Below are 72089 nucleotides of genomic sequence, written 5' to 3' on the forward strand. Positions count from 1 at the left end.
ATTGCTACCTATATTATTTGGCAAATGGACATTCCCCCAGACTGTTTTTGGTGTAGTTGGTGATCTTTTTACGATGCATTTTTTGATGCGGACATTTCCCCCCCATACAATTATTTTTAAAAGTTTTTTATGGGTATTATAAGTTTGAAAAAATTGCTTATTGTTTAATATGAAATTATTTTGTTTGTCTAATGTCTAAGTTTGCCGAAAGACAGAAATCCAAATACCTATTTTTATTAATTATCATTTATTTATAAAATCTTTTAGCTTCAATGTATAATTATTTAAATTTATATATTTACTTCATTTTTATTAAACATTACTTATTAGTTTTTTATTATTTTAATAACAATTTTTACTGTTTAAACTTTCAATTGACAATGAACAAACATAATATACATCTATAATTTAATATATTTATGAAAATATTTGGACATTTATTCTGCATTTAAACAAAATTAGACAATAGGCAAAAAATAATAATTTCATATTAACGGTCAGTATATTACGAATAACTCTAATATTTATTGCTCTGGAACTATTTTATTACGGCTTGCGTCTATCGTTTAAATTTGGTATCAAAATAATTGATGTAATAATTATTTAAATCGGGAAAAATGTCCTAAAATTTCAAATAACTTTTTCAGTTAGGTATATTTAAATACATATATGCATGTATAATATTATATAGTTTTAAATCTGTTCGCTAGTGATACAGACCAAAACAACCAAAATTCATACCATCAATACATCCATCAAATGAACATGGACATGTTCAGTAAGACCCATAATCTTGTCGAAGAAAAAATCAGAAAAAATCTCCAATTTATTATAGTTGAAGGCAGGGAGAAGTCCTATGGGTATTCATTTGCATAATCCTCAATAGTTGTGTTGTAATATTAAATTCAAAAGCAATAATAAATTAATAAATCCATCATGTTATTGTTCAGGAAACAATAAGGTTGGAAAATGTTTGATGCATTTAATACAATGTTCATTACTTAAAATGTACTTAACTTATCACATGATACACCCTATGTACAAATATTCATAAATGATATTTTACTTTTTAGTGGAAAAATAAAAAATAAAACATATCAGCCCCAATAGCAGGCTAAGGAGTTTTTTTTTATCCTGGGGCTCAAATCAGATAAAGGAAAGGAATCTATGAAGCTCACAAAATACAAATCTCATCATAACATTTGTATTTTAAATTGAATGTAATGAAGTGAGTAGTTTAATGACAAACCAATGTGTATAAAAAACAATTTGAGTTAACTAGTTTTCAAAAATCTTTAATAATAAAAACTTAAACTGAATGAGCTCATTTAATTATTTCAATTAGAAAATATGATAAAACTTGAATTAAAATATACTTAAAGGACTAAGGTCTTTAAAGTTAAAAATGTAGATTATTATTTCAATGAAATTCAAAATGTACAGATTATTATGACTAAATATAAATACACTCAGTTACATTTGAATAATTAACATTGTATCCTATCCTATCATAATTTTCAAGTATTCCATAAATATACTATATACAGTGAAAAATGATGACTCAAATCAGTTGGAGACAAAAAAATGTCGAGTTAGAGAAAATTTTTTTTATTTTTATGTACATGTTTAAATACAGAGCCTCCTGAGTTATAAAAATTTAACATAACAAATTTGAGCTATCGAGGTTCCACCGCATATATAATATATATATATATTTTTTTTTTTTGACATATTGTCAATGATAAAATATTTAATGAAAATAAACAGTCAGAATTTAAACACCACTATAAAATATTATATTTCAACAGTAAATAAAATAGTTCACAAAAAATAAATAGATCACAAAAAATATTAAACTAATATAATACTTTAATAAAAACACACATTTTTCAAGTAATTATATATTTAGTTAGGATTTTAGTGTGATATATGAACAAATATCTTATTCAGAGTAATTTTTGTTATATAAATTAAATAAATTCTGTTACATATACATATATGTATAATAAAATATAAATGTTTCACATTAGACAATTTTTCTAGGTGTAAATTTAAGGAAACAAATTAATAAATTAACTTAATGAATAAAATACAAAATAACAGTACTTATTAATCTGTATTACCTGTAACTATTGCTGTTTCCAGGTTCATTTTCAATATTATTATTTGATCGATCTCGTCTTCTTGAAAGAACATCAGTTAATGAGAAAGTTTCTGGTTCAAAAACAGGTGGATATTCTAAAGATTCGGTATCACTGACTTGATCCAAAGGCTATTCATTTTTTTAAACAAAATATTAATATTCAGTTTAATTATATTTATATACAGTGACAGTGCTATATACTAAGTGTATTTTTTAAGTTCGTAAAGCCAAATATTTCAAAAATTAATTGTAAATAAATTTTTTTTTTTCTATAATATTTATTTGATATGTTTTTTTCTTATATTTTGAAACTTTTTGGTAATTTTTAGTTTTTTTGTTCAGGTTTAGTGTTTTGTTAAACCAATTGACTAAAACTAAGACAAAAACAATAAAAACTAAAATTTTTAATTGAATTTCTTTTAAATGTTTATTTTATGGAGTGTTATAACTTGTTAATAGATAAATATATTATCAATTATGCAGACGTTTTACATTTACAATTAAATAAAAAAAAACATGATTATTTAGTAATAATGATACAATTTAAATAAAATACTAACGTATCGATTGGAATACAATTGATGTTCATGTGACTCAGATAATTGAGGCATATATGGACCATCACGAGGATGGGAAAATGTTTTAGAATTTCTATTTCCATTAAAGTCACTAGATTGAGTTGAACTCTCAGTTAACCCTGAAAGATAATACAATAATATTCATTAATAGCTATACTTTTATATATATGTATATTTCTAATTTAATAACTATAATATACACAATATTACCAACATATTTTATTGTAAAAAAATCACTATAAGCACGAATAAATAAATAAATAACAGAAAATAAAATAAATTATTCCTTATTCACCTCCCCGTCTACTTAAAAACAAAATGTTATAAGTATTGTACATTATACTTTAATATACTATGTTATAATTGGAGCATGGGTCTTTATGCACTAAAAAGAGTCAAAATATGCCATATAATATGTAAGTTAAAATTGTGAAAATATGCAACAAATATGTTAGAAAAAAAAAATGTAATCGTATAATATCATAAAAGAATTATAATTTAATATTATTAAAATGAATAATCACTTAGTGCCTACAGAATTTATTTTTTAATTTTATGCTTGACAAAATATTAATGTATATATATTTTTTAAATTTTTACTTCAATATGCAATACATTTTTAATATTGTCAAAATATGCAGAAATATACAATAAGCATTAAATATTCAATAATATGCTAAAAAAATGCTATCAAACAATTAGAATTGGTGAGGGTACTGACAAAAAATCCCAAAAATGTAAAAAGGAAAAATATGCAATTGCATACAAATCCGAGATCTAGTTATAATATATTATTTAAAATGGTTAAATTTAAAGTTTAATTCTATTCAGGTAGTAACTTTATTATATCATTTAGTATTTTACTAGAAGTTAATTTATGTTTCATTATATAGAATAGTTTAAAAAAATAATATTTTTATTTATGTAGACTTGTGTACACTTACACATAATAATATATTTTTTATTTTTGAATGAATAGTTGCATTGCTAGAAAAGTGTATATATGATTTTAATTGTGTGACATAAAATACAGAAGTAAATATGAAGGTTATTATAATAAATTAATATTAACTATAGTTTTTTTTTATTCAAAAATAAATTTTAAGTATTAATAGTAAAAATAATTTTGTCATAAGTTAAAATATATTAACAATGGTTACTGGTACATTTTTTATCAACAATATAATGTTGTTTTACAAACAGTTAACTTACAAGGTGGTAATACACTTAGGTGTTCAACACTAGTCAATGCAGTGATTGGTTGCCTTGATCGAGGTTCACTTTCTGCAGCAATTCTAAAAAGCAAGTATAAAGGCAGTACTGTAATAGTATAATCTATAGGTAAATACTAATAAATTACAATTTTCTATTAATTGCTAAAAAAAAAACAATCACAAGTATACATAATGTATACTGTATAAAGGATACAAGATTTTCAAGGAAGAAATTGGAGTGTATCGATACCTATAGAGTCAATTTTGAACGTTTCAGAAGTTATACGTGCAATATACAAGCGATGCGTACCGATCCGTATCAGAATCAGATTTTGATATGAGTCGGAACGTAACTATTCCCTATTGATATGTATCGAATTTTTCTTCTTAAAAATCTTGATACTGTATTATAAAGGAATATGGAATATAAAAATAATCTGTATCTAAAATAATATGTAGGTAATGTATATTTATTGATATCTATGAGGGACAAACCTGAAACTAGCTTGATCCAAAAGTTGTTGATTTTGATCTTCTCTAATTCCTGTTAAATAATTAGTTAAACTGGGTCAATACTTAAAATAATAATTATGATTATAACCTGGAGGTGGAGGTGGAGCTGTGTATTGAGGTACACGCATTCCCATATGTAGGTGTTGTATACGTCTTTCATCTTGACGGGACTGTATAAATGATTCTAATGTTATTTCAGAGCTGTTTGTAGGATCTGTTTGTCTAAAAAATAAGAAATTTGGATTTATTATAGAAATAATTGTTTTTAAAATAGTTAAACTATAGTACCTTTGGTTAGTATCAGGTTTTGCTATCGATGCTAATCTGTAATCAACCATATCTGATGGCCGATTATGGTTAATTTGAGGTATAGGATATACATCAGAGCTAAAATAAAATAATTTCTTTAATTTGTTCATGCAAAGAGGACACTAATACACCAATTTATTTTATTTTTTTATGATAAGAACAATTTTTCAATATGTAAAATTAAATAGGCAATGATAATAAATCGTAGAAAACCAAATAAAAAATACTTTGATCTCATGGTTATATGATTTTGATAACTCATTATTATTACTTCAAACTTTATATACAATTTTATATTTGGACAATTAAAATGATTGCTTATGGAGTAAAAAATATAGTATTGTATTTAGCCTAAATTATTTTACTTATTGGCTATTGCTAAATTATATGTGTGGTATCTATAAAAGAAAACAATAGGACATATACTATCTTTTTGAAGAAAAAGATAAATATTCTTTTAATTCAGTAATAAATTTACTTTTGATTATAAGAATTAGGGAGTACAGATGTATCTGATGCACATTTAGGAACTGTTGGTGGTACTCTTCGATAACTACGATATTGAGATGTTGGAACTGGTTCATTTGAATCCCGCCCAATCATACCCATTCCTAAAAATTTCCAATGTTTTCTGTCCAAACTGCTACCTTTTGCTTGATCTTCTTTTGCCAGATTCTTTTTTTGTTGTTTTTTTAATGAATGAAAACTTTTATCCCTAAAGAAAAATGTAATTAATATTTTGGTTTACTTATGCACAACATTAAATATTTATATTTAATTAGTTTCAAATTTTATTTTTTAGTTTATAGATCACAACAACATTTTTCTGTATTCTCTAATATGATGTCTCAGTTTTAAGAAAATATTTAACTTGAAAAACTAAAAGGTTAGATTTAAATAATAGAAGCAGCTATATTATATTGACAAATGTGGTTAATGAAAAAAAAATTTAAGTTTAAATAGCTTAAAGATGACAATTTGGAAGATACTGAAAAACTGATTTGGAGTATTTCATTTTAAAATATAAATTAAAACTAAACATTTTTTTCAAAAATATAATTTTCATCAAAAAAGCAACATTCAAGTTATAAGAAGTTACAAAATATTTAATAATAACTCTTACGTTTTGTTTTTATTAGAACCTGTGTTATGATTTGAATGTGATCCCATGTGACTTGAAAGAAATGTAGAAATATTCTTAAAAGCTGAACTTGTAAAAGAAGAATCATGTGAAGTTCCTGGTTTTGATGAAAATGAATCTACCAGTTCATGGTTTTCATTTAGGTTTTCATCTTCTTCGCCATCAGTTTCACTAACAGCCACAATATCTAACAGTTATAGACAATTAAATGTTATTTATGTTATCAAAATTCTTTTTGATGTGCAATGTTAAATGACAAAGACAGCAGTTACATTCTACATATTCCTACAAAAAAAATATAAAGAACTATACATTTATTAAAAATTATATTTTCATAGAAATTTTCTTTGAGTTATTAAAGCAAGGGCAAGTATTTTTTTCTCATCTATAGTCTTAACAAACTGACCTTAATATTTAAATTTATAAAACAGTATCTAATCAAGTTAAGGAACATACTTGGCTGGGCCAAGCTTTTGTCAGGTGGCAGTCAGGGAACACAAGTTTATCATTCACATCGAGTCAACCCCCTAAACATTTACCGTGTAATATTAGCCATGCCTATTCACACAAGTTATCTGACAAGTATGGTTCTTAATTTGAATAGAGTATAGAATAGTTTTTTTTTTTTGATTTTTTTCAAGGAACCATTAATAATTATTAAAATATTCATCCAATTAATAAAATAGACACTTATCATATTTAAAATTATTTTGAAAATTAATTATCTACAACAAATAATATTCAAATATATAAAACAATTAATTTATGACTTAAAATGTTTTTTTTAATTTAAAAATGTTATCATTGATTAGATATGTTGATATTTATATAATGATAAATTTAGATATAATTATCAGAGAAAAATACTGATAAAAATAGCTTCTCCCAACAATTTTCAATACTGCAACATATTATTAATAACTGATTGGCTAAATCAATATTTTTAATTTGAACAGAACAATACAAAAATATTTATATTTTATTAAATTTATTTTAAGTAGATAAAATAATTAAATAAACAGTCTTTACAACAACAATAGTTTATAGAGATCAAATAAATCAGAAAAATTGTCGATAGATAAAACAATCTTTAGTTAGATTTACCAATTGTATTTTAGATAGAGTGTGGGAACTAAGGTGTGTCACTATGTAATACTATTTTGTTTTTACATTTTTTTAGAAAATATGCAATCAACTAATTGTTTAAAATTAATAACACCATTTAAAGAATCTTATTAGATTTACTTGAGTTATGTCCATCAGCAATAGTAGCAGTTGAAAACCAATCCAACCACATAGATAAATCATCTGGTGTTTCAGCTGCAAAATAGAACATGGTTCCCATATGGTATACTTTAAAGGCATTAGTTCTTGACTTTACTTCATCAGCAACAGATACCGTGAAACCAGATAATATGATCATAAGTCGGGCTTTAGATGACTAAAAAACATAATATAGTTAATATTATAAATAAAGAGTATATTAATATATTTATAATACTTCTTTATTATTAAAGCCATAAAAAGTAGTTCCTTTAATAATGAACCATCCTTTAATCCATTGCATTCTAGGAGATATTTTTTTAGATCTTTGATAAAGCCATCCTTGATATTCACACATGCCTAATTCTTTAGCACTTATATTTCGGCGTTCTAAAAAAAAGAAAGAATGTAGAAAGAATGTAGTAATTATTTTCTATAATTATTATGATGTATAGACAATAAAAATTACTAGCTATTAACGGATTTCGTTGAAATAATTGTTTTTGGCCTTTGTTTTCTTTTTTGCCAATAGTTTTAGCACCAAGCATAGCTCTGTAGCTGGTTCTTTTAGGCAGTTCAGTAGGCTTGGATGGTCTAGGAGGAGGTATTGGTGGCTGAAATTTTTTTGTTTCAGTTTTTTGCCTGGGAAATGTAGCAGGAGTATTTAATACAGCTTGATGTAGTTTGATGGCAGTTCGTTCAGATGGTAAAGATATATTATCTTTGGTATCCACCCGAAATATATTATCATCACTACCACTAAGGTCAGTTAATGACAGTGGTGGGCAGGCATCAGACAAATCAGAAAATGAGTTTTTTTCAAAATCTGATGGATCTTGATGTTTATTGTTTAAACAAGATTTATTTTTAGTATGATTCATGGAATATTTGGAACAATCTATTGATCCTGGAACTCTACCTTGAGATAAATGTGTTGTAATGTTATCGTAATCTAAGAAATTTCCATTTTGATTTTCTAAATAACTTGTTGCGGTACTTTCTAGAAGTTCTTCTTGTTTTGAATCAAATGAAAATCGACTGCCAAATTCTGAAACTCTATTACTCAACTGTTCTATATTTTTACTATTTTCAGATTCAAATCCAATATTATCAATTACATCAGTATCTTTTATTTTTGAAAAATCTATATCTTCAATCCTAGGTGGTGGAGGTTTTGGAAAATATAAAATTGGTTTTACTGATTTGTTTGGACAACTAATTCCAACTATTTCTGTCATAGTTGCAGAAGAAACATTGTCATCAGTTCTTGGAGGGGGAGGCTTAGGGAAAACCAGGACAGGTTTATCGGGTCTTTTAAATTTATCTTCATTAAAAACACAGTTATTAGTTACTTCATTGGTGTCATAATTTTTTACATCTTCAATCGACATTCTCAAATCAGAATCAAAATATTCAAAATCATTAGGCAGATTACTATCTTCTGCAGAAAAGTCATAAGATGGAGTACTATAACTTTTATCTAGTTTACCACGAACTTTAGTAAATAATGGGTTATCAATTGGTGTAGAAACTTTAGAAACAGAAGGCTTTGGCATTATTTTAGGTTTTTTGTTAATAATGTGTTCTGGACTGTTATTAATTTTCAATTGATTTATTCGTTCTTTTACGGAAATTAAATTACTGCTGTTTAAAACATCATCTTTAATGGATGTGTCAATGAGTTTCTTATCAGAAAACTTCAGGCTTTCAATTTTCTCTTCATTCGGTGGTAATGATGTCCAATGAACTTTTGTTGGTTTGGAACGTTTGCTAAGTTGCATCTCACTATTAGATTTTTCACTATTATTTTTATTGTTATTATGAGCTTCATTAACTTGTTTCAATTCGTTCCAAAACTGAAAATAAAATTTAATAAAATTAATATTTAAAGTAAGGATTTTCTTATTAGCATAAAAGAAGAGTCTTTTTAAATAGGGAAAAATTCAATCCATGCAATAAAATGGTGGAATACGATTGAGAACTATTTTTCCAATCAACTCATTTTTAATTATGTATTGAGTGTAAATTTAAAATTAAATGTTATTTAATATATACCATTTAATAGTTATACTGCTTTTTCAATTAAAAGTTTGTAGTTAAAAGTACATCATTATAATTAGAAACCCAAAAATAATACCAATAAGGCAACAATACACAATTTGTCAAAATAATCGATTAATATTATTTATTTTTTTTTTTTATTTTAATCTAAAACAAATAGAGCCATGAAATGCACTCAATCGTATATATACACCTTAATAAAAATGTGTATAGAATTTCCATTTGATTAAAAGTTGACAGTATTTTGTTAAGGGTCTTCCTGGCTATTAATTGAAATTGTGATTGCATAGGTACGCACAACTTAAGTATATATAACCAATATTGCTAATACTATATGTCTATAATCTATACCTATTATTAAACAAGTATTTAGAAAATAAATGAGAATTACATAAAACTTGTAAGATGTAAGTATTGAGTAAAAACAATTTTTGACAAATAACTTACAAACATTGTTTGTACATGCATGTAACATGTAACATTTGTCACAAACAACTAAGTTATAATATCTTTAATTATTAAACCTGTATACCACTTTATTTTGTTAGAAAATTATTTATATAGAGAGATACCTAGTAAAAAAATACTTAGTTATAACTTTTTACAAAATTTTAAAATTAAATGCAAATTAAAATTTAAAAAAAACAACTTTTTACAAAATTAATTACCAACTTAAATTATTTTTAATTAATAATCAAATTTAAATGTTTAAAATAAATACATAGTTTCAATTTATTCAATACCTATTTATTTTATGGAAGACCCTTAAAAACATTCTACTGAAACTCACACACACACACACAACTCACACTAAGAAGAATATTACCCTACAAATAGTCAAATAATGTTCATAATTTAAATTTGATAATAATAATACATAAGATATAGGAAATTAAAAAACAGAATATTAAATAATAAAATAGAAAAAACAAATGTTAACCCAAAGTGTTCAATACATTAACTAAGCTCAATTTATTAAATTAATAAAATTATTTATTTAATTATTTAATCATAAAAGTTCTTTATGATTTAAGTTTAAGTATATTATATAGGTGTATGTAAAAACATTAAGAGGACGTCACACCTGCATGTGTTGTCTCTGTCTTCTATGCGTACAACAAGCAAAAACTGTTTTGCGCAGGATAGAACCAATCAGGCTGTAGCCCAAGCTAAATAGCCCAATTTTCATACTATAAAGTGGAGAACATTAACATTTAAAGTGTGGAAATTAGGTTGCTAATCTGAGTGGTTTTATCTCACACAAAACAACTTTTGCTATGTCATACGTGTGAAAGACGGAGACAACACATGCGGGTGCGACATTCTCTTAATGTTTTATGTTATTAAGGCTTCATATATATATACATTTGTATTTTGGCAGAGTAAGAGTTTTTTGACACAAACGTAACAAAGAAATGTGCTTCAAACAAAAATTTAAGATTTTTTACATAATTCTATTAATTTTTTATAAAGGTATAATTTTAATAATTATAAATTATAATATATATTATACATAGAGTATAATTTAAATTAAAAATGATAATTTTGATAATTTACAATAATCTACAACCTAGTATTTATAAAAATATAATGTAGTTAGTTCAAGTTTCATAAAAATGTATAGGACATCTTATAATAAATTGTATCATACTCTGCCAAAGACCAAAATACTTTAAATATTATAAATAATTTAATAAACTGATTCTTAGTCAATATTAGGCGATTTGAAAAAAAAATTAAACATATTTTTCAATATGGTAGATCATTAAGAATTTTTTTATAAAATAAACATATAAGTAATATAACCAATATAGAAAGATGAAGAAGGCTGTTGTTACCTGTAAGCATTTACTTATTCATATATCACTTGTTACTCGTTCTTAAATATACATTAATAATCCAATACTTTAGATTAATGTATTAGGCCTGTTTGAATGTTCACCAGAATAATTAACTCACATTGAACTTTGGAGAAAAACTTTGACATTAATATAAGAAGTAAATAACTTAATAAATATATATTATATATTTTTGTTTCTATTTAAAAAAGTATTTTAAAAACTTAATAAATAAAATTGTTATATTTATATAAATATTAGAATAAAAATGTTAGAATGAATTGAGCTGGCATGACAAATTGATTAACCTTTCATATAGGTTTATTTAGGCACGTCTAGTGTTACCTGTTCAAAAAAATAACAAACTATAAAGCGCATTTAATACGCACATAATATGTGGTGTTGAGGAAGTCAGTTTTAAAATTGTTTGAAATTTTATAATTATCAAATATGATTATTTATCAGGTAACGTTTATTATTGTTGTAGCTATTTTTTTCAATGCTTAAAATTATGTTCTACAACAAATAGGTACCTGATCAAAATTGAATGGTGCATGTTTTCCAATAGGACTGGCTCCACTTATTGTTGCCCTTCTTTGAACAGGGATATGTGGCTTCGGAAGATATAATCTAACGGAAGTTGGTGAGGAGCAATTGGCACTCTCAAGTTCACTTTCATCACCACTACTACTATTACTGTGGGAAAAAATTTCAGGAGAAATTGATCGCCCACCTATATGAATAATTGGTGGAGGACTCAACAAATGATCACTTAGGAGTTGACTTTCTTGAATCTTTGGTACCTTCTTTTTTTCTTGTCTAAAAATGTATTAATTATTAGACAAAACCAATCAAAAACAGATATATTTCAAACATTCAATTATGCAATTTTAATTAGTTACAAATAAGAAAACTTTCATGTGTTAAATTAAAATTTTCATTAAAAACCATAATTTCCACTTTTTAACTTGATTACTGATGTTGCCCAAATATTTTATGATAAGTTTCTTTAAAATATTTATTAAATTTGGTTAGTACTAAAAGTATATTAAAGCAACACCAATTAAGAGGACACTGTGTGCACATTTGTTGTCTCCGTCTTACAAGTGCGTAACATGGCAAATTTTAGGCTCAGCAGATCACATTTTAAAATAAGAGTGCACTGACTTCTTATAAAATTTAAAGGTAAGATCAAGGGAATCTCATAGGCTTTTTTTATTGTATACAAATTTTAATGCGAGTTATGAGTATTTTAAAATTGTAAATTGTGTGTACATCTTAAAATACTCATAACTCACTTTAAAATTAAAATGTAATACAAATTCATTGAGATACCTAAGATGATAATCTTACCTTTAAATTTTTTAAGAAGTCAATTCACTCTGACTTTTAAACTAATGGAGCTAAGGTGATCTGCTGAGAGAAAAAATATGCTATGCTACACAATTGTAAGACAGAAACAACACATGTCTGTGTAACATCCTCTTAATAATAAATATGAAATAAAATAATTAGTCAAATTAAGAAAGGGATAACTAACAAAAGAAAAAAGTTGTACTAGACCTTGCAAAAATTGTTTTATATTAAAATTTATAGAAAAATGTATAGTAAAAAAAATGGTGTTGCAAAAGAATAGCATTAAATAGAATGTTGGATTGAATGTTTCCAGTTCGAAAAAACACCAAGTACACATCAATTTGAAATGTTCACAATTTTTAATTAGTAATTACCAACTGCAGTAAATAAATGAGCCAAATCATTAAGAAAATGTTATAATAATTGTGACTACAGTCAAAAGATGACAGCATAAAAATGTTTTTCCTGATATATTTACAGAATATTTTGAACACAATGGTATACAAAAATTCAAAATTTAATTTTACAGAGGGCAGTTTTAAAATTAATAAAGTTGATAAATATTGTGAACTTACTTATTTACAGGAAAACTGAAATTAGGAATTGTCAATAAATCACTTGGCCTTGGTGGAGTAAGTTGATCAAAGTATCTTTGTGGATAATTAAATAGTTTTTTGCTTGGCAGACGATATGGTTTCATATAAATTTGTCCAAACACTTTACTGTGTCGTGGCCGTTTCTTAAGTGTCAAAAAAATATCAGTTGATGCTTCTTCTAACAAAGCCATTACTTGTCTAGCTTGCCAACCAACCTGCAATTTAGAAACAGTTTTCTATATTAAAAGCTTATAACATTTAATTCCAAATGGTTAATTATTAATAGTAAAATAAAAAGTTAAAAAAAATTATTTTTATTCATATTGTACAATTAACATAAATTATTTATAATTATAAACATATTATAAATTTAAAACTAAGTATTGTTATTAATAAAAAATAACATAAATTAAGTTAAAATTTGAATAAAAATCATCTTAGGTGTGTGATGTACCTATTGTATATTTGTATCATTATTATATATTTTATTATCAAATACATCAAATAACACAAAATAAGAAAAAAATTTTAAAATAAACATTTCTAAATGAATTACTTTATTCAGTTAATAATCAATTTATAAAAAATTAGTAATTAATAATACTAAATATAGCATATATATATTAATTCAATCTAATTAAATACTTATTGTATACCTAATAATATTTGAATTACATAACCTTATAATATAATATTATAATATTAAATTAGTATAAGTAAACAATTTTATATATTTAATTTAATCAATATTAATTACGTCTAGGGGTAAAAACTCCCCTTGTTAACAGGCCCCTCCTTTTATTTTGAATTGCTCTTCTCAATTTTTTTAGGGTCTCACAATACCTTGCTGTGTTGACAGTCTCCCCCTGAAGTAAATATTCAATCAATATGATGCCTTTGTAGTCCCAAAAAACTGATGCCATGATTTGTTTAGCTGAAATGGTGGTTTTGAACTTTTTGGTTGAGGTTGAAGTGTAGTGATGCCACAGTTCGGGCTGTCTCTTGGTTTCAGGCATAAAGTGTGCAACCAAAGTTTCATCTCCAGTAACAATAGTGTTGAGAAAATAATCATCATCTAGATCATAGTGTTCTAAAAACTAACGGATGACAGCACAGATTTTGCACTTGGCGGCAGACTCGATTGACATGTCTCACAAGAAAAATTCCTGTGACCAGTTTTCAAAATTCTGAATTCGTTCTGCTATTGTTTTAAATGTTAGGAGTAAAGGCAGTGTAATTAACATAGTAAAAAAATATTCCTTACGGCTGTGAAAGCCTCAGTACTTTTACTTTCTGGATGTTCCTCGTGTAATTCCTACCGAATCAAAAGTAAATTATTTAGGCTTTTCACAAGCGCCTGACCTCCTTACATATACAAAAAATAAGCTGCTTTGTCGTCTTATCCTATCAAAATTACCAACTACCAGCAAATTCACAATTTATGAAGCTATAATGACTCGTCTGGGCATATGAAATCCAAGTACAAACTCTCAAGTTTTTAAATTTTCCAGGAATTTTAGTCCAATAATTTTTGTTCCATGATAAAAAACAAAAAATTTCACAAAGATCTCAAAATTTAAACACTAAGTTAGAAAGCAAAAATCACAATAGGCCTCTCACTTCACCAAAGAAAATTCACTAATCAAATGTCTTTCCTCTTGCACCATAACCAAAAAATCCTGACAGCTTAAAATATGCTAGCCTATAACCACCTACTCTTATCCTGCCCACCCATCTGTCATTTCTATAATTGTGATACCTAATTACTTCATCAAATTAATTATTGTAAGAAAACTTGTATACATTTTAATTATGCTTTAGAAAAAAAAACCAATATTATTGAAAAAGAATTGTTAAATTTTATATTAAATAAAATAATGTGCCTTTAAATATTATAATATTATTTTTTATTGGAAAAAAAATTTTTAATATGACTAAGAATCAAACAAACTTATTATATTCATTATTGATTACTTACCACAGTTTGATAATTGACTTGTACAATCTCATCACCAGCCTCAATTTTACCACATTGATGTGCCACACTATTACATTTCACTTCTCCAACTTGATGAACTCCGTGAAATGATGGTACAATATAAAATCCCTGAAAATATTTTATTTATATAATCATTAACATTGTACAATAAAATACACTGTGATATATCCAAAAGAGTGTTTTTATCATTAAGTACTAATAAAAGGTTTACTAGATATAATAAACAAATTAGATACTAAGACTACTAGTAGGGTTAGTATGCATCAGTGACATATTAAAAGAAGATCTACGAGAATTAATCATTCTTTTATATAAGGAACATTTGGTAATGCAGAAGATAGTATTTAATAATACTGATCAAAGAAAACAAACAGTAATATCACCCTACTTCAACACTGGTGCTACATTTATTTTTAATTTTAATTTTATCTCCAAACAAACACTACTTAACAATTTTAAATGAAAACTATTGATGATGAAGTAAGCCTCTTTTATATGCCCTTTCACAAGCAACACCAAAACCATCCCAACAATCTTATAAAGAAACTCTTCATCTTTAACACTACTAGGGAATCCTCAATGCAGGTTAAAAAGAAAGTTGTTTCATGACTTACTACAAACATAACCCATATCCCTAAAATGTAATTTCAAAATTAAAATTAAATAATAATAATACCCTCGAGACAAGTGTTCCTGATGGGTGATTTTTTAATCAACCCTTTATGTCAATTGCCATCCTTAGCATATAAGCTTGTTGTGCGTCTTATATTCTTATTTATAGATTGTTTATTCCAAATAAAAAAATAAAAGTTTTAATTTAGTATTTACCATTTAAAAAGAAAAAGACTTGCTCAAAACCTAAAAAATAATAATAATAATTTTGTTTTATTTTATATATTACCAAAGATTCTCCTGATCTTTTTTTAAGTGTAGCAACATCCAAAGAAGCCGGTTGTAAAATTAGAGAATCTTGGCTTTCTTGAATAACATGATCAGCATGTTGAGCTAATTGTTTGGCAATCTCAAAAATATTTTCAACAGGATTCTCAGCAAAACGATCACGCTGACCACTAGTTACAATTTCAAGAGCCAACTTAAGTAAGTTGTTTTTCATACTTATATAATGTGGCTGGCCACAAAATGGAGGTCTAGAAATTAAAATAATGTTTTAACTTTATTCAATATAATAAAAATAATAATAATTATGAATACACATTAAATCAAACCTGTTTAACCAATTAACTAATGGTTTTAGAGCAGCTACTGTGTTGGCAACATCCGTAAGAATTTTAGTTGGAACTTGAGTGGAATTTAAATAATTTTGTTTTATGTCTTTGTATAAGCTATGAGCGCTGCAAGATAATCTTAATGCTAGCAATTGTACATTCTCTTTGTCCAGTTCATAATGCTAAAATACATTAAAATAAATAATAAACTAAAGATCAAAATTGTATAGAACTATTTATGTACTTATACTTTGTAGGGGACTGGGGACATAGATGGTCAAGAAGTCTGAAGCTAGTATTACTTTAGTATTTACAATGTATTTTTATAATTATTTTTATTTTCAACCAAATTTTCAATTTTCTGAAAGTCTAAAGAATTTTAATGATATCTTATTAAGTATAGTATAATAAGTTTATTATAATTAATTTATTATCACTTTAATATTCATTTACAACCAATATACAACATTTATATACTATTTAAATTACCAATTTCTAGTCCTAGAAAAAATGTACTTACATTTCTCCTCATCGAAATATATCATCATAAGAAGTAAGTAGTCGTATTAGTAATAAACTTAGTGATACTTCTATTCAGTAGTTAACTATCAAACTTCATACTAATACACATTACATGAAGGTATTTTTAATGTAGGTATATTTTTCTACTAGACAGTTTTTGGAAACAGTGTATAAATAATATTTTTTTTAAACTCACTTTGTTCCTTAAATATTTTTAATATTTTGAACATAATTATTTGTTATTTTTACTAGCCTCTCCCCACCCAAAATTATATTCTGGATACACTCCCATAAAGAATTATGATATTTAAATAGAATAGAAATAAATCAATTAACTGATATCTAATACCAATTTTAATATATTATATTAGTTCTAAATCATCCTTATAAGTTCGATTATAATGATACATTTGAAGAACTAAAGTTATTTAATGGTGGTATCAGCTTAAAATGTACCGATAAAAATATATAGGTAGGGATTTACAAAAACAGTATGAAAAATAATCTGGTTAGCAGTTTGAACTATGCAATTTTAGTATATCTGTTTAAACTTACAAAATTTCTTAGTAGATCTACTGCTTCTAATATTAACTCTTGATGTCCAATTTTTTGCACGCCAATTTTATCTAAGTCATTAGGTTGCATATCTAATAACTTTTGTCCATTTACATCTGTATCAATGAAGTACTTGATATATGGTATAATAACACTATCTAAACCTATTAAGTAACATATTAAAACATTTGTATATTTGTGTTGATTATGTATTTAAGTAATTAGGTATATGAATTTAATTTACCTTTAAGCCAATCGGCTACTTGGTCAGATTTCCAATCAGCGACATTCACATAAGCCATTATTCACAATTTTAAATTAGTTCATTAATTATGGTCGATATTTCTAAATGAAATAAAATAAATGTTATTTACTTAGTTTTAGTTTAAATAATAAATGTAACACGTACATAAATTGTCCTTTTTAAAATGAAATTGTTAAGCAATTAATACATATTACTTATTAAAGTAATTGACAATATTTAATTGATGTCTGGTGACCATTGAGTAATTGACCATAAATAAATTAAATAATAACAATTCACAAGAAACAAACTAACAAATAAAGTTTTATTAGTTTTATGACGTATTCTTCCAATCTCACTTATCATGGTTTCAAGCAAGGACAAATGCCGAGGGCCTTATCTGATTGGTTTAGATTCGTTCCATATCAACCAAACATTGACAACAACAACAACAATTTTTACCAAATTTGGCAACATCCTTGACCCTAACTAGTAAATGTTAAGAAAGACAAACAAGTAATAAAAACTAAAATACTGGTCTACGGACTACGAGAAATAATGATCTCAAAAGTCAAAAATATTGAATAAATATTAATTTAGTTATTAGTGACTATACATTTGGAATCAAAAATGTATCGATATGCCGTCTTTGATAATATGATATACTAACTATTTTTTTAAATATTAATCGATTTTGTTGAACATGAATTTGACGTTGTACTACTAATTGTACTATAGTGTACCTAGTAGATAACATTAATAACTTATGTTTTACAGTTGTTGCCTTACTATTTAAGAGCTTAGAATCAATGGTATGTCCAGTAGGTATGGGTCTAATAATCCCGGACTTATTCAGTGTTTTGAACCTTAAGTCCTTAAAGACTTGCATGGTCATAAATATTATTTTATAATATGTCATAATTACATTTTTAGAAAAATGTTTATTTGATTACTGCACTTGTCACCACCAGATAAGATATGTCAGTAAACGATAGATTTTAATAGTCCACTACCAATTTATGTAGGTATTACTGTTGATTTACAAGTGAGACATGACATCGTGAGTGACAGACAAGTTTGTTTCTAATCACGAGCTTTTTTTTATGCAATTTTTTTTATTTACTTATAGCAATATATGACAAATAAATAAAATTTTTCCAATTTTGGGATACATTTTACAAAATCAACGTACAATATCAACTATCTATGAAATAAATTGAAACAAATTATTTGTTTACAAATCATACTTGTAACCGGCCCTGTCTTAAATGTTCATCCTGGACTAACCTCTTCTAATAATAATTTAAGTTAGTCTGTATAGACATAAATAATAAATAATAATATAGACTATACATATAATATATTATATTATATAGTAAATACCCACTTTAAAATAACGTAATACAGGAACAGGATGGTAGTATATGGAACGTTGGAATTCAGAACAAATTCATTAGCTATCAACCAATCAGCTGTATAACGTCGGCTGTCACCGAGTACCTAATTTAAGAAAAAAAAGGCAAATAACCAAAACTCTTGGGTTAAAAAATTAGGAGTTGCCACTGGCCACAGAACAATAGCCATATAGGTCAAGTTGTATATATATAAATATATAATATATATTGTCTATATAGAATATTCTTATTTTTTCACATTATTTTACATCCTATAAACGGAGCCGTAAATAATGATCTGTGTTTTTTTTATTTTAAGTGTCTGTGTACACGATGTCACATTGCCACGATAAGTAGGAAGTCGAAATAATGCTTCGCTTTTAAACTTCAGTAATACCTCTTTTCGTGGGACAGTGAACCTAGATTTATGAAAAGATGTTTTAGAGTTAAACATTTTATTTAACACATGCGACATGTGAAACATATGTCATAACTCATAAACATATGAATAGCCTGTGCACAACCACGGCCTTAATGATTTACCCATTTTACAATGTAGGACTTTACACCTCCTGCTTCAAAGGTAAGGTCCACCCGAAGCAGCTGAGGCGCCGAGCCACCCGCAGAAGGGTCTCACACTCTCGCATATCTGCGTACTCGAGCGAGTGATCGCGATGAACCTCTGCAGGTGGCTGGAGAACTTGCGTTGGTGATTTTCCACCAAAAACCCCAAGTGCATTTTCACATACCTACCATTAACCTTGTATTCCGACCTATAAGGGAACGGAGGATGTCAGGTTCTGCAATCTGCAATCGCTATTCGCATCGGGAGCAAAATAAACATTTGTAGAATGAATATTTGTTTAATATTTATTTCAATTTCATTGACTGTTAATTAAAAATAATACCTACTTTTTTATTTATTTAAAAACAAAACTTAATTTTAAATAGAAAATAGTACAAATACTACAAATGCATGTGTTTATTTTTTAAACATTAGGTACAATTTACGATAAAATATTTTTCTTGGTGCCAAAGAAGGTACCTGCTGCTATATTGTTATTTAAAATAATCCGTGGTTTGGTACAAATGTATTTATTGTTTATAGTGAATATAGGTACCTAGTACTACCTACGTAGAATAAATTTATGGTAATCATGTAATGCGCTGCAGTGCTGCACGGTGTATGCAATTTCCATTAGCTATGACGCTATTAAAAGTCTATATACAAGAGTTAAAAATATAGCACGATGGAGTACCTAAAATCCGTTAAAACCGAGCGGACGCTTTCTATTACCGCACAAAATATATAAGCATGACCAATTCCGTACACAAAAATAAAAACATGTATTTAAAGCAATTCTGCAAATTGAAGTATAAAAATATTACATAGAAATATAGAATTGAATTACATTAAATTTCCATAAAATCAAAATACACAATCCAAATTAAAAAAAAGGGGGTAAGTGGCTGTCGCTCTGCTGTACAGCAGGTTACTAGTGGGTCTCTGTAATAGATGGTGTTTTAATTTTAATTCAATGATATAAAAACATTGTAAATATACGAAAAACGATTTTGAGCAAAGGCGGTCTGCCAGTCTATAATATTACTTAGTAATTTAGTATATTTGACGATATTATTGTGATTAAAGTAATTTATTTTACTATTAGGTATTTGTACGAAGGTATAGGTTAAAATCATTTTAGCCAAAAAAATTGCATGTTTTGAACAGTCATTATTGTGTGTATAAAGTATAACAGTATATACTAAAAAGTTTTAAGTACCTACGAATAATATTTTTAATTTACAACAAAATAAGATAAATCATTATTCTTGGTTATTTAATATGTAATTTCGTCCACTTTTGAAAAAAAACTGTACTTATAAATTTTTATGTTAGAAACCTACTGGTACTTTTGTGGAAATGTGTTTTAAATTTTCCACCCTTAGCTATAAAAGTTGAAAATTTTAAAAATATTTAACTCTAAAATTATTTGAACATTTTGAATGATATGAATTTGTCAAAATTTGAACTTTAAATACTCATTACAAAAATGTTTTAATATTTTTCTACTGATATTGTAAATATATAGCAGGAGCCTTGTATTACATTTTCAAGCTTTATGACCAAACAAATAAAATTTTATTGACAATTATAGAAAAAATAAATAAAAAAATTGAAAATTGAAAATGTCCTTAGCTGCTCAAACGAGTCAAGGATATGAATTGATAATATAAACATATGGTGTTAATTTCAAGTATCTGCAATCATTTGTTTTTTAATTGCAGCAAAATAAGGAAATCGCTGTATGAAATATGAAGTGAATATGTTGTAAAAATGTCAACTTCATACTCTCATATATATTTAATTTGACTTTACGGTAGAAATTTTTTTTTTTCTTTAGACAAACCGTTATAAGAAAACATGTATTGAATTTTTAAATTTTAGATATAAGAAGACAATTTTTTTATAAATTTCTAACTCACAAGTAATTTTCAAATGTTTGTGATTTTTTACGAATTCTGTCAAAAGCTCATAAAAAATTATTTTGGATTCACCCTTTTTTTTTTAATTTCCCCTAACAACAACTTACGAAGAACCGTGTACTATATTTTCAAGTTTTTTGACATTACGAACAATTTTGTATCAAACATGAGTTTAAAAAGTACAAATAATAATCTAAAATTTCATATGCCTATATAAATAGTTTAACATGAATCAAAATATCTTGAAAACTTTTTGATGTATTGGTAGAATACGCGGGATATAAACATTCAGTGAAAATTTCATGTATCTACTTACATCTAAAATCCAAATCGATTTTTTCGAAAACAAGGTTTTCGTAAAAATTCGCGTTTTTCCTGTCGCTTTTGAAAACTATTGGGAACTTTTACTTTGTAACCTCCAAAGTATCAACTAGATTCACTTTCCAGTTAGAAGAGATGCTGTTAAAGAAAATCGTAGCACCTTTACTGTCCCAAGACATGATGACTGACACAGAAAAATAAAAATAATAAAAATAAAAAAACACACATCATTGTACACCTATACCCTACGGCCTACAATACACCTTAAATCGCTCTGCTCGGACTCTAAAATCAAAAATGTGTGTGTTCATAGAAATAATCATAAATAGCTTCTTTGCCTCTAGCCATTTTGATACATTTTCGAATGTAAACATGAGCCAGTATATGAGGCCAACATATTTTTGTACACCGAAAAGCTCCATTCCAAGTTAACAAATACAACTGTTGGTGGGTATTTAAAAATAATATATTATACAATTAAACAATTTATCTGGTCAAAAATATATTTAGCCATTATTTTTCTATCTATAGCGAATTAGCAATGATCTAAAATAGTAAAATGTAGTTATGAACAATATTGAACACTTCAGTAATGTACCCATTTTGCCTATATAATTTGCCGGGAAACACATTTTGTTTGTGAAAAATTTAAAACAATTAATAATATTATATTACCTACTATGTATTAGTTTTACCCGGCGTTTCTTGAGAATAAAGGAAACCATGATGCGCAATCCCCCTTCGGCGTTTAGTAAAATGACCTGTGACCTCTTATCATTTTTTTTTTTTTTTGCTGTCATTTTTAAATGTTTTATTTAACTAACTGTTTTTTAGTATGAACTGCTATCTCTAAACCAATAATTTCTGATCATCTTTTTATTGCTTTTGAATTTAAATCTATTTAGTTTATCAAAATTGACTGCAGTCTTAGCTGAACTTTTTTTTAATATTTTTTTTTCCTCCTTTGAAGAGTGAATTATTATTTTACCATTATCACCCACAGAGTGAATTAATATGAAAAAAATATAATAATAAATTAACAATTTTTTCAATGTAATGACGTATATTTAAGTAATATGTAATTCACACCCTGGAGGAAAGACATAAATTTACGTCGTGCGTTCTTTAGTCCTAATAGTAATGACGTAAATATACGTCGTTACTATTTAATATACGGTTATAATTAAAATGCGTTTGTCTGTGGGCGCCCACGTTCCTCATTCCAATTTTTTTTTTCATTAGACGTAGGTACTTTCTCTAGGAGACCTCTGTGTAATCATTCTTTGATACGCTATATAATTATTGAGAATAGTTTTTTGGGTGGAAGAATCTGGAGATTATAGATTGCAGTCTCAGGCTCATAACTAAGTTATTTTACTTTTATTATTTTAGATTCTGAGCGGAGCGACAAATATATTGATTTTACATTTTTACAATGATAACGTGTGGTTTTTTTCTTTTTTGTGTCTGTACTCTGTGTACAGGCAAGTAGTCGAAATAATACTTCGAATTTCAACTTGAGGATCTTTTCAGTAGAGAAAATGAAGCTAGTTGGTGCATTCGGGAGGTCAAAATCCTTAGTAGTTTTCAAAAGCGTCAGGAAAAAACAAAAGGAAATTAAGGAAAAACGGGAATTTTTTTGCTAAGTCGGATTTTGAAAAAAAAATTTTGGTTTTTTGTGTAATTCGAAAAATCCGAAAATTGCACGTGTAGATACATGACATAATTTCACTGAATGTTTATAGTAGCAGTTTCTATACGCCATCAAATTTTCAAAATATTTTGACTCACCTTGAGCTATTTATAGGCACATTAATTTTTCCATTAGTATTATATATAAATGTTACAATAGCAGTTTAAAAATATTAAAAATAGTTACACAGACAAGATTTTTTTATAAGTACCTACTTTTTTATGTGATTAAAGTCAACATGTCGTGAGGTTTTGTTGAAAGAACATTTTCTGTTAGCTTGATAATAATTTATTTTAATTTAATTTAATTTAATTTAGCTTAAGAAATAACGACACCACTTACGCTTCAAACATCTCGGAGGATTTCCAGGTATTGTAGGAGTGGTGAAGTTTTGTATTAGTTTAGATGATTATTTAAACAGAAATGGAATCTTTTTAAAAAAATGTAGCTTCAACATTTATTGTTTTAAGTTTTAAGTCAGAGTGTACCTAGTGTATGATTTAACTCGTAGGTGGAGCATTTATTAGTTTTCTAGAAAAAATATTTTTAAATGCTTGGATTTTAAAAATATTTATCTTTTTCGCGTTACCCCCAAAACTGAAGGCCGTAGGTCCCATGGTGGTTCCAATAGGGTTTTGTAAATAAGCAGTTTAGTTCTTATAGAGGTATAATTATTATTATAGAGGTATAATTATTATTGCAAAATAAGGGTTTAAGCAAGCGAAGACGATAATTCAATGCTATTATTTTAGTCCTGATGTGATGAGCCCACGTTAATCTTTTATCTAGAGTAAGGTATTACTATTTACCAGTAAAGTATTTGATTTGAATAAGTACCTATTTAAAGTTTAAATATTGATAACGTTTATCAAATATAAAATTTACAAATTATTTTGTACTTTTGTAGTTGAAAATTAATAAAATGTTCAACTTTTATAGGTAAGGGTTGAGGATTTAAAACAATGTTCCAAGTAGGTAGTTAATTCTGGAACCAATGCATGATGCAATTTCTTTTGGCGTCGATAACCCACGATCACGGATTAATTGATAACCAATATCATTAAAAGGATTTTTTGTATCACCATTGATAATACATACATATTGTATTATCTATACGTATCACAGAAATACCATTACATTCGATTGAATTCCGGGTGAAAGTTTTTCGGCTTCGGTATTCACATAGCACCTATTTTGTTGTCCTCGATCGCACGAATCGATGCAAAAACCATAGATAAAAGATTCAAGATTAAAAAACACCGGACGTTTGAATCTGTCGTTTGCTATTCTGCGTTCATTTGTACACGTGGCTTTATTGCTTTATTTAATTTAGGTCGCTTTTATATTGTTTCATAAGTTAAAATGTCTTCAGTTATCGAAAAGAAAAATTTAATTTTACGGAACCTTCAAGAGGTTCTTGGCGAAGATAAACTCGATATCATACTAAAGGAAAGAGATTTAAAAATTTATTGGGGTACTGCCACAACTGGACGTCCACACATTGCATATTTTGTTCCAATATCAAAAATAGCGGACTACTTAAAAGCTGGCTGTGAGGCACGTATAAGATAAATTGACTAACCATTATTTTGATATTTTAAAGATTTGTACGTTGTTTTTGTTATGGCCACTAGTGCCAAAGAGACAATTCACATGGGCAATAAACAGTTAAATATTATTAAAAATGAATGATAAATTATTTAGTAATAATTATAATAATAATTTTAAAAACAAAAACAAAGTACCAAATAGTTTACGAACATAATACATTCTTCCTCTCCTTCTAGTGGGGGTATTGGCTTTTAAGACCAGCCATCTCTATCTATTAACAACTCCAACTTCTGCTCAGTACTACTGCTACACCCATTTTTATTCTATTCATTAATATTTAATATAAATCAGAGATTCAATTGCAGTTAGGTATGTTAATTAGTTGAGTCACATAATTATAAATTTATTAATTTTAATGTTAGGCTGAGATTTAAATCTTAAGTCACAGTTATGAATATTCTGAAAAGTTAACAAATAGCTACTAGTATCTCACAAATGAACTAGTTAGATTATCAGATTATTTATTGACAACTTTAAATAAGTTAAAATTTAACAGTCGGTGTAGTATTGGGCATGCATTTCATCTTGTTTAACCTAGGACCCTGATTTCAGGATAACAATTAACAATTTATGGCAAAACTAGTATAATATTTTATCTTTAGAGTTCACACCAAAGGCCCATGGATCAGTTTTTTAATGGGCTCCATAATGAAATTCTCAGGACCGCCCCGGCTCATATAAAGAAAAATTACGTGGGTTTTAATATTTCCATAAACACTTTACAAGGTCACTACATCCGAAATAGACCAGGAATACATTAAGCAAGTAAAAATTTATGAGACCCTAAAAAAATTGACCGACTAACACTGTTTGAGTTAATGAGTAACTTTCATTTTATTTTAAGTAAAATTTTAAATAGTAGTGGTTTTAATATTTACAAAGAAAATCAACCTACAAATATACCAAAAATATTTTTTATTTTGTGCTATTAAAATGAACTATATTATCAAGCATTCATTATACAGTATTTGACGATAATTTAAATTAATGTATCTAATTTTGATATTATGTTGATTTAGGTAACAATTTTATTTGCTGATTTACATGCATATTTGGATAATATGAAGGCTCCTTGGGAACTATTAGAACTCAGAGTACAGTATTACGAGCACTCAATTAAAGCTATGCTAAGTTCAATCGGTGTACCACTTGAAAAATTAAAATTTGTACGAGGAACAGAATATCAACTTTCAAAGTAATTAAAATCTTCTAAGCAACTAGTATGTTACTCAGAGCTTGGTTTTTTTTTTTTAGAGAGTATACAATGGATGTATACCGATTGAGTTCTTCAATTACCGAACATGATGCCAAGAAAGCTGGGGCTGAAGTTGTAAAACAAGTTGATAATCCATTACTATCTGGGTTGCTATATCCTGGTTTGTTATGAATATATTTTGCTAAAGTTTACATAAAGATAATAAAGAATTTGATGTATTAGACATGGGTTCATCACTAATTGTTTTAGATTCAAAATTATAAGTTAAAAGATATAATGTAATATAATTTAGTAGTAATAAAGTCTAGTGTTATCACAATATTCTATTAAAAAAAATTTATTTTTGCTAAATCATATATTAAATCAAGAGAATGAATTTAAAAGTTCAATGAATTTATCTGAACTAATTATTATATTCAATATTTTTTAAAGAAAATGTTATAGCATCATGTTGGTAGAATATTATATTATATTTTTGTTACATTTTTTCAATATTGGCTACTAAAATAGGTATTAGATGTAACAAAATATAGTTTGACGCATGAAGTTGTTATTTTTGTTTTTTAAATAATTATTCTTTTAAGGATTACAAGCATTGGATGAAGAGTATCTAAAAGTTGATGCTCAGTTTGGTGGAGTAGACCAGCGTAAGATATTTACCATGTCTGAAAAATATCTTCCTCAGTTGGGTTATGCAAAAAGAATACATTTAATGAATCCAATGGGTTAGTTTTGTTAATCTATATATGATCATTAATCATAATTTTGGTGTCTAGGTATAACTTAATTACTTATATATTGTTTTATGTTTAGTTCCTGGACTAGCTGGAGGTAAAATGTCCTCCTCTGAAGTGGATAGTAAAATCGATTTATTGGATTCACCAGCTATGGTAAAGAAAAAATTGAAAAAAGCATTCTGTGAACCCGGAAATATTGCGGAAAATGGTCTACTTGCATTTGCTAAACATGTCATTTTTGGTTTATTTGAACCTAATGAAAGTATGTTATTTACTATTTTTATCTTATTAATATATATAGAGACAGAAATGTAATTTTAACTTTTACTTTAAGAATTTAAAATATCAAGAAACGAAGCTAATGGAGGAGATTTGAATTTTAGCACCTACGAAGATCTTGAAATTTGTTTTTCCGAACAAAAGCTGCATCCAGCTGATTTAAAAGCATCTGTTGAATTTTATATCAATAGACTGTTAGATCCAATAAGACAAATTTTTGATAAACCCGAATTACAGAAACTAGTTGCCAATGCATACCCAGCCCCAGTCAAACCAAAAAAAACTGGTATGTTTTAAATTTAGTATCTAGTCTTAAATAATTTAAACCAAATTTGTTGAATATTCTATTTCATCAATCATTATTTATAAAAAAAATTCTTCAAACTATTGTTTGAGTACAAATATCAATTTAGACTCACTAATATTACCATATTAGTTTTTTTATATCGTATCTTACTATTAATTTGTTATATATTTATTTTAATAAAATAACTAATAAGTAATTTTGGGTTGTGAGCTAGGTGTTCAAGGTTATTGGTTTTACAATGTTGTAAATTATTAACTGTAATAACTAATAAATTATAAAATATCCTTAAAAACATATAGACAGACAGTATTGTTTTTTGTATGCCTTTATTTGTTAGAATTCAAATTGTATACATATACACTTACAGTGACCTAATCAATGATGAGGCACACTTAAAACCTACTATTCAGCTGAGTAATTTTTCAGGGTTTTTAATTCAATAATAATGATTTTAAATTTTCTTCAAAATATAAACATATTTATTGATTTTATCTAATTGATAATTTAAAAATACAATTGATGTTACATTTAATAATTTTTTCGGTATTTGCTTAATGCTAATAGTTATGTCCTCTAATATTTTTCTTAAATTATGATACAATAGAGAAAAATAATACCAATCAACAAGAGGAAATTTCCCCTTATCGTTTGGACATCCGTGTTGGTAAAATTGTTGAAGTATCTAAACATCCAGAAGCGGACGCATTGTATGTTGAAAAGATTGATCTTGGTATGTATCTTAGTGTTTATTTAGAGCTATTATTGTATAAGATATTAAAAGATACTTATTAAAACTCAGTATACATATATCTGTTGATTAGCAGCTTCATTATATATTTTAATTATTACATAAAATAAAGTGAATCCCATTTGAGACGCTGTTGGTTTATGAAAAATTTCTCGTGCCTAATACATTTTTTCAACTAGTCCCTTGGAGGTTGCCTTAGTTGGTTTTAAGTGTTTTAACTGTATCTTAACCTTGAAAACTAGACAATATAAATTAATTTCACTAACAGTCATACACTTGTCTTTAATAATTTGTTAGTAGTTTTTAATTTAATATTATTTTTCTTTGCTTATTAATTACCTAATATTAAATGTTTTTTTATTTGTTAATATTTTTACAGGTGAAGAGCAGCCTAGAACAATAGTTAGTGGTCTTGTAAATTACGTACCAATTAATGAAATGCAAGATAGGTTAGTGGTTGTATTATGTAATTTAAAACCTGCCAAAATGAGAGGAATTGAATCGAGTGGAATGGTTCTTTGTGCATCAACGTATGATTAAATATTTATTTTAAATTTATTTTACTAAAATAATTTTTGTAAATGTTATGATTTTTAATATTTATTAGTGAAAACAATGGAGTTAAGTCTGTTGAGCCTTTAGAACCAGCTGAAGGAAGTAAACCAGGCGATAAAGTTTTTATTGAAAGTTATGAACAAGGCGAACCAGACAAAATTTTGAATCCCAAAAAGAAAATTTGGGAACAACTCCAGGTAAAATATTATCCACATTGAAATTTTTTTTTTAAATTTTAAATTAAACTTTTTTATAGGTTGACTTAAAAGTTTCAAATTTGTGTGAGGCTCAATGGCAATCCAACAACTTGATGACAAATGCTGGAAAAATTCTTTGCAAATCACTAAAAAATGTTAAAATTGCTTAATTTTTTTAAGTTGTAATAATAACAATTAAATAAATAAAACTTATTTTTTATGTTTATTTATACCTGTATTTACATTCTAAAATAATTTAATAATACAATTCAAAATTTCTTTCAAGTGCATAAATTAATTAACAACTTGAATGAGTCACTACACTCATAAAGTTTGATACATTTGAGTTTTCCTCTTCATCAGAAATATCACTTAAAACTCTTTCGTTGTCTACAAAAGTAGAATTAAAAAGTTTTTTTGAATGATGGGTTTGTTTTTTAATTGTTTCAAATAGCTGTTGAAGTTCTGTCTTAGCTAGTTTTATGGCTGATGCTTCTCTGTTATATTCAATATATTTTGAGCCAATATCATGTTCTACATAATTTTTATGACCTTCACAATCCTTAGGAAAATCTTTTATTAAGTTGTCTTCTGATTTCAATGATGTCATTGACACAGATTTAATATCATTATTTTCTAACCCAGTTAACACAATTTGCTTCATTTGTCTGGAAAAAATATAAATTATAAATATATACAAACTCAAAGTTTTTGTTTAGTAATTTTGGATATAATACAACACATAGTTTATTAATATTATTCTAGAAATCAGCTGAAGCTAATAATAACTCAAATAAATTAACTATTACCTAGAGATTTTAAACAAAAAAAAACACAGTTTTTTTTTTTATTTAAGCTTCGACAACAGGCCATTAGCTGTAGGTTGTGGTACTGTAGGGTTTTGGAACTGTAGGGTTACGAAACACATGTGTGTTTGTTTGGCAGAATTTCTAGTTGGCACCCGTAGGTTTCTGCCATGCCTGGTTGGAGGGTGGCGGCCTCTCTCTCCGGACACCGTGACTGCCCGGAGAGAAGTACCGCCCGTGACCGAGGTTGCAACCGACGCGTTATCCACTCGGCCACTCCGTCTCACACAATTTATTTTATTTCTAAATGCACGTGTTTTTTTATATATTTGTATTAATAGTGGTAAAAATGATTTGGCCACGAAAAACACTGAAGCATTCTTGATTAGGTAGATAGAAAGGCAAAATACACGTTCTAGATATAAAATAAAACATGCTATCATACGCCACAAACAAAATCAAAACATGATATATATAGAAGAAAAATCAAGACAGTAGTTACACATGGTTTATTATTTATTTGCAAATTAGAAAGACAACTTTACTGTGGTATGGATTATGGACCATGTTTGTTCTGCACTTAATATTTTAAAATATAGGTGAATTAAGTAGCTTATAAAAACCATGTTTTTAATTTAAAATCTGTATGATGAATATAAATAATATAATAGCATGATATTATTTAATAAATGCAGGCCCGGATAAAGCTGGCGAGTTACCGAGCTCAACTTGGTGGGCCAGCTTAGTAGTATGTTGATTATTTATCTATGTCAACTGCTTAATATAATATGTATAATTTATATTGTATGATATATGATTGAATTATTAAAATATGGATAGCTATTAATGACTATCTTATTGAAAAATGGGCCGTTAACTCTACTGTTAAAATCGTAAATCTCGGTGAGCCGATACCTTGCTTACCCAGCGCTAAATAAATGAAAAAACTAATCAACCAAAAAGCATTACTTTATATCTGATCTGAGCTTGGAGACTTCATTATCTTTCAGACAACTGTTAATAGCTAATTTATCCAAATCTGATTTTGTGATTTTGTTGAATTCATTATTTTCTTTTAGTAATGTTTTGAAAGTATTATGATGTTCAGTTCGAATATTTCCATTCACATACTCCTTAACCTAAATAATAATATAAAGTATAAAAATTCATCTTATGAAGAAAAAAAAATTTACCCCAACTTTGTTTTTATTTGGTACATTTTTCAATCTTTTATTTAAATTTGTAATGATGACCTCTTGATTTCTAATCAATTTATCGGAAGCCATAAGTTTGGATTTAAGTTCTGTGATTGTATCTAAATATTCACGTTCACGGTTATTCAACTTTTCCAATGAATCGCATGATTCTTTATACTTCCTAATCAAATATTTAAATTTAAATTTTAAAAAAACATAACAATTTTTTTTTTATTTACTCAAGTAATCTATCCCTTTCAGAAGTCACACACTGCAGTTTTTCTTTAGATTTAGTGTTATCTTTTGTCAATTGACTATAATGATTTTCAAGTTCTGATATTTTTCCTAGCAGTACAGACAAATATTTCTAGAATATAAAATATTGTAAAAATAAAATATTAATGATTTTTCATTAAAAAATAATAAATAAATTTTTATTTACATTTTCTTGAGAAATGTTATCATATTTTAAATCTTTACAATAATCATCATCTCTTGTTGGTATCATAGAATTGTAATTCATAACTGGTACATTATTTACTTTAGGTGAATTTTCAGCACATTCATCAACAATTCTTCCCACGACCACTTGCATTTCATCAACAATTTTTGCAATATCTCCATCTAACAAACACTCATTTAATAAATATACAAATATATAAAAAATTTAAAAATTATTTTCTTACTTTTAACACCCGGGAACTCCATAATTTCCTTTAGTAGAAATTGTAATGTTCTGATTGGATTGAATACAGAAAGTGAGTTAGAACTTTTGCATTCTTTATCAATAGGTGAATCGCTACACTGTACACTCTTGGTCATTGCTAGAAATAAAAACTAATTAACTATAAATTTTCATAAAAAAAAAATTTTCATACTTTTACTATTCGTCTCAGGAATAGAGGAATATTTTTTAGGTTTAATTTTGGAAGCTATAACTGTATTAGTACCAACGTTTTTTTTATTTAATAGGTTACCCCAGGTACTCTGTTTTTCTGGTAAGGACGTTTTATATTTTGGTTTTGATAAAGAAATCATAACATTTTTCTGTCTACATGCCTTAGATGATTCCATAATATTATGTTGATCCTGAAAAAAAAACTTAACTCATTAACTGTAACTGTTAAACTATTTTAACTAAAGCATATTTCATTGTTCATTTTCTATAAAATATAAGAAAATATTAGTTATTTTATTTTTTTTAATCAAAGTGTATTGTTTGAGAGGATAATTAATGTTTAATTATTAGCCTTGTATTGTATTTTATTTAAGCCGAGGCACTGATGTATGTTAATTATTTTATTTTTATTTTTTTTATAATATTTATACAATCTATACTTCTTAGCATAATAAGTATAAGTGAAAAAAGACAGGAAACATGGTATGCGTGATTAAGAAGTCACACACTAGAAACTCTTTGCGTGATGGATATTAATTATTAAAACAGATTTGCGATCTGCAAAAGTTATGTATAATTAATGACCAATTGCAACTAATACAACTAGCACCAACAAACAATCACTAAATAAGAAATAAGAAAAAAACTGTTGTAAACTATTAACTTGCTTTAACAAATACAGTAAGTAGATAATGATAAAGGAACAACCATTGAAACTACCATCAAAATTAAAGTGTACGGATGAAATTGAGAAGTAATAACAATAAGAATAATTAATTATTAATAAACCATATAAAAATCAAACCAATCAATTTAAAAACATTGAGTTATTTAGCTTTATGTTTAATAGGTATAAGTATGTAATTTATTTGGATTTTAATTATTTTATTTATTTTTATCATTGAACTGATACTTGTTATTTAAAAAAAATGTATAATATAAGATAATATATACTTACTTCAAAGTTTTATGTATAAGTCCTACAAATTAAATGATTAATACTCTTAGATTCCAAGAATAAATTAGTAAAAACACAGCAAAAAATTAAAATAATTAGGTACAAATAAAGAAAGTTAGGAAACTTATTTTAATTTTTGATTACTTAGCTAAATTTGAGTTAGAGTTTAACAATTAATATTTTTAAGTCTGAACACTGTAGTCTGCTGTCTGTATACTGGTTATATAAGTATGTATGAAGATTATAAAACACTAGAACATGGGTCGTAGGGTAATGGAGTACCGTCAAAAAAATAAGCATTTGAAAAAACCGTCGTCCACTCCCCCGTGATCCGTTATCAAATTGTCCTGCCATTGGAACAAAATGTATTTTGGAAAATATATAACATTTAGATAGTTGGAACAAAGATATTTTGGAACTAAATGATATCAACTGTGTTTAGACCATGGCTATAGATTTTAGTGTCACTATTAAATCTTCGATGGGCAACCATAGTATCTATAGCATACAAGTTGTTGTACATATCTATGGCTTAAACCACGAGTCCACGATGCTTAGATCACACAGATATTAATATTATATAGAATATTTTTCTATCCATATTATATTCTATATTTCTATGGCATGAACTTAGTTCATGATTAAAATTGAATTGAATTTGTCATAGAGGCGTGGAGCACTAGAGCAACATTAATCATTTCCTTTGTCCAACCATAGACCTATGATACGTCTTTATGTGTCCAACACTCCAACGCAGATTTTTTTAAAATAATATTGGTAATATACTATAGTCTATAGTATAGTGTTTTTTAGGGTTTAAGGCAATTTTGTATTAAATGACAATTTTTGACATAGTATACAATATTTATTTTATTTCTAATAATATAATATAATACGTAAAATAAATTATTTATATTTAGTACATCCCAAGAACAATGCTGCTGGGGATTTATTTTCCGCAATTCATTTCTATACCATTTAAATTAAAAGCATAAAAAGTTTTTTTCTACATTTTTGAATTTAGATATTTATTTTTGCCCGTGGGTATTTTCATACCCTTTGATATTTTGATCAGGAATCATCAATCTATTACCGACACCCACACGCAATTGTCTACTAAAATGAATATTTAAAATGTATAAGTTACTAGCTCTATGGATTGTGTATTGTTGTAATATGGGTCCCTAACTTGCTTCTGTTATTTGTATTATTTTGTATTTCGCATAGGTAATTATTTTTCATACATTTTAAAATCTTGTGCAAAGTACGTTTACACTTTACAATAAGACTTTCAGTCATTGAAATTAATTTCCCGTAGGTACCTCAGTAAAAACGATTTTAAACCAGTTCATATGTTTTGTACTATGATATAATATAGTGACCTCCGTCACTATTCAAGTTCCAAGTCCAATTAAAATGTGTAATAGTCGGAAGTCCTTCAATATTTACATTAATTTAATATTGATTACCTAATGGTTATTAACTATACAACAGTTTGAAATGATTCATATAAGATTTTTACTTAATGAATATTAGTTATTGTATACGTTTAATTTCACCGTGAAGTAAAATAAATAATAATATTAAATTTTGTTTTATAATATATAAAATACAATTATGGTTTTAACAGTTTCTTTAGTGCACATATTCCAGCAACCATTTCAAACAATTAAAACTTACTACAGTCAAATCAGACAAAAAGACGATGTTGTTAAAATTTCAGAATTAATTGATGCGCACATCGGTAATAAGTAAGGCAGAGAAGTTGTAGGACTTGCATATTATTTTTTCTATCAAACTAAGACACAAATTTCGTGTTTGGACTAATATACATAACCTTCAAACATTTTTTTCATCTATTATGTTTGCATATTCTGATAATTTTCTGGTTAAAGATGATATTTTGTTGTCTTGAGTATATTTTACTCATTGTTTAGTAGGTATCGTCTAATATCAAGTCAGTCCCTATAAAGTTTTTTTTTTCGAGTATAAGAAATATGTACATAAGTGTGGCTACCTCGAATTAAGATATAATTATAAATATAAATGTGTAATATGTAGATCTGACTACGAATGTTGACTATAGCCTATATTAATTAGAAATTAGAATAGCCTCATGACGAAATAAATTTCTTTCCAATATTATTCGTCATAAATCATAGCTTCATGAGGTACCTAAAGGTACCTTATCAGTACTCGCATTGTCCAATTAATCATTCTGTGCATAGTTTTATTATTGTTTTTATTAAACACAGCTATCAAGATATATACAGCGTGATCCACCAAACATGCTCGCCCCCATTTTCTTTTAATAATTTATTTATTCAAATTTTGATTTTTTGAAATTTCTAAGCGTGCTTGGTGGATTTTAGGGAAAAAGCATCAGATAAAAATCCAACTCATTGGTCAATAAAAATTAATGAGTGGGAAGAGGTGGGCGTCCTATACAGATTATAAATATATAAGAAGTACTTATCAGGTCCTTTATACAACTTTACATTTTAATTTTTCTTATATATGTATAATCATACCTACCTACTTTGTATCTTTCTGGGAGTACCCTGCTAAATGCTAAATATTTGTATTAACTCGGAAAGCACATTTTTTAGGAATTAGGTACTTTAAAATTTGTCTATTAAATTTTTTTTTTTTATTTTTTTTTTATTTGCGTTACACAATCTATACAGTTTTGAGTACAATAAGCGTAAAAGATAATATAGAAAAACAGACATTGACAATTTGATTTGTAGAAGCCGCCCATTGACGACACTCCTTAGGGCATAATATTATACAAGTATGAGATTAATTAAAGAGAAGGTTGCGGCACCATTTTCTCTTCAGTCTTTTGGGAGGGTTTCCAGGGATAGGTAAAGTCAAATCTTTTGCGAGGTTGCTCGGATGATTCTTTAAAGAGTTGTGATATCGAGTGTAGTAGTTTGTAGCAGTTAGTGCGATTGTTTTCATTTTTAGGTCGAAGTGTAATGTTTGATTTTTGTTACGTAGAATGGAGCATTAGTGATTAGGTGTAAGATTTTATTTTGGGATATTTGCATTTTATTCAAGTTTGACTTTTTGGCGCACCCCCAAATCTGAATACCATAAGTCCATATTGGTTTTAGGAGGAGCTTGTAGAGATTATTTAGTTTTGTGTGAAGAGTAAGTTTCGACTTTGAATGTCTAAGTAAGCGTAGACGGGTGTTTATTTTGAGTTTTGTTCGGTGGATATGGTGTGCCCAGTTCAGTTTTTTATCAAACTGTACTCCAATGTATTTTGTTGTATTCGAGGTCGGTATTATAATATTATTTAATGTTATCTATAGGGGCAGATTCCGTGTTTGAGTGTAAAGGTAATATGCCTTGATTTCGTTTCGTTAATTTTAACTTTCCAGTTTTTATACCAAGATTCTAGTTCATGAAGGTGGGATTGAAGATTTTCGGAAGCCGTGAGAGGATTTTCGTGGACGGAGAGAATGGCTTTGTCGTCAGCGTATTCAGCTACTAAGGTGTTTGCCGTTTGGTGAGGTCAGTTGGTCAGCGATGAATATATTAAAAAGAAGAGGGGCAACTATCGCTCCTTGTGGGACTTCAGCGTTTATTGTGGATAAGGATGATAAACTTGTGCGGTATCGAACAAGCGAGTTGACGTTAAGTGAGGTAAGATTGGAAAATTAGGTAAAACGAAGGTGGTAGGATCTTTTTAAGTTTATTGAGGAGGCCAGCATGCCACACCGTCTATTAAATTAGAATTAATTTAGGTAATGAATAACCTATTTTAACATATGTATGTAATTTGTGCAGTTTCCTATAGTTTGGTTAGGTAGGTAGGTACCTAATATTTTATTCGAGTTTTCAAATTGATCTTAATCCTAAAATGTTTGATAAAATAAATTTATTACACACATAATACCTACCATATGAGTTCATGAAAAAGTAATTTGTCTGCAATTACCTTTCCAAGGCAGTTCAAAATTTCTTTTATGACATCAATACATCATGATTCGTGACAGTGTCTCAAATATGGGGGTGCTTATAAGCACTGCCGTGTTCCATATCGTTGTAATTTCAAATATATATAGTTTCAACAATGTAATTTTATTTTTAAGAATAAATTCATTATTATATTTTTTATTATTATTTTGCATTCCGATAATATTGTTTTTGTATTATAATCTTAAATTACAAAATATAAATTTATAATTTTAGTAATTGTGTTAAGAGATTTATTGGACTTAGGAGTTATAGACATATTCAGTACAATACTGCAATCCAAAACGACCACAGTAGGGAAGGTTAAGGCTAACATTGTTATGAATAGTATCGTTAAATCATTTCCAAATACGAAAACAGATAAAGCATTTTCAGAATATTATGGTTAATTATCATACAATTTTGTGTTTAAACAAAAAAGAAATCAACTAAATATTTTAATAAATTTCCATTCGGAGACTATTGCCAGACTTAGCTAATGACATCGTCACCGACGAATATTGAACACATTGAATTTCAATATAATAAAATACTATGTAAAAAGAAATTAAAAATGTGTTTAATTTTTTCTAAACAATGGTTTTGCGAATAATAGTATAATCTAAATATTGATGATATGCAATGTTGGTGGGTATGTGGTCCGATGTGGGGGGTTGAACCTTCCACGGCTATATTGTAAGCGATTCATAGTTGTAGCAATTGTAGCACCCCTAAAATTTGAACTCTAGGTCTCTAGATGAGCCACTGATTCGTGAAGAAGTATTTTCAAATGATGCAGCAATACCTACGGCCTATAATCCTTATTAGGTATATCACGAAGAAACCTTAACCGGTAGCTCGTAGGCATACAAATATTAAAGCACTGCCAGAATAGTGTACATACCTAACATTTGTTTTTAGAATTACACTATTACCTATACAAATAATACAATATACCTATTATATACCTACATAAACTCGGATAAACTATCATAAGCAAGATACGGTATCAATAGTAGAAATTAAATTATCACCTTCTATTAAGATTTTTGAAAAAGTTTTAGTCAGTTATTTAAAAAAAAATGTAGGTAAGTCATATTAAAACCCAAATAGTTTGGTTACAATTCGAATTTTTTTAAAGTAAGTGAGATAGTATATAAAAAAAACTTGAATCAAAATGATGGACATGTGTTCAAAACATGTTTGTGTTACTTATTTAATATTTATGGATTTAACGTTGAACACACTATATCTATATGCCTAGGTATATGTATTTTTTTTTAAATAGGTACCTCACTGCGCTTTGATCCTTCTGAGTAAATTAATACACATTTTGTCAATTCTTATAACTTCTCTACCATAGTATAGTGACATTTATGATTTGATTAATTACAAGAATAATATTATTTATTCATAAGTTCATTACTTATTCAATATAAATTCCTTTTATAACAAGCAAACAAAGTTGAAGTTAACTTTTTTTAGATGAACATGGATTTGAATATACTAAACATAGGCTAGTATGTCATAATATTATTCCTCAAGTGTTAAGGCGCGATCAAATACTGCACATTCCAGAAATAGTTATTGAAGAAGAATGTTGGTATGATGAAAAAGGTCAAAAATTTTGGGCAAGGACGAGAAATTTGAGTTGGTCCGAAATAGCCACGTTATCTAATATAATAACATTATCAATAACACCAGACCCAACATGGTAAATACAATTATGTAGTAACTATTTTAAGTGATATAATCCCTATAAATTATATTTTATGATCTACAATAGTGTTGGAGAATGCGTCACAAAAATTAAAACTTTTACACCTTATGTTTTATTTTTGGACGTATATTATCCATAGAAAATATGAATTAGGAATGTGTGTAACTGACAACTGTGCAATGATATTATTATTAAAATTATCATATTTGGTGGCTAAGCCCTCAATAAAATTATTGTGTAATTCTAGCAGTCCCGATAAAATATTTCTGACCAAATACTGAGATGTAGGTACCTACATTAATTTGTTTCAATTTTTTTGATGATGGTTAAACATTAACAAAACTTTTGTAATAATAATACACATATTAGCTTCCCAAATCTCAATTACAGTTATACCTTTTTATTTATTTTATATTTATTCATGTTATATGTATATTTATTATTTTGTATTCAGGACTAAGTACGAAATTGATGGTATCACAGATTTTTTTGGAACACAACCTCCTGGAGTTGGCTATGCAGTAGAGTATTTTTTGAAAAAATATACCGAAAAAAAGTTGTTGGAACATATTAAAATAATCGATCAGGAATGTTTGAAAAATAATGATATATATTAATGTAAGATCTTATATTATCATTTTGATTTTTTTTACAAATATTTATACAGTATAGATCTGTTTTAAATGCATATGGGAGGAATAGAAAATATACCTACTTAACTGTCTATTATCTGCAATAAAAAAAAATATCTCATCATTGTTAAAATGTATGAAAGTTACTCATAATTATTTATTAATTATACACACAAAATGAAATAAGAAATACAAAACAGTCTGTTTTATTTATATTTATTACATTATTATAGCGATTTTCGATAATTTGATAAATTAGAATGAAACCGCTCAATTTGGATGATGTTGAAGCACCTTTTATATTATATTGATTAACAATTAAACATAAGCATTGATTACTTCAAATTGATAGGAGTTCAAATAGTTCAATGATACATATCAATCAAATGATGTATATTAGCTTATAGTATATTATATTTATATTTTTATTACTTAAAAGTATTCATGAGCTAATTTATCATAGGTGAATCTAACATTGAATGGTTCATCACTATAGTTACAAAAAAATTGCAAGAAAGTTAGTCGTTGATACTAAGGTATTCAATAGTTCTATAACTAATAATACTAACTTTTATATTTATGTAAAAAAAATAACTTTTAATTCATATATTTTTCTTCTTATTCAGTTGTGCCTCTAATTCCAAGTTCTATAATATATTCATATTTACTTACCTATTATTGAATTATTAATTATTCACATTTATGTTGTACTGGTGAACCACACATTACCTTATAGTTTATTACTTAATGATAGTTAAAAAGAAGTACTAGAATACATTCATAAATTAATTCTCAATGGTAAGGTTATGGTAAAGTTACAACACACCAAAGGCTTTAATAAACATTTTTTTGGGGCAGTACATGGACAGAAACTTTCTTATACATAATAAAACATTAAGTCATTACCTACTTTTAATACTTCTTGTACTTGTTATAAATAATTATATTGACATGAATATTTTTAATTATTTTTATCAATTAAAACCAATTAAATTATTAAAAAGTTCAAGAGTTTTGAACTAATAGAAATTTAAAGAAAATCAGTTCTGTTATAATTTATATTAGTGAAATAAAGTAATAATTTGAATGCAATTAATAGTGATAGTTAGGGCTCAGTTATTTATGTACCCACTTAATATTTATAATATCAAAGCATGAACATGTGCTAAAAAACTCAATAAACTATGTGTCTGTGGATACAGTGCACTTAATCACTCATTATCCTGTCAATAATTTTCAAATCTGTTGGCAGGACATTCAAGATTCAATTACACTCAAAGATCAAACATAACTATGACTTTTTTGACTCGTGTATTTTGCTCATGAGCGATAAACCCTCAATTTCGGGGTTAGAGTAGTAATTAATACACCAAAATACTTTAAAAAAACGATTGATCCGAATATGGTTTCAAAATAGGTGTTGTCAATTGTCATTCAATATAAGGAAGTTGTGTTGGGTACATGCAAAATACACAAGTTAAAAAAATTGTAAGTCATATAAATTTATGATCTATTAGTCTAGTAGAATGTCCTGCTAACGGAAACAAAAAAATTATTAACAGGGTAATGAGTGATTAAGTGTACCCTTTTTCCGAAGACACGCTATATGTGATATACTAATATAATTTATAGCCTAATAGGTATTTACATCAAACAATTATTTATAAAACATATTAATGTATTAAACAATATTTATTTAACATAGGGACAATTATTTCAGGTAATATGAAATGCTTATAATAAAACAATATGAATGTAGTATGATTATTTTATTAATCTAAAGTTACAACTTAAACCTAAGTTTTTTTTTATTTTCTCTTAAGATTTTAGTTTTTTACAAGCATTTATAAAATTTTCAAATATTTTTGGAGTCACTCTTGCTGTAATATTAACATTATGTTGAAATGGATCTTGAGTGTACATTTTAAATTGACAAGTACCCAAAAATAACAACTTCTGGCATTCCTTATTTTCTTCATAAAATTGTTTATACCTCCATAGTTCACCTGGAAGTTGTTCCACATTTTCAAAATCTTTTTTGAGTAATGGACAACCAATATATGGACTTATCACAAATTTATCAAAATCAAAATTTGAATAATATTTATAGAAAACATTTAATATGTCACTCTCACTTAGACTTTCTTGTTTTTTAATAATATATTCTTGTGGATTTTTGGAAAATGCACAATTCCATTGATTAACTAAAACTTCTGGAACAGATTTTTGTAAATCACGAATGGCTGGCAATATTCCCATAACTTGCATAATAAATATTCCTAGCCAATAGAAAGAGTAACTAGAAAAACCGTTAGTATTTATAAGCCCAATATTTTTAGCCCATATTTTTAACTTCATTAAGACTGGTTTAATACGATTGTCCATACTTAAAATGTGATTGAGAAGATGAGAGTTGTGAACTGAACTGACATTATTGAATGATATATCACAATCAATACCAGTATTTTTATGAGTACATTTTATGATAGGTATTTTAGCATGGATTAATGCAAACACCTTGATAAATACCTGACTTTGACGAATTTTATTAGCAAATGATTTTATCACTGTTTTGACTGGGATTTTTGAAACTGAAAAAATATTTAAAATAAAGTCAACATACAATTTTAAAATAGATAGTAAAAAAGGAAGTAAGGCTTACAAAAGTTTAAATTTAAAAACAATTTTTTTGCATACTATAATATTAAATAGGCTAAAATAAAATAAACAATATTAGTTATGAATAAGAATATCACAGTTATCTATCATTATAGCTTAATTCGATTTTTTAACTGTTCAAATATAAAGATAAAAATGAGATATTTTATAAAATATATTAGTGTGTAAATTAATATATTATAACAAATAATAATACCAACCATAGTTTATATTAAAGTCAACATCGCTATTAGAAATGTTAAGACCTGAAATCCTTGAGCCATAAGGTAGGATATCTGTTATAGTGGTATGTAAAATATTAGAATTAACAAAAATTCTTTGCAACTCAAATTTAAATAATGCAACAATATCAACATCTGGTACATTATAAATTTCTTTTGATTTAAATTTTTCTGAAACACATTAAAATATATATTAAACTATACAAAACACAAAATAACATCTTCAAGTAAAACTAATTTTAATATTACTAGGTTTGGAATATTCATCAGGTTGTAGAGGCCTTTTTTTAGTATTGATAAATTTATTTTCTGAACTAAAACAAAAAGTAAAATATATTAAAATATGTATATACCTACTTACAATTGTAAAAGTATAGATCTTTGTCTTGTAAAAGTATAGATCTTTGTCTTGTAAATTGTATAAAATAAAACTTAGTTATAGAACTGGAAAAGTGCACATGTTTCATAACAATATTAGCAGTTATGAAACTGTTAAAAATACAATTCAAATCACATTATCAAGTGTAATTACCTGTGTTGGGATGAAGCGCAGTGCTTATTCATTTTTTCTAGTTTTCATAAAACCAAAGAAGTATGGGTTATCTAAAAATAAAATATACCAGTTAATATTTATTATTTTGTATAAATTAGTTAAATTTTGTTAACTTACAATTAAAGAAATATTTTATGTTGATTGCAAGCTACAGATGATGTAGTCTGCAGTCATTTTAACATACAAAATATTTGTGTACTATAGAGTATATAATATAGACTCTATGGCCTGCACTCTGAGGGTCTGGGACAGGTTTGGGCCTTGAGATCATAGAGTAATATTACTGTATCATGCTTAAAATACTATTAAAATTTAAAAGGGCCACGATGGGCACGATGTTGATAATATTGTTTACATCATGATAAGACGAGAGTCTCAGGAGCAAAATTTCACGACCAATCAGAAGTGTTCACAATTCTTATCAGTTTTTGTGAAAAACACATTTCTTATCAACCCGTGTTGATTTTGTAACTTCACGCCAATACACCATGGTCTGCTGATTGTTCCTATTATAGTCCAATAGTCCTATACTCCTATGTGCAATTTCAATCCAGCAATTTTGCTCCCGGGAAACTCGTCTTGATTTTGATATTACGTTATTAAAGTTTTTATAATTTTTAATACCTACCAAATAATGACCCGTACTGGCCATATTTGTGCTATGTGCTGCAATAGCAGCAACAATTATAAAAACGTTTCTTTTCATAAGTTAGTGTTCCAGTCGTACCAGTATGCCCAAGGTGGATATATCCACTTTGAGTTTGCCTATATTATACTATAACTAAATAATATATGTAGTTAACATAAAAATTAGAAAGTTTATACTTCACACATGTGTTATACAGAATGTATGAGAGCATAAATTGTAAAATATGTTATCTCTACAGTTTTCCAAAATATATAGCAAATAAAGCTGTGTGGCTTAAAGTGCTTAATTTAACTTCGGTAGGTAGGTATCCAATTGGTGTAAAGCTGTAGCAAACATTTTTAGTGCTAATGATTTTAAACTTAGCAACGTTCGTAAAATGTTCAACTGCAGTACCAACCGAGTTAGTATCCTTAAAAAATTAAATGATTATAAAAATTGACAAATAATTTATTTTTTACTTTTTAGTTATTATATATTTATAGAACATGGTTAAGTCGGTCAAGATGATGAATCAGTTTAAGTATCGACAAGACAAATAGTCCAACATTATTATATAATTTGTATTATTATTATTTATTTTCGAATGAAATTCCCCAATTAAATATTTTAAGAATAATGCTTGGTAAAAACCATGTAGTAAAATGATAGATGATATACGATAGGTATAACAGCGGTACCTATAAAATATTATGGAGTAGGTAGGTACCTCAATTTATTATTCGTCATCACTCATCACCAAAATATAAATTATTTATAATAGACTGAAATCGTAGTACTATAACAAAAACCATGAATTTTCAACAAATTTTTAGTGACGTTATGATGTATACAATGATTCATCGACAATAATTTATTTTGCATAACGCAAATATTATTCATTAAACAAGGACTTATAATAGTGGACACAGAATGGTTTTAGACAGAGCCCAACTTAGGAATTTTGGGGTCCTTAACTTAAGTTATAAATTCAGTTTTTTTGCTGTAGGTATTGATTTTTCCAGTGCCAATTTTATAACTTATTATCAACAGGGGCCCGGGGCTGCAGCCCCCCTAGCCCCCCTCTAAGTTGAGCTCTGGTTTTAGAAAGGTCGGTGGCAATATCATTTAAGGGTAGTTAGAAAAAAATCCCCTGTACCGTTATACTGGAGATTGACCAAATGTAAATAATTTATTTTACAAAGTATACATTATAAATTAAATAAATATTTTATACTATATTAAAAATTTTCATTTTATAAAAAATTGTCTTATTTTCTAAAAATACAATATTACTAATATTGCCAATTAATATGTATATAATAAATGTATGCTTATAATAATAATTATAAATACCTAATAATTGTATATAAATTAAAATTAATAATATATGTGATGGTACTATGGTAGTATAATTTTACAAATGTGATTACTTATATTACTTAGTCAGCCACGATACCTATTGTTGTTATATAATAGTAATAATACAAAATAAATATTGTATGTTATATAAGCGATTTGCATTTTATAAAAATTACCATGTAGAAATTAAAATGTAATGTGATTATAATATTACCTACTACCTAGTACCTAGTCATTACAGCGCTTTTTGATATTATAAGCGATCGCTTTTAGGAAGTCTTCAACATTTATTTTGTAATTTTGGATTCTTGTATACATATGTATAGTTTGTAACCATCGTGGCATACATTTATGTATATGTCGTAGGCCGTATGGGAAATTAGTTTTTTTGCAAAAAGACTAGGCTCTTTGCAATGGGGTAGCCCGCTTGCGAATTACTTATTATTTTTCCAAACAGCTTGCTGTTTTTTAGGCTCATTGCATACAGACTAACAGCAGTTAGGCATTTTAAGGACTAAAATCATAATAACCATTTCATTATATTATTTTAAGGGTTATTAATAATAACACAGTACATTATAATATTATATGTATATAACTATTATATATTACTAACTAAGAAAAAAATATGTAAAATATTTAATTTAATTAAATTAAACTGCAATATTACAAAAAATATGAATGGCGGACAGTTTCCCCCCGACTGTTATTGTTGTAGTAGGACATTTTCCCCCCAATATATATTCGATGCGGACATTTCCCCCCCCCCATTATTATTTATTATTTAATAAGAAATTATTTTTTTTTCAGTAAAATATAATTTTTTTTATAAATATAATCAATTATACTATAATTACCTATTATAGATATATATTTTTAGATTATTAGATTATATTTATTTAAAAAATAATAGTACTAGCATACTGTATTATTCGCTAGTAACATTGAAATCTAAAATTGTATCTAAAACCCAATCGATTGCTGGGCTGTCAAAAACTATCTTATTATTTGATTTATTAGACTATTAAGATAAGATTCTATTAAGATACATTACAATATTAAATATTATATAAAGTATTTACTTATCGTTATATGTAGTGTCTCGTGATGACGTGATATCTTGAGCTACACGGTACATTGTTTTTGCGACAAGCTCATCTATTTGTTTTGCACGATGTTTTGCGAAAACGTTTTTGATAATCCCGTCCTCCAAATTGAGAATGTCTCTTCGCTATTTCTCTTAATGTTAATATTGTACTTGGTACTTCGTCAAGAAATTCTGCATCGGTTGTCTGTCGAACATTTCTTAATTTCTTCTTCCACGTATTTATAATTATTAGGTATACATCGTCAATCTGTATCTAAATCCTTAAAATATCCGGTTATAATGTACCTACTATTAGGCTACTAATGTAGGTAAAAACCAAAAATTTGAAATGTATACAATTGATATGATTTTATAAATTGGTACGCTATTGATACAGTTTATGAGTAAGAACTAGGAAGTTATGTTAAGCTGGCTACACACGGAGCGGTTTAGCCGCGCTCGGTAACGGTTCCTATCCGCATCAGCGTCCGCGACCGCTTCCAAACTTAACTTACACACGAGGCGGATTTCGACCGCAATCACGTCCGCGTCCGTATCCGCTGTTTGCTTACACACGAGGCGGATTATGAACGCTGTTATGAATGAAAAAACCGCCATAAATCCGCGGCCGTTGGCGGACGAACCGCTTCGTGTGAATATGGCTATTGGAAATCCACAGTTTAATTTTAGCTGGCGGACGCGGTCGACCGCCCGAAAATTGAGCAAGCGTGATTCGAGGCGGTCGACCGCTGTCGTCCGCTAGCCAGTTTACTTCGTTTGAATATACCCATTTAAATATAGGTGTTTAATTTTTAAAGAAAATCCGCGGCGGATAAAAACCGCGACCGCGCGCGGTTAAACCGCTCCGTGTGTATGTGTAACCAGCTTTATAGTCAATATTAAAAAAGTAGATCGTGGACCATTAGATATTCAAAATATAATATTGGCAAAGTTGTAGGCAAAAAAAAATACATATTTTTACATATTTTTTTTTTTAGTTAGTAATATATAATAGTTTATAGTTATATACATATAATGTACTATGTTATTATTAATAACCCTTAAAATAATACAATTTTAATAGTTATTATGATTGTAGTCCTTAAAAGGCCTGATGCTGTTAGTCTGTATCACGAATTAAGATATACAGGATGCCGAACGACAGCCTGTTATCAGTATTTCTGTGAAGTCGAAAGTTTCCAGCACGGACTACTACACTGGACTGGAAACGTCAAGGGAGGCGGGTGACGGGGGCCGGGCCGCTTAGTGTCCGCGAGAGAGGTGTAGAAAGGGGAAATAGTACGCGAGCGTATCTAGCGCAGCCTGGCTTACCACAGGCTTACTAACGTACCTACTAATGTATTATTTAAAAAAACCGACTATTTTTTTTTATAATTAATCAGTATGAGTATATTATTATTAATTTTTTTAATATTATAAAGTTATAGTTTCATACAAGTCATTGAATACATTTAATATATTTTTTTTCAGTGATATTTACAATAATTGACACAAATAATTACTGTTATGTATCAACAAGTTTTGCACTTTTCTTTTTTTTTGCATTATTTTTATTTTGGTCTTTGTTTGAAATCTTTGTGTACTGATGCATTCTTGTGGTTATGTAGTATGTTATTATAAAAGTAAGTATCTCAGTTTTATGAGTAACACATGGAAATTTTTTGATCAGTGAATGCTTGTTTCTAAACAAAATGATTTTAATATTGCACATATTAGTAGTTAGTACTATTAGAGAATATAGTATTTTTTATAATTAGTCATATTTACTTTGATATCTACTAAACAAATATGTTTGCATGATGTATTGTTCGATGTTGAATCAACAGAATCAATATTTCTTTTAATAATTTTGGGGGCCTTAAAATATAAATTCTTAAGATTACATAAATATAAAATTAATCTATTTATTATTTTTTTTATTTATTTATGTATAATAAATGGGTATTAAACCCTTTAGCTTATTTTAACTTATTTAAATTACTTCTACTGTAAAGAGTTCTCTTCTAAAGGATTGAGTTGGTGCTTGGTATTCAATACCATGAGAGAGTACTTGTTTAGAGTCTATTTGATTGTATAACGAGGGAATAGCCCCCTTCTTCAATTTAAACACTTTTTTCTGCCCAAATTCCTTTAAAATAAATTAACTTTAATAATAATACCAAATTTCTTTATAATATATACCTATTGATATTAACTCTTACTTCAATTACGTCTGATGGTAATGCATATGTAGTACAAATATCTTCAGGTAAAAAATGTTCTGAACAAACATACTTCAGATCTTTTACCTGATTACTTATTGAACTACGTACTGCAGCGTCCCAAGATAATTTATTAGCATTTGTGACACTGAAAAGTGTCACTTTAATATCACGATCTTGGCTGTTACACCCAGCAACTGANGCGGGAAATTAACATGATGATAATTTTTATGATAAAGATACGTAAAACTATAATTCTTGATAGATGGTAGCACTGTTTTAGTTCATTAAACGCCACTGTGGCTAAAAAGCGCTGTAAGTTATTCTGGATTTTTGGAAACTTCCGTCTTCACTTGATAAGCCCTCGTTCGGCATCCTGTATATCTTAATTCGTGGTCTGTATGCAATGAGCCTAAAATACAGCAGGCTGTTTGGTAAAATAATAAGTAATTCGCAAACAGGCTACCCCATTGCAAAGAGCCTAGTCTTTTTGCAAAAAAACTAATTTCCCATACGGCCTACGACATATACATATATAATGTATTATATAGTAATATTGTTCATATCGCATTTTTAGGGTATAAGACAATTTTTTATAAACTGACAATTTTTAACCTAATATACAATGTTAATTTTATTTCTAATATTTAATTTGTAAAATTAATTATTTGTATTTAACCAATCCCCAGTAAAATGCTACTGAGGATTTTTTTCCGCAATTTCATTTAAGACCACGTCTACCAGGAAAAGGTGTTTAGACCTATAATTGAATACAAAATGCGAATTTTCCACTTACGCTCATGAACTAACTTCAATGGACTTTTGTAAACATAAATTCCAAATTTTTAATTCATTTATTTGTATATTATCTATTTATTTTTATTTTGACCACCTGGTTTTTTAGTTTAAATGTATATTCTATAAATACAGTATGATAAATTCTTTAAATACTTTTAATACCTTTTCTTATAAATGATTGATTGTCGTTTAGAACATCAAAAACACAAGAGATGTAATTGGTGGGCGTCAAATGAACCTGAATGGCAGGGGGAATAGTTTCTTGGCATGGGTCACCTGGACTAGTACGGCAGTACTTATTTTTAAATCTTATAAAAAAATGTGAATTGCAGTTATGAAAATGTAAACATCGTTGAATCTGCAGAGAGCCGTCTTAATTTATAAATGTTCAGAAGTGGAAGTGATAACTCTACCAAGTACCAGGAAAAATTGAAAGAATTTAGAATTCTAGCTGACTAGGAAATTAAAATGATGAGAATTTTTCTACTCCCCATAGAAAAATAGATAATATTTGCAATGGCGCCCATAGAAAAATTCTCAAGGGGGGGACAACATCTTAATTTATCAATCTATTATAAGTTATATATAAATTTTTTTTTAAATAGTTTTCACTTTTCTATTTTCAACTTTAATCTCTACTCTCTAGTAATCATAAAATATTATTATAAATTACAGTACTTATAAAGTTATAAATAATACCTTTATTTATAATAATATTTAATGAACATTATTTATTATTTTTATCGTAAGATAATTCAACATTATATTATTCTACAATAACACTAAGTAATGTCACACGTTGGATAATAGGTACTGGATAGTGGGCACCGACAGCCGTCAATGTGCATGTATTTAAATACCCATTCCGTTTCCGTATTTCTTTGTTACATATATATAATTATAATTAAATATAAATCTGTGATCATAAAAAGATTATGGTGGTGTACACACACATATATATACATAGCGTATTTGTGGCAATACACCATAGAGTAATAAGAAATAAGAATATATTATAAGAATAATATATTCTTATTACTCTATGCAATACACAATATTTTGGGAATTGATAATTATCCATAGAATAGAAACGAAAAAGAGTTGTTATTGATAGCTGTTAGGTTAGGTTGGTTAGGTTTTTTCAAACCGATTCTTCATTAACAAATTATACATTTTCATACATTAAATCATTTTTTTAAATTGTATCTAAAAAAATTAAGATGGAGTCTGATCACAGTGAACAAATTTCCGAAGATTTTCGACATTTTCAGGGGGGGGGGGGCTCCCTTGCCCCTAGAATATTTGTTTCGTAAAATAACCGTGTCAAAAATTCGTCAAAAAATAAAATATTAAATTATTGAACCAAAGAAACCAACGACCAACAAAAAAATCATTTTTTTCTGCTGAATAAAATAATTTAATTAAAAAATAAATTACAAATTTTTTAACACACTGCTATGAATTTGGGGGGAGATCAAACAAAAATAATGTTAAAATGTTACTGTTGAAATAGTGTTTTAAAGAAATAGTGAGTTTTTTGATAAATGAATCGCTGCATATTTTACTTTAACAAACATTTATAATTGTAATAAATAATATTTGGTGAAAATAATTTGATCAATAATATATAATAATTTGTACACCAAGATAAGTCGAGCTCATCACGTCAGACTGTTGGTATAGGAAAGTTGGATAGCTGCAGTAATTTAATATAATACTTGCAGTATATTATTAATAAGACCGTGGCTGCAGTAACCGGCTTATCATCGTTATCGTTATGTAATCACTTATCATTTATTTAATTTTAAATAATGTTCATTTCAAATTTTTCTATATAGTATGAATACAGAATATATGATAATATTTAGGAATAAAATTACCTATGTCCTATATTAATATAAACATATTTAAGTACAAATCAAAGTATAAACGCATGTCGTTAAGTTAAATAAGGGTTTAATTTGGTTTATCTGCTGATATTATTTTTTTTACTAAGTATTTTATTCTAATTTCTGTGTATCATGTCGTCAGTAAAGGAAGTTTTCAAAATAAGTTTTCAATTTTTGGCTCAACAAACAGATAATGGTAAGAAAATTAGGATCTGTTTTAATTTTGTATTCTGCATCCCAACCTTCTATGTATTTGTGAGTATTAATAATGACAAGAAGTGAAATATTATCAAATTATTTAACTTCTTAAAAATTTTAAAATCTGACAATATTAATATTATACAGGTTGATTCACCAAGAATGCTCTTCCTCTTTTTTTTCATTAATGCGGTCATATAAAATCTGATATTTCAAATGTATAAATATACTCAAGGACTCCATATTTTTGATAACTACTGAAATGTTGATGTACCAAAATAAAAATGTTAAGAGTAGCTTTTGAGTAACAAGATTGTTTACAAATAATAATATTTCCATGATAATGGTTTGTTAGATGGGGACTATGGTGATTTTAAAATTTTAGTAATTTACATTAGTGTATCAATATGAATAGTTTGTAAAAATAGCCAGGATAGTGAATATAATAAATACTATGTACAAATAGATCCAATGTTACTTCTATTTGATGTTTTTGTAAAACCAATTTTAAATACTATTATCCTTAATTCAAAAATATTAATAACAGACAATTTACTCATTCAAATTTTGAATTAGGTATATCAACATTTCCAAAATAATTATCTACTAAATAATATCCAGATACAGTAATTAAAGAAGGGGGTTCTCATTTGAAAAACAGAAGTTTGTATCGCCACAGAACACTCCTTCAACAGTACATAAATATTCAAGAATTTGAATAAATCCATTATTAAAGGAAATCATGAGGGTAAACTGGTTGGTGAATCACTCTGTATACATTTTTTATTTCATTAGTTAAATCTTTTAATGCACCTATTTATGAATAGTGTATATTTTTTATGTGTATTTATAATCTTAAATATTCTTTTAATAATTTTATTGACTAAACTAAAATTGAATATCTTCAGTTATCAAGGATTTCTTGAGGCTCACCAAAGATTTTATGGACAACGGACCTAATTCCAGTCTTTATAACAAAGCTGCAGGTATTAATTATTAATAATATTTGTTGAATGTCTTTAAATAATAAATATACATTACCTCCGTACATATTCTATTGTAGTTCTAATGTATTATACATTCATTTAATTTGATATATGGTACCTATATTTTAACTTTAATGTATCAGGCTTCATCTCTTAAAGTTTTGAAATTGTATGGCATGCCAATTAGAGAAGACAAAAATAGAGGTACCAAAGTACATCCCACCATATTGAAGTCCTGTGCTTATACCTAGGTACATGTAATATGCTTACTACCATATCACACCTTTTACTACTGTAAATTATGCACATATAATTTTAATAGCTTTATTTAAATTAATGAATCATTATGTAGGTACTGTAAGTAAATTAAATTAACGAGTTTGATTCACCAAGTATTTAAAGGCATATTTCATGGACTGTAGTAAAATGGCCTACTGTCAGAACTTAAATTTTTTATCTATATTGGATAAAAATATATAATAAAAGTGTATTTTATTAAAGAAAAAATGCAGGTTGATGAGGACAAAATAATATCAGTTGTAAAAAGCATATGTCTCATGTGTGTGCAAAGCTGTAAGCATAAAGTAAGTTAACAGAATAATTTGGTTTGAATGTTGTATTGTTGTAAAATTATTATTATTTGTTGTCTAGCTAACTGATTTGGAAATAAAAGAATCACTGACAGAATATGGTTTTAGTGAAACCAAATTAGATATGATTATATTATTTTTGGAAAACCAAAAACCTCATTTACTAGATATTTTGTCATTAAGTGCGTTTGTATTCCCACACTTCAAAGAACTGGAGTGGCGATTTGAAACCGATGTAAGTTGTTTTAGTTAAGTTCATAGAAATAAAATCAATTTAATAATATATTTAAATTTTCTTAATGAAAATAAATGTTGTCTCACATAAACAATATTGATAACTTCGTAGATATACAATTTTTGCCATAATCATTCTTTTAACACTATTTAAAAAAAAAAACCTATTTATTAAAAACAAATGCTCTCAACTATAGAATATGCTGGGAATTCTTTCCCAAAAAATGCATTCAATTTTCAAAATATGCACTATAAAATCAAAATTACTCATTACTAATACTGTACAATACGCTTAATAGAATGCATTTTCCTACACATTTTTAGACCTAACTATAAAATGTGCTTGATGCCTCCATAAAAAAAATATTTAGTTGATAACTGTTCACTTTAGATAGAAAAAATGAAAAAAATGTGAACTGCTACTTGTTTCTGTGAGTTCTATAATTTCTTGATGTAGGCGTTAGTTTACTTTCTCTGTATATTAGGTATTTATTATCAGTATTATAGTAAAATGTAAGCTATGAAGACCAGAATAAAGAGATCAAACTACATTTCTGATAACAACCCGAAATGAGTTTCGCCATTAAACATACAGGCTGTACTGCATTGTTACTTTAACCTGCATATTATAGCGATTATTATGTTTTTTTGAGTTTTTTGTAAAGTATGTGCATTATTTTGAATTATGACCTTTAGATTTTGTAGCTTATATGATTATGCATTTATACATGTGCATATGTGTGTATTTCATAAACATTCAACATTCTTAAGAAATAAATTTGAGTGTAACGATACACATAAGTATAAAACGATGGTTCAAGAAAACACATGTGTATGGTGTATCAAATAGTATCCGGCTCAGACTTACTATGATAACAGATACATAGGTATAAAATAATTAGGTATAGTGTTAACGGATTGTAAAATTTAATTATTTACACTAAAATGTTCTAAAAATGCTTAGAAATATACACATACGCACATGTATAAAGGTGTAATCGTACAAGCTATAAAAGAAAAAAAATGTTATGGTTCAAAATAATGCATTTATTTTCCAAAAAAAATTCCCCCAAAAAAAACATGAATAATCCCTATACAATATTGTTCTGTGATACTGCGCAAGTTAAAATACCAACCCTACCGTTTACAGTGCAGCTTCTGGCTGTTTAATTGTTGGACTTATTTTGGTGCGCTTTTTCATACTTACGGTCAAATGAATTTGGTCTCCTTATTCTAGTCTTAATGACGTAAACATTAGCTTAAAGAAGACTCAGTAGATAACAACTTAAACTATTCTACCACAGAATCAATTTTCTAGATTCTGTTATTCTGTGATTCTACCACTAATAATATTATCTACAAAAACATATTTTGTAAGACATTATACTGAAGTAGTGTGTGTAGATTAAAATACTTACTTCAAATTGTATCTTGTATGCTTTATAAATCAATCAATTCTATGTCGAGTAAAGTTCACAAATACCAAGTAGATTAAATGAATCTGTTTACATTCAAACATTGAAATATTATTTAAATTGGTATTTAAATATAACTACATTTACAACCCTTAAGGTCATATATTTATATATAAATATAAATATATTATTTAAATATATATATATGTATAATATATATTTTGAAAGCATAATAGTATTTGAATAAATAAATATATAGATGCAACTAATCATAATATATTATGTATACAGATGGGATCCAGATCTTTATTACATCAAACCGTGCCAGTTGTTACATTGAAATTAGATTTAGAAAAAAAGGATATTTCCGAATCGTTATTCCTACAAACAAATCCATTAAACTTGGTTCATATCAAAGATACACTAGAGACTGCTTTGAAACAGAACCAATCTCAATGGATAAGGAAAATACGTAGAAAATTGAAATAAAGGTATAACTGTTATAAACAATATAAATAACTTTGATAGTTTGATTAAACATATTCCATGAGATTAAGTTAGTTAGATTCTTAGACTTTATCTTCGGATATAGTTGTTTGAGCAGAAGCAACTGATTTTGAATCGCTCCTGTCATCTTCTAATTTTCCACATACCAGACATGGGAACTTCTTGTCTAATGCCAATCTATACTTCGGATGACTAAAAAAATAACAATAATAAACAACATTTGTAGATACAATTGTAGTTTATTAAATACCTACCTAATCGCATATACTATTGGATTGTATACAGCATTTGCTTTAGCGAAAACTGATCCCCAGATTGTAAATAATGGATCAATTGTAATTAATTGAAATATTCCAGCAAAGTTGATAACCATGTATGGTGTCCAAGCCATGAACCATAAGGAAATTGTCATTAAAGCCACTTTAGCCAGCTTAAATTCTGCACTAGTATTACTTTGATCTCCAGATCTTAGAGAGGTCACATTCATTTTTTTTGCTTGTTCTCTCATAGATTTCTCGTGTGATGCTACTGCCTATTAAAAAAATTATTTTTAATTATGTGTTTTTTCTTTTACAGTTTTTTACAACTTACTTTCACAATGAAATAATATGCATAGATTATGACCAACAATGGTAAATAATATGCGAACATTGCATATACTAAAACATAGCTACGACTGTGCCATGCCAGAGTTAAATAATCAGTGCCACATGCTGTCATATTTGCTTCTGGTACATATCTACAAGACATAAATTTAAATCATGTTTTTAATATATTTTTTCCATGTATTTTTTTTATTATTTACCGACTCCATCCAAAAAAGGGGGTTAAAGTCCAGAAAAGTCCATGCAGATATATACAAAATATTTGTAATAGTGCTAACTTGGTTGTCATAGGTTTTGCAGATAATCCCTTTAACACACAAATTGTATTTTATCCTTTGAGAATTCAATAAATAAATGACTTAAATAATATGCTATTTATGTGTTTTTATTTTTATTTTTACCTTTACTATTACATTGTAACGATCCAAAGCAATAAAAACCATTGTCCATATGGATGTGACCCCAAATAATGATCCAAACATACCATACAATTCACAAGCAAAAGGTCCTTTAACAAATTTGTGTAATCAATTGGAAATATAACATAAGGTATCAAATTTAAATAGTACCAAACATCCACGTCTCGTAAAAACAATTCCAAACCATTGCCGGACACATGGTAAACATCAGACAGAAATCGGAAAACGCCAAGTTAACTATCAGTAAGTTGGAAGGCGTTCTAAGATTTTTTGTACAGGTAAATATATATATCACCATTCCATTACCCACAACTGATAAAATGCCCAAGAAGAAAATAGTAACACCTAACCATTTGTACCACATTGATTCCATTGGAGGAAATTGATACCTTGGAACATGGGTACAAAAATTTTGATTTATAATTTAAATTATTTATTATTATAATATTTTAATGTTCTTACCAAGAAGGATCAATCATATGCATCATGTCTGCTGGAACTCGGTCAACCACAGTTTCATTTCCAAAACCTCCTTCAGCCACCCAGTTCGATTCTTGCCGTTCATAATGAGATCCGATTTTATTTAGCATTCTGTAATATCTACCCAAATAGCCAATGAGCACAAAATGTTTATCAAATATAATACAATTTAGATTACCTAATCCACACTTACTTTGCAAATGTTGGTATACTTAAAAAAATATATTAAACAAATCGTTTTGACGTTTGTGCTAAGAATTCAAGAAGTTTAATAGAGGTTTAAACTGTTTAAAGCCATTTATGTCTAACACGACTCTATCATCGATGCTCCAGTAGAATATGACCATTGAATTGACAGTCAGTTACTGAAGTAGTACTGCCGACTGCCGTATATTCTCCGAGGGCTCGTCCAAGAAAGGACTGTAACTTTCTTACACTTCAGTTGTCCTTTTTTAAATAAGAGCCTAGAATCGAAACCCTACCAGTGCCATCTTCTACCTGTCTTAAGGGTGTAGTATGCTTTTAAACAGATTATTCTTAATGCTGATACCAAGGTTGAGGTTTGTTGTAGGGTTTTACTGCACGACTTTGGACGTTATGTAAATTTCTTATCCCGTGCAATAGGTATTATTAAATTAAGTTACGAACGTCTCAAAAATAATACCTTTTCATAATATAATAAATATGTTTTTGTCGATTTCTAAATAATTAGGTATGCGTATAAAAATAATACAAATAGAATATTTAAATATACCTACCTATAAGTGATAAAATTATAATATTCTACGGAGTCGTAAGTTAAAATCTTAATGTGAAAATTAAAAATGATAGGTAAAATTGTTATTTATTGTTATTGTTTAATAGACTGTTTGACATAGGCGCAACTATGGTCAACTCTAATTCAGCACCCCCTGGCCACTGTTATAAAACAACAAAAGAAATCTGAGAAAAGAGCAATTTCTTTATTTTTTCTTTATCCTTGACGTAATAATTAAAAAAAAAATTTAAAAAGAGTCTTTCCTAAAATAAACAAATTATTTCAAATTGCTGTTACAATTTCAATAAGATCTGTAACACGTGAAAGGAGTTTTTTTAAGTATGCAACGAATTAAAAATTGGTTATAAGAACGAGTCGTATGGCTATTGACTTGTCAATTTTAATTATTAAGAGAGAGAATTGTAAATAACATAAAAACAGAATCTGTGTTAGATAAGTACCTACAGTACAAAAACAAGGAAAATGGGTTTCAAATAATACATTATATTCTTATTAACCAATACCTATCAAACGTGCCCATCTATGTTATTTGTATCTGTTATATTGGTTGAAATTTGTAAAATATTATATTATTATAATAAGACAATTATGTACTCTGTAAGTGTAATATAAACATTTAAATGAGTAATAATAATACTACAAAAAGTTAGGATTAAACTCTGTTATTAACGATTTTGAAATTAAGGTTAGTGAGATAAGTATACGTAACAGTCTATGCTGTTTGATGTTTGAAGGTACTTATACTTATAATTGTTCAATATTGTAAATTTATTACTATACCTATTACCTATAAAGACAAAAAGACAGTATAATATTATGCTATGTCCCTAAACCATATATTTTCTGTTTTTGAAACACTTGAATTAAAAATGAAAATAATGTTTTATATTGCTGTTTAAAAATTAAATGCGATTTTTTTTCTCCTCACGGAGTATTTCCTATATGCATGTTTATTGTATAGGTATGGAAATATTTTAAACTCTATTCCTAAGAGAAGCCCTATAATAGTAGGAACATATTATGACTTATGAATATTAAAACAAAAAACTGATTTTGTAGGTGGATATCGATGTATTTATGTCCACGTATAGATCATCTCCATCAATTATTAGTAAATAGTATTATATTTACATTAATTTTTTTAAGTTATTAAAAGTATTAACATCAATAGATGTATTATTAGAAAAAAAATTTTCAAACATGTTTAAAAATCGTTGTTTTAGTAAGTATTTACATGACAAAGTGTAAAAAATTGAGGAAATGGAGGTTTAACCCCCCTCCTTTTTGCGCAAGTTTCTGTCACCACTGTTATTTTTATATACATCGAGTAATTATTTCGGCACCCCTAAAAAATGTTGGCCTCAGCCTGGTTTACCCGGTACTAAAATTGTGGTGCCGCCGCCGCAGTAGATGTATTAACTATTACCTATATGCACGGAAAATATCTTTGACAGTTGACAATAGTTATTAATAATAAAAAAAATTAGAAGGCAAATGCGGGAAAAAAAGCTCATTGTTCTAGCCTTCAACACTTTATATTTACACCAGTTAAATATAAAATACCTGATTTATTCATAGATATTTTCTGAAATAGGTACCTATAATTTAGATGTTAGATAGGTAGGTCCTGAAAATGAACACAAAATTATACCGGTACAAGGGTAAATAATATTTTATATATAAACTAAATTTCTAATTATTAATTAGTTTTTTTTTGTGTCTGTCATTAACTTTTGGGGTAGTAAAAATGCTTCAATTTTCTTCAACAGTGCATCTTTTCTGGTAGGAAAGTGAATCTAGTACTCTAGTTGGTACTTTGAGAGGTCAAAAGTAAAAAAATTTCCAATAGTTTTCAAAAGCAGCAGAAAATTTTTTTAAGCAAATCGCTTTAGTTTTTTGTGTAACTCTAAAAAAAATACCGTAGTTACATGGAATTTTCACTGAATGTTAATACTTTATAGGTATCCGCATTTTCTATACACCATACAATTTTTAAAATATTTTGTCTGATGTTAAGCTATTAATAGGCAAATTAAATTTTAGATTATTCTTAGTTTTTTTAAAAATTAATGTCGACAAAAAATTTTTCACACTGTCAAAAAACTTGAAAATGTAATAGATACAAGGTTCCTCGTAATTTGTTGTTCGTGGAAATTAAAAAAAAAGTTTAGCGTAAATCCAAAATAATTTTTATAAGCGTTTGAATTTAGAATTTTGACAAAATATTATATAAAAATCACAAACATTTGCAAATCTCTTTAAGTTAAAAGTTCATAAAAAATTTTCTTTTTATATCTTAAATTTTAAAATTGAATATAAGTTTTATTATAATAGTTTTTCTACTTTTGACAAAAATAAAATGGCAAATTCAAATTAAATTTTTATGAGCGTTTGAAGTTGAAATGTCTAAAACACTGAATATTGATTTCTCGATTTCTCATGTACCGATTTTCTATTATTTTGTTATAATTCAAAAACTAATAACTGTAGATACTTTTTAAAATTTTTACCATAATATGTTTATTTTATCTATTCATATATTTGATAAAATGTTTAAAATATTTTGAATCGTTTTGAAGGTTGGAGCTGTCAATCAGACATTTTCAAGGTTCAATTTTTTTAGTTTTTTTTTTATAAATGTCAAAATAAATGATATTGTTAGGTCAAAAAACTTGAAAATTTAATAAAAGATTCCTGATATATTACACAATATCATTTGAAAAGTATTAAAAATACATAGGCACGATTTTGTTTTATAAGCACTTAAAGTTCAAATTTTGACAAAATTTAAAAATTATTTTGCAGGGGAATATTTACAAAATGTTCAATTTTTATAGCTCAGGATCAAAAATTTAAAACAAAGTTGCACGCAAGTAATTAATTCTGCAACCAAAAAAAAAAATAATATATAAACACAGTTTTTCTTATAGTTATTTTATGTTTAAATTCAGACGAAATAAAATAAAAAAAATAAAAATAAACATATTATTAAATAACTAAGAATAATGATTTTAGTTATTTTGTCGTAATTTAAAAAATAATTGTTTTATTTATACTGGATACATATAATGACTTTTCAAATGTAATTTTTTTGCCAAAAATGAATGTACCTTAGGTACTGTAGTACTAATGCAGTATAATACTTAATGTAAAATAAATTACTCAATCACAATAATATCATCAAAATATCAAATATACTAAATTACTAAGTAATATTATAGGCTTATATTATCGTCTTCGCTCAGAATCGTTTTTCGAAACAATGATTTTAAATCATTGAATTTAAATTTAACACCATTCATTACAGTGGCCCACTTGTAACCTACTGTATACAGCAGATTGACATCCACTTCCCTGTTTTTTTTTTTTTTTAATAGTGATTATGAATATAGCTCTAGTTCTTATAAGAAACAAATATATATATATTTATGTCAATACTCAGTTGGTACTTATTTCATCTAATTAATTCTTTAACGAATAATTGTATTTAATTATTCATATTTGATAGGTGGTTCAGCCATATATTCAGGAAAAATCTTCAATTTTTTATATTTCTGAAGGCCGTATGTTATGTATACATATTTCTTTAATCTAATAATCGTGCAATCAGTAAAGGTATAGTTTTTACAATAAGCACAACTGATTTTGTGGATTTATAAGAAATATTATAAAATAAAATTGTACTAAAATAAACAAATTAAATTTAAAACATTTCAGGCAGAAGGCCGTACATAACAATTTATAGGTAGTATCAGTAGTAAGAGTGTATGTCTGTGAGTCATTACTCATTAGTCATTAATCATTGGTTAGTGATCTACAAAACAATAGTGGATAGATATCGTATGTCATTTTAGACTTAGTCATCATCACTGCGGTTTATATTTTATAAAAATAAATGAGTCAAGATTATTTAAAGTAAGATAAACTATTTTAGATCCGCATGAATGAGATACTAAGTATGTAGGTTAAAATATGTTTATATAATGCATTAATGCCTAGTATAGGTATATAGGTACTAGGTACCTACTTAGATATAAATATAAATATTTCGGATTTTTTGTGTTTCAAAAAGTATTTAGATATCTATTGTTGATAATATACGTTTTCTCATACATGAAAATTAATTTAATTTTAAATATGCAAAAATTATCAAGTAGAAACGGTTCCCTCTAAGATGTTATTCTTTCGACGTCGAGATATTGCTATCTGCGCCCGTATAAGAATCGGCCACACTTTAGCTACACACTCTTTCCTAATCAGCATAGGCCATCCACCTACATGCAATATAATATGCCAAGCTCGCATCACTATAAAACACATAGGTAAGTACTCGAAGAATGCTCCATCTACGAACCTACACACTTAACCTTCCGCACAACATCAATGAATCCTGGACGAAGGACAAACTTCAAACATCATCAAATGCATCACTAAATGCAACCTCATCAACAAACTCTATAGGTAGTCAAACTATAATGTAAACACACTTCAAATTAATTATAAACATGTAATTGTTAATTATTAATTGTAAATATTACCAAATTTGTATTTTTAATTTAAAAAAATGTTGGCTAATAACCTTAGCCGGTATAAACTTAGAAAAAAGACTAACAAATTCGTAGGCTTGTAGAAGGTAATTAATTTCTCCCAACATTTTTTCCTTTACGAAATCAGTGTAGTTCATCGAATATTATTTTATCGCCAGAAATTAAGTGATCGATATTATATTCGTACTTTAAATTATTAGGTATACTTACCATGATCCGATAAATAATTATACACGGACCCAATTCGAACACATCATTCTAATCTACTGTATTTAGTCAGACTAGATATATTATGCTCATCATAAGCGGAGATTTAATTGTATTTTAGGGGGCCAAAATTGTCTTACATAAAATGAGCCAATTAAAAACATACAATTTTTTTTCTCTGACTACGCCACAAATCACACTAAACCAATTAAACTGTTGTTACCTATAGGCTATAATCTATAATAATGAATAGCATTGATTTTATCATATTAACAATAAAATTATCACTATAATCTCTTTTTTATAGAAGCTATAAAGATAAAATGTATTAAGTGGCTTAAAATAGTAAATAAGACGTTAATCATAAATTCATAATGATGTGGATAATCCAGCTGCAAGAGAACACCAGAACACAAAACATTGGTAGACGCATATTGGATAATGTATCTTTTTATATAATATTATTTATTCAATTTTAAGCTATTCACACGATTCTACAATACGTTTGACGTTGGTATTGACTTAAGTTGTAGCCTTGTAGGTATGCGATGTTCAAAAAAGTTCAAAATACTGTATGAAAAAAAAAAATTAATTTTAAATATAATATTACATGGTTCTGCAGCTTAGTGCTTAGAAATATAAATGGCGATCCACCCGACTCTTTCGCCCTTATATTTCTTAAATAAAGATTTATCATTCAATTTAAATTTAATATGTCTATTACAATGACACATCAGAGCGACAGGAAGAGTACACGTTTTTTTTATTCTGCATATTTATTTCTACGAGGAATTAAAATGAAGTGTTTTTATTATGATAAGAACAAAATACAGTCAATGTATAATAATAATATAATATGTATTATACACATTAATACGTTATACATACCTATATAGGACCTTTATAATGTATATAGTATTATACTATTATATATGCACCTTGTTGGTTAAGCAAAGTTTATCAATTTATAACTATAGTGCCTAACTACTTATAAAAATGATTAAAAAAATAAATATTATACTGAGTAATCAAATCATTCTAAACTTTAATAGGCAGATAATGTTTTTAATAATAAAAAAATAACTTAAGATATTGAAATTGAATGGAAGTAAATATAGGTATGTAGGTAGGGTAGGTATTCAGAAAAAAAGCCCCGTCATAGGAAACAACATTTCCGGAAAGATGATCTTTAATTAGGTAAACTTAATTAGAATCTTTATATGTACATAATATTATAAATAGGGGCTGGGTTTATATGCATTTGTATGTTTTGTTTTAATAGCACAAAAAGTAGGTAGATAAGGTACAAATTTGAATCTTAAGCTACTGTGTTGGTATGCGAAATTATATGTTGCATATTTGGACCATTTTAAATTTGTATGCATATTTTAGCATTTTTATAAAATATAATGCATATCTAAGAAAAAAAATGGTATTAAGTTATTAATATTAATACTTAACGCCATATTCTACGTAAATCCCGTGAATGTGAAGTTTTTTTGATTCAAGAATATATTTGCTGAAAACCGACGTGCATTTTTATTTGAAAATTTATCCAAGTCTTTAGTATTCAACTGTATCTCTTCGGGTAACTTAGAAATGTTATAAAAATATATTTAATTGATTTTAATTGATTTTCGTTCATGAATATTTATTTATACGAGTGAATGTTCAAAATACAACATGACATTTAATACATTTTTTTGTTCCATATTAATTATGTAGTGAATTATATAAATTTTTAAACTAAATAAATTTAATTAACATGTATTTTTGTTTACCTATTTTTGCATATTTAAGTGCATATTTTAATAAAGATCAGTGCATACATAGATGCATATTTCGTACATTTTTAGTGCATATAATTCCGGGCCCTAATTATAAACCATACGTATATCGTTATGGTAACCAGACGTACTTATTTTATAAGGGCAGTACTTCTTTTTGGAGACGTCCTATTATCCTAAATAAATTGCTAAAGTATGATAGGTAGGTACACCAAAATGTACTTATTTTAAAAGGTATTTTCTAAACACAAATCAACAAAATAATATTGAACTTCTGAAAAATCACAACTTGACATTTCTTCATTAAAATCAGTAATGCAGGTTTAAACAAACTTAGATGAAACACATTATCATGAAATGTTTAATATGTTAAAAACAGATAAAAAATTACTTAAAGAAATACATGAATCTCAAAAATATTGAAAATATTGATATTGTTTCCTTTTATAAGTTAGTTGATTTTAAATATATTAAATTTTATTTCTTATTAAATATTTAAGTTAAATGTTTGTATTAGAAACTTAAAAGATGATAATATACAAAAAAGTTTTTGAATGTTTTATTGTTTTCTCTATTAAAAGTTTATTATTTTTTAAATTGTTTTGCTAGGCACACGATTTAAGTCAAGTAATAAATATGTACATAGTAAGACTACAAATGTATGATACTATGTTATGTTTCAAAATGAATAAAGGTTGTTTAATTTGTTGTAATTTCTTTTTTAATATCCGGTTACCATTTACAGTGGCGTACACAGCTATTTTCAATGAGAGCCCCACCGGGCCTTACGTTAAAAATTTTATACTTCAATACAACAAAATGTTATACTGTTTAACATAGATTTATTTTTTATAGTACAATGACTATAATGACTAATTTCCTAGGTCTGTTTCCCAACTCGTCAATGACTTTTTCAGGAGTTAAATTCATACTACGGTATACCGACAACATGGTCAATTAATTTAATCTGTCCTGTGTAAATATTTTTCAGTATGAAATTTAATGTACCTACGTAAATATGGATAAGAAATATGTAAGGCAAAAAATTGTTTACCTCTTTCATAGTAATTCTCAAATAAGACTCTTTTTAAATTTGAAAACATTCTTTCCGGAGTAGCTGTTGACAACGACGGTGTACATAGAATATTCAATCACATGTGAATACTCAGGAAAATCACTCGATTACAATATTTTAATGCATCAATTCCATTTGATGGTTTATAATTTAGGAAAGCAAGTTTAAACTTCCACATTTTAAGTTCAGCTAGAACGAGACAAATCATTAGAACTTAAATAGAACTAAACGAGAGATTTAAAATCGGCTTCATTAGAATTGTCGGTGTTGTCAAATAAACAATGAAAACCTAAATAACATAGGTTTTATCTATACATAATATATTAATTTAAATCTTTGTTGTTGAAGCCTTAATAAACTTTATAAAAAAAAATATATATATTAATTTAAATAATATATTAAATCAAAAATTTGAATATCAAATGTTTAGCTAGGTAATTGAAAAGTTTAGATATTATAACGAGATTCATATGCCTGTATCGGATCGTACACAGTACTATAAAGTATATTTGTTGATTGTAGACCTGCATGTTTGCGTTTGAACAAATTTCCAATAATTTCACTAATTTGTAATCAGTTTTCAGTCGTGTCTACAGCAAAATGCGTCGTTCATATAATGGAAAATAATATCGAATACCTGATATCTATCCTAATAATAACTTCGTTAGCGAGGGTCTTCCCTTCATGAATATATTATGAAATTTTTTTTTTAATTTTATTCATTTTCACTTAATTACGTATAGTGAAAAAAATGCCAAGAGAGGGGTTTGAACACCCCTCCCCTCATGTGTACACCACTGACCATATATAATATATATAGTATGTCCCAAAACTCCCATATCACCCTAATTGTTGTTATATCCATAGCAAATCATGCAGTTTTTTTCTACAGTAATTTGTAGTAAATTATATAATATATATGTTCATCTTTTAAACACGCTGCAGAGTGTGTGCAATATTAAAACTATACAAAAAAATCTAGATTTAAACATGAAATAAAAAATATGTTTTCAATTTTTCATGTAACGGTCTACAAATACATCAAAATAAATATGACGCAAAAGTACAAAAATATAATTATATTAAACTTATTTAAAGCATGGGAATACTTTGTAATAAATAATAAATAATATAAATAATTAGAGCATAATCATTGAATGTTTAGTGTTTGTTGGTAAGGGTCTTTTTTCAGTGATTTTTTTCCCTGGCTTTTTTTTCCTAGACCGTAGGTTAGTTTAGGTTATACTATTAGTTATTACATTAAAAACTTTTATTGTCTAGGTACTAGTTGTACCAAAATAGGTTGTCAAACGGGGTGGGGGGGATAGATCCCTCCATGAACATTTTTTCAATGTTTAATATCTGATAAGCATAAATTATAATTTGTAATAGTTAAATAGTGCATATTAAAAAAGTTATATCCCCCCTCCCTTCAGACAAAATCATTTTACCGGTACTGTTTTGGTATAATGCAATAAGGCACACTCTACGGCTTATGCGTTTGTATTAAATGGTTTTTTTTTAAATGTAATATCCATTACCTACTCATATTCAAAAATACGTAGGTGCTGTTATTTTTGGGATTGGTTTTGGTATTAATATTGATTAAAAATATTTATTCACATCCAATAACATTGTATGAAATGACGTCACTGAACTTATATAAAGACTAAAGCATAGATGAAATGCATAATATAATGTGTTAGTAATGAGAAACGTATCTAATCTTATTAGCATTACAAACAACACTTGAGATTACAGATAAATCTACATATTTCACTGAGCCGTGTACATGTCTTCGTGCTCACGAAATTCTGCATAATATATCATTATTGCAGTGACAGTGATTAGGTATTTGTTCATTGTTGTTCATAACTCATAAGTCATAAGTGAAGCTCAAAGTTGTGAAATTTAAGTTTAGTAAATTGTATTTCAACAAGAACTATAAAATGATGGGTAAGTTATTTTATCGTGTACAATATGATTTTTATTTTGTCGGTATCACTGTAAATGACGTGTTATTTTTACTTAGTACTTAGTACTTACCTACTTGAAAAAATCATCATTAGCTTCGTCCTTCGGCAAATATTTTTAATGTAACATTGTAACTACCTATTTCTGCCTATAACTCGTACAATTATAATATAAGATATAATACTATTAATGGCTAAATAATTTAAGTTGAATTTTCCAATTCTATAGGTTTAATACACAGATAAAATTAAACAAATTATGTTATTAATTATTTAATAAAATCTGTGGCATTAAAATGATAATTGATAGGAGATCAGTACTCGGAATGTACTCGGTGTCTATACAGGTACAACGTTGTTTCGATTTTTGACTAATTTGTTCAAAAACGACTATAAAAAAAATCGAGCTATTGTATCTTTAATATTTTTAAATAATTAGCTTTAATAACAACTTATTGGAAACCTTGTATTTTAAAGTTTTTTAACCGAGCAAAAACATTTTTATCGACATTTGTAAACAAAAAAAACCAAAAAAAAAAAATTTTAATGTCTATAATAATAGCTCGAAACGACCCAAACTATTATGAAAATGATACCATGTGTTAATATAAACATTTTGTGATATTTTCAAGTATTTGCTGTTATTCTTTTTTTAATTATAAAAAAAATTGATTTTGACGATAACTGATTTCCTTTTTTTTTTGTTTTTCCCAATTATTAAGAATTGGGAATTTTTTAATGTTGACCCCTAAAGTACCAAGATTAGGTTCACACTATTGATTCAATGCCATACCATAAAAAATATTGAAGTGGAAATACTAAGTATTTTTATTGCTCCAAAAGGTGATGGCAGACACAAAAAAAACATTATTGTAAAATCAATACATCCATCACTTTGCTCAGAAAATAAAAAAAAACTAGGGGTAGGTTGTTGGTACGCTTAAATATCTGAAAATTCAATTGAAGTACTCAGCCCCCCTGCGCTCGCCCTCCCACACAAGACAAGCACTGAATTTATAGACAGATTAGGTAACACTCACTAACACTAGTACACTCTACGCTGAGACTGAGTACACGGTGTCGAACAATGACTGTTAATCCTCATAGGTACCAATCAGTACAGTTGTTATGTTGTATACATGTACCCATCAACCGTCACACTCATTCCGCATACGCCTACTTTATTAAAAGATCTATACTTAAAAGCTCGCTTGACAATTAAAATAATTTTAATAGTTTTTAAACTGGTAAAATATTCAGCCTCAAGTATATACATTTTCGACCTCAGAATTGTATGTAACAGGTAAACAAAAAAAATGATTGTAGCAGAAAAATAAGCATAGGTATGCTCATATTTTGGTATATGCCTTATACCCTTATTATATTTAAAAATGCATTGTTCAACATATACAAACTAACATTAATTGTTTATTAATAGTTATACATTATACATATATTATATTATACATTATTAGGTAATATATAACAATGTCAAATATACAATATGCTGCTTGGGTTCAAGGGACTTATTTGGAAGGGTCTATGATTTTTAAGTACCTATACCTACATATTTTATGAATAAAAAAAAATTGATGTCTATATTTTTTTTTTCTTCACAACTGGATTCACACCTAACAATCACTACATCATACCAACAATATCACACACTCAAAACTATATCACATTCTGCTGTATTATAAACTTATTTAAATCGATATTCTAAAGACACATATATTTCAGTAATATATAGAAAATATGAAATTGTATACAAAATTTGAATTATTTTTTATTACTTTCTAAACGTTTACCAATGTTTGGTAACCAAATCCATGTCTTGTTAAAATATTAGATATTCATAGTAGTTTTCAAAATTATTCCTGTAATTTACACAAGCAAGAAATTCATGGTCAACTCAACTCGCAAAGTACATCCTCTTTTTATATTGATTCAATTGTATCTATATTTTTTTTTAGGATGTACAATATAGATTTTCAAAATCATCTTTTGACGAATTTCGATTTTGATACTCAATGATTTTACCAATGTCCGGTATGTATAAATTCTAAATGGATTATTTGTGAATGACTTTACATACTTAGTTTCTATGATATTATTTATTTTATACATAATTAAGGCACGGTAATTATTTTTCCGAAAAATATTAATGGAGTAAAAAGTATTTACTGCAAGTGTCAATAACCTATAGGTATATGTATATATGTATATTAAGTGCCTAAAAGGCTAAAACAACTAAAATAATATTTTATCTTAAACAATTGAAAGTATTAATTTTTAGTAGAATAACTATGTTCTTGATAAATTTATATTAAAGTATATTATGTATATTATAATTGTTAGTGTGAAATATCAAATAGAATAAAATATATTGGATTAAAATATAAATGGTTAAATGTAATTAAAATTTAAATAGCTATTGGAAAAAGAAATACAACGTGATATCAATGTTTGATAAGTATAATATTATTTTTATTCACTCTTCACAGGTGGTTACGGATGGGTTCCGTTAGATCAACCACACACACTGTTGTGGGTGCCGTGCAATTCTGGCGATCCGTTGCCCAGGGGAGCAGTGCACGCAGGCACTGACAAGGGCGGCGACCCGTTGTACGCGGGTCGGGCTTTTTACGAAGGTGACTTACTGCCAGCGAAAATAAACCCGAGTCATTCGTCGGCATACGTGTGCTGGGGAGGCATGGAGCACGCATTGAGTCACTTCGAGGTCAGATCAATTACTGTTAATTTTATAATCGTTTAAAACCTGCGTTGAAAATAATATTATATATACATAGGTAATATAATATGTCATGTATGTGTGTATATAGGATGATTATTTTTATCACATATTATTCCAATCAGTTTTAGTTTTTGAGAACATGATTTATACAATTTAAAGTAGGTAAGTTATAATTAAATGTTATACTTACCTTTATTATTTTTAACCCTTTTTCTCTTTATAACAATTCATATTTTTTATTTCCTATCCTATCTATAATATATAAATGACGAGTATCAAATTAAGAGTTTTTCATTTATAAACACTCTTTTAGTTTAGTCTAAGTCTTATGTGAAGACGTGAAGTGCTTATAAATATCAAACTATTAGTCCAATATTTAATATTTTAATAAAAAATACTTTATTTTAGAACTATGCACATCGCATAGTAGTCAAAGAAGTAAAATACCTATAACTTAAATAGCCTTACATACAAATTAGATTTCTGTGTAAAAATAAAGTTGTACAATTTACAATAGGTATATAATACAAACATTATAAAAATATGTTTTTAAAAAACCTTAAATTCGAATTCATATTTGACACTAATTATCAGCACCAGACCTTGTTCAAATAATTTATTACCCTGTATAGAGTACTATATTATAATATTGTAGAATTCATAGTATTCTATAACTAAACGGAAACTGCAAAACGTCTACGTCTTGTTAGGTTATTTTAATTTCAATATATAATTAAGATGGCCGATGGAAGTACAGTTTTAGATTTGTATTACATATTTACGTACCTATTATCATGTGTCTAGTACTCTAGTAGGTACCTTTGTGTATTATATTATACAGCATACACGTGGCTTACAATATGCCAATATAATATCATATATCACACAGTATACATATAATATAATATACATTGTGGTATTTAGCGTTAGACCTTATTGTAATCCCCATTCACCACACATTTGTTTTAAATGAAAGATTTAGATGACCTGTAGTACGTTATAATGTATAATATTAAAATAAATGTATGCGAAATTTTTTTACCATGTACAATATTGTTCATTCTATTATAAGTGAAAGCAATAATGTTTATAGGTACAGGTACTTATATTATAATTGTTCTGATGGTTTTCCTTATCTCTTACAACATATTTATAGCCAATAAATTGTGAGAGCCCTATCAATATATAGCTTCCCTTCTTTTAGTCCCTCTTAAGCCTTGTACTCCTTTGCACCAATTTGCTTATTGTATATTAATTGGTTTGTACAGATTGTAAATGTTATATTTTTAATTTTTTTTAAAAAGGTAATTAAAACTATTTGCTATTATCGAAACGTCTTAACAAGCTGCAGACCTACTTTTCGGTGAACCACATTTTTTCTGCTATTCAGTTTTTTAAATTTATACACATTTCGATTTTGATTTACATTTACTGGTAGAAAAGTATTTTGTTGAGAATTAGGTACATCTTTCCGACTGATTCTCTTTAAATATGATTTTTGAAAATCATTAACTGCATATTACAATTATAGTTAATTGTGCTATTGCAGGATGACCTTCATTCCATTTGGTATGGGATATGCAACCAATATCTATGTACAGTAATAGTTTTCAAAAGTCATCTAATTTAATAAAAACGAGTTATTGATTGGTTAAAACATGATTTACTAAATGAAATAATATATTTTATTTTAATTAGTTTTGTTCACCCCTTTTAACTTTTAACTTTGTTGAGTAGGATAATATATTTTAAATTACAATCTTATGGTGTAAAATTATTTTTTACCTTATTGATGTAATAATTTTTATTTTTTTTTTACAGGTTTTATGTCATGCAAACGTGGCGTGGCAAACAGCTCAAGGAAACCATATTCCGCCAAACGCTATTGTTATAGGTTCTACCGTTGACGGGGAAAAACTTTACATGGGTCGTACGCTTCATGACGGAACATTAACTCCTGGAAAAGTAATATTTTACTTATAAACTTTAAACAACTATGAGCTAATATTATAACTGTTATATTTATATGTTAAGTTTATGTTTATTTTCGACTATTTCTTAATTTGCCTTATTATTGAGTAAATAATTATTTATACAATAAATTGTATTGTTTTAATATTGTGACTTACACTGAAAAATTACGAAAATTTACAATTCGAGTGTATACGATATATTATATATAAATGTATAAAATATTATTTATCATTTTTTTTTTAGTTGATTTACCAAAATAGTCATATAGATTTTTCCGTAGGTTCTTTTCGTATGGTCATTCTATTTGAAATCAATATGTTGATGTTGTTTTTTTGTTTGTTTATATTTAGATTCATCCCAGTCATGGAACACTTTATATTCCATATAACGGGGAAGAAGTATCCGTCAATGAGTATGAAATCATGATATACCGACCACCTATTACCTTCAATTAAAAGCCATAATTACAGGAATATAATATTATGTAATATTATAATATAAAATATATTATTCAGTGTTTAAAAAAATTTATTTTCATGCATTATTAAATTGTTAGCTCAATAAATTATTTACCTATAAGAAAATGTTATAAATGTCATATTATGTGTATATAATTTAAAATAGTTTTATTGTATTAAATACACTACTACATTCTTATTTCTAACTAATTTTATATTATAATGGCATTTATGTAATTATGTACTTACTTTAATAACTACGACTATGAAATCGAATATGTACCTAAGTAATACGCCTATTTGTGTTTTCAAATGCTCATAAATCATAATTTTTAATACTAATTAATTATCACAAACATTTTATCCTATCCGTAATAATAAAATAT

The 72089-nt window shown here is 27.1% G+C and overlaps 8 protein-coding genes across 14 annotated transcripts; 4 read left to right on the forward strand and 4 right to left on the reverse strand.

Moving 5' to 3' along the window:
• Positions 1–1989: 1989 nt before the first annotated feature.
• Positions 1990–17616, reverse strand: LOC111026240. Its single transcript, XM_022304279.1, has 18 exons — positions 17559–17616; positions 17315–17478; positions 16238–16419; positions 15913–16159; positions 14991–15119; positions 12992–13227; positions 11594–11879; positions 7631–9017; positions 7400–7551; positions 7144–7339; positions 5881–6085; positions 5236–5472; positions 4737–4835; positions 4537–4670; positions 4431–4479; positions 3934–4016; positions 2704–2840; positions 1990–2272 (listed from the first exon to the last, which is right to left on the reverse strand). The coding sequence occupies exons 1-18, from the start codon at positions 17614–17616 to the stop codon at positions 2120–2122; spliced, it is 4134 nt and encodes a 1377-aa protein (XP_022159971.1). The 3' UTR covers positions 1990–2119.
• A 7199-nt stretch (positions 17617–24815) lies between these two features.
• LOC111026251 (tyrosine--tRNA ligase, cytoplasmic) lies at positions 24816–29333 on the forward strand. Its single transcript, XM_022304296.1, has 10 exons — positions 24816–25010; positions 26084–26259; positions 26319–26440; positions 26865–27005; positions 27094–27279; positions 27352–27582; positions 28208–28333; positions 28731–28881; positions 28959–29103; positions 29163–29333. Exons 1-10 carry the CDS (start codon positions 24816–24818, stop codon positions 29271–29273), a joined length of 1584 nt encoding a protein of 527 aa, XP_022159988.1. The 3' UTR covers positions 29274–29333.
• On the reverse strand, positions 29323–33383 carry LOC111026252. Of its 2 annotated transcripts, none has more exons than XM_022304298.1 (8): positions 32962–33383; positions 31984–32194; positions 31792–31929; positions 31548–31729; positions 31345–31472; positions 31109–31286; positions 30879–31048; positions 29323–29771 (listed from the first exon to the last, which is right to left on the reverse strand). In XM_022304298.1, exons 2-8 carry the CDS (start codon positions 32177–32179, stop codon positions 29402–29404), a joined length of 1362 nt encoding a protein of 453 aa, XP_022159990.1. In that variant the 5' UTR covers positions 32180–32194; positions 32962–33383; the 3' UTR covers positions 29323–29401. The 2 variants fall into 2 exon arrangements, with proteins under 2 accessions (XP_022159990.1, XP_022159989.1); XM_022304297.1 differs by having other exon boundaries at positions 31103–31286; positions 32962–33382.
• A 1037-nt stretch (positions 33384–34420) lies between these two features.
• On the forward strand, positions 34421–39884 carry LOC111026257 (PRELI domain-containing protein 2-like). Its single transcript, XM_022304306.1, has 3 exons — positions 34421–34705; positions 38413–38641; positions 39102–39884. The coding sequence occupies exons 1-3, from the start codon at positions 34579–34581 to the stop codon at positions 39262–39264; spliced, it is 519 nt and encodes a 172-aa protein (XP_022159998.1). The 5' UTR covers positions 34421–34578; the 3' UTR covers positions 39265–39884.
• A 1068-nt stretch (positions 39885–40952) lies between these two features.
• On the reverse strand, positions 40953–43083 carry LOC111026256 (terminal uridylyltransferase Tailor-like). 2 transcript variants are annotated; one of them, XM_022304305.1, is made up of 6 exons: positions 42850–43083; positions 42712–42782; positions 42429–42493; positions 42159–42350; positions 41415–41870; positions 40953–41285 (listed from the first exon to the last, which is right to left on the reverse strand). In XM_022304305.1, the coding sequence occupies exons 2-6, from the start codon at positions 42741–42743 to the stop codon at positions 41098–41100; spliced, it is 933 nt and encodes a 310-aa protein (XP_022159997.1). In that variant the 5' UTR covers positions 42744–42782; positions 42850–43083; the 3' UTR covers positions 40953–41097. The 2 variants fall into 2 exon arrangements, with proteins under 2 accessions (XP_022159997.1, XP_022159996.1); XM_022304304.1 differs by having other exon boundaries at positions 40953–41870; positions 42850–43082.
• A 7560-nt stretch (positions 43084–50643) lies between these two features.
• LOC111026242 lies at positions 50644–55332 on the forward strand. 2 transcript variants are annotated; one of them, XM_022304283.1, is made up of 6 exons: positions 50645–50911; positions 51822–51899; positions 52401–52483; positions 52551–52724; positions 54430–54629; positions 55222–55332. In XM_022304283.1, exons 1-5 carry the CDS (start codon positions 50848–50850, stop codon positions 54625–54627), a joined length of 597 nt encoding a protein of 198 aa, XP_022159975.1. In that variant the 5' UTR covers positions 50645–50847; the 3' UTR covers positions 54628–54629; positions 55222–55332. The 2 variants fall into 2 exon arrangements, with proteins under 2 accessions (XP_022159976.1, XP_022159975.1); XM_022304284.1 differs by lacking the exon at positions 55222–55332 and having other exon boundaries at positions 50644–50911; positions 54430–54655.
• LOC111026241 (opsin-1-like) lies at positions 54398–56590 on the reverse strand. Of its 3 annotated transcripts, none has more exons than XM_022304280.1 (8): positions 56343–56567; positions 56132–56269; positions 55820–56058; positions 55652–55758; positions 55451–55557; positions 55237–55384; positions 54900–55177; positions 54398–54837 (listed from the first exon to the last, which is right to left on the reverse strand). In XM_022304280.1, the coding sequence occupies exons 2-8, from the start codon at positions 56257–56259 to the stop codon at positions 54708–54710; spliced, it is 1137 nt and encodes a 378-aa protein (XP_022159972.1). In that variant the 5' UTR covers positions 56260–56269; positions 56343–56567; the 3' UTR covers positions 54398–54707. The 3 variants fall into 3 exon arrangements, with proteins under 3 accessions (XP_022159972.1, XP_022159974.1, XP_022159973.1); XM_022304282.1 differs by having other exon boundaries at positions 54708–54837; positions 56132–56260; positions 56343–56590; XM_022304281.1 differs by having other exon boundaries at positions 54708–54837; positions 56328–56590.
• Positions 56591–66340: 9750 nt separating this feature from the next.
• LOC111026258 (natterin-3-like) lies at positions 66341–72002 on the forward strand. 2 transcript variants are annotated; one of them, XM_022304307.1, is made up of 5 exons: positions 66341–66499; positions 68490–68565; positions 69021–69256; positions 71093–71236; positions 71596–71776. In XM_022304307.1, the coding sequence occupies exons 2-5, from the start codon at positions 68547–68549 to the stop codon at positions 71698–71700; spliced, it is 504 nt and encodes a 167-aa protein (XP_022159999.1). In that variant the 5' UTR covers positions 66341–66499; positions 68490–68546; the 3' UTR covers positions 71701–71776. The 2 variants fall into 2 exon arrangements, with proteins under 2 accessions (XP_022159999.1, XP_022160000.1); XM_022304308.1 differs by lacking the exon at positions 68490–68565 and having other exon boundaries at positions 66342–66499; positions 71596–72002.
• Positions 72003–72089: the final 87 nt, after the last annotated feature.

Source organism: Myzus persicae, unplaced genomic scaffold, assembly GCF_001856785.1.
Source record: "Myzus persicae strain clone G006 unplaced genomic scaffold, MPER_G0061.0, whole genome shotgun sequence".
Lineage (NCBI taxonomy): Eukaryota > Metazoa > Arthropoda > Insecta > Hemiptera > Aphididae > Myzus > Myzus persicae.

Coding starts and splice junctions, on each gene's coding strand:
- LOC111026240 (XM_022304279.1), bottom strand. CDS start 17,616: ATGGCTTATGTGAATGTCGCTGATTGGAAATCTGACCAAGTAGCCGAT. Junction 9,018..11,593: donor CACCATTCAATTTTGATCAG/GTACCTATTTGT, acceptor TTTTATTTTCAG/TTTTGGAACGAATTGAAACA. Junction 4,671..4,736: donor AAACCTGATACTAACCAAAG/GTACTATAGTTT, acceptor CTTATTTTTTAG/ACAAACAGATCCTACAAACA.
- LOC111026251 (XM_022304296.1), top strand. CDS start 24,816: ATGTCTTCAGTTATCGAAAAGAAAAATTTAATTTTACGGAACCTTCAA. Junction 28,334..28,730: donor TGTTGAAAAGATTGATCTTG/GTATGTATCTTA, acceptor ATATTTTTACAG/GTGAAGAGCAGCCTAGAACA. Junction 29,104..29,162: donor AAATTTGGGAACAACTCCAG/GTAAAATATTAT, acceptor ACTTTTTTATAG/GTTGACTTAAAAGTTTCAAA.
- LOC111026252 (XM_022304297.1), bottom strand. CDS start 32,179: ATGGAATCATCTAAGGCATGTAGACAGAAAAATGTTATGATTTCTTTA. Junction 31,473..31,547: donor ATAACATTTCTCAAGAAAAT/GTAAATAAAAAT, acceptor TTTATATTCTAG/AAATATTTGTCTGTACTGCT. Junction 29,772..30,878: donor AAGCTCAGATCAGATATAAA/GTAATGCTTTTT, acceptor TATTTTTTCCAG/ACAAATGAAGCAAATTGTGT.
- LOC111026257 (XM_022304306.1), top strand. CDS start 34,579: ATGGTTTTAACAGTTTCTTTAGTGCACATATTCCAGCAACCATTTCAA. Junction 34,706..38,412: donor ATTAATTGATGCGCACATCG/GTAATAAGTAAG, acceptor AACTTTTTTTAG/ATGAACATGGATTTGAATAT. Junction 38,642..39,101: donor ATAACACCAGACCCAACATG/GTAAATACAATT, acceptor TTTTGTATTCAG/GACTAAGTACGAAATTGATG.
- LOC111026256 (XM_022304304.1), bottom strand. CDS start 42,743: ATGAATAAGCACTGCGCTTCATCCCAACACAG. Junction 42,494..42,711: donor TGCGCTTCATCCCAACACAG/GTAATTACACTT, acceptor TTTTTGTTTTAG/TTCAGAAAATAAATTTATCA. Junction 41,871..42,158: donor TGACTTTAATATAAACTATG/GTTGGTATTATT, acceptor ATATTTTTTCAG/TTTCAAAAATCCCAGTCAAA.
- LOC111026242 (XM_022304284.1), top strand. CDS start 50,848: ATGTCGTCAGTAAAGGAAGTTTTCAAAATAAGTTTTCAATTTTTGGCT. Junction 52,484..52,550: donor TGCAAAGCTGTAAGCATAAA/GTAAGTTAACAG, acceptor TTTGTTGTCTAG/CTAACTGATTTGGAAATAAA. Junction 52,725..54,429: donor AGTGGCGATTTGAAACCGAT/GTAAGTTGTTTT, acceptor TTATGTATACAG/ATGGGATCCAGATCTTTATT.
- LOC111026241 (XM_022304280.1), bottom strand. CDS start 56,259: ATGCTAAATAAAATCGGATCTCATTATGAACGGCAAGAATCGAACTGG. Junction 55,759..55,819: donor TTACGAGACGTGGATGTTTG/GTACTATTTAAA, acceptor AATTTGTTAAAG/GACCTTTTGCTTGTGAATTG. Junction 55,558..55,651: donor GTTACAATGTAATAGTAAAG/GTAAAAATAAAA, acceptor TGTGTGTTAAAG/GGATTATCTGCAAAACCTAT.
- LOC111026258 (XM_022304307.1), top strand. Junction 69,257..71,092: donor ACGCATTGAGTCACTTCGAG/GTCAGATCAATT, acceptor TTTTTTTTACAG/GTTTTATGTCATGCAAACGT. Junction 71,237..71,595: donor GAACATTAACTCCTGGAAAA/GTAATATTTTAC, acceptor GTTTATATTTAG/ATTCATCCCAGTCATGGAAC.